At 34.8% G+C, this 72,089-nt stretch overlaps 2 protein-coding genes across 2 annotated transcripts in view; one reads left to right on the top strand and one right to left on the bottom strand.

The window, feature by feature from the left end:
- LOC145248868 (putative G-protein coupled receptor 156) overlaps positions 1-9,516 on the top strand; it is a 144,138-nt gene extending 134,622 nt beyond the window's left edge. Inside the window, exon 8 of the mRNA XM_080110616.1 lies at positions 8,499-9,516. Coding sequence (XP_079966742.1) covers positions 8,499-9,374 — 876 coding nt within the window. The 3' untranslated portion in view covers positions 9,375-9,516. The remainder of the gene's footprint in view (positions 1-8,498) is intronic.
- Positions 9,517-14,894: 5,378 nt separating this feature from the next.
- LOC145248867 (large ribosomal subunit protein mL40-like) lies at positions 14,895-41,290 on the bottom strand. The gene is made up of 5 exons (XM_080110615.1): positions 41,172-41,290; positions 30,017-30,091; positions 25,694-25,864; positions 20,325-20,523; positions 14,895-15,054 (listed from the first exon to the last, which is right to left on the bottom strand). The coding sequence occupies exons 1-5, from the start codon at positions 41,216-41,218 to the stop codon at positions 14,938-14,940; spliced, it is 609 nt and encodes a 202-aa protein (XP_079966741.1). The 5' UTR covers positions 41,219-41,290; the 3' UTR covers positions 14,895-14,937.
- Between the last annotated feature and the right edge of the window lie 30,799 nt (positions 41,291-72,089).

Here is a 72,089-nt window from a genome sequence, read left to right as displayed (position 1 = left end):
CCTCTGACCGTCTTCAGGTGGATTTTATTGAACTCAGTGATGTTTCTGTCAAATTTGGAAATTTGGACAGAATTTTGAACAGAACCCTTCATTTACTTCACAAGGGGTAGCATGCTTTTGTTCCATTCGTTCCATCAGGCACGACGGGATAGAAGTTCTAAGTAATTCGCAATTGTATTTTTCGGTCGCTCACACTGAGTTCGACAAGACACACCTGAAGAAGGTCAGAGGTTACATCGACCGAAACGTTATGAAAATGGCATTCAAGATTAGAACAGTAGGCTAAAGAGTCCAAATAACAATCCAGAAACGTAAAATCATGTTGTTTAAACATACAGCTATCGAGGGCAACCTGGACTTTTCTCTTCTCTAAAAAGATCCCTGAAAGAAAGTTTAGTCAAAATGCAAAGAAAAGAAGGAGATTACTTTGCTTCTTACTATAGGCTGTGTTTGAAAACATCATACCACTACCTGATAAAGGTGGCACCACCTACTTCCAAATCTGCAGATAGCCGCCCCCCTTTTCTCAGAAAGGGACGGTTTTGAATGTGTTTGTAGGCGTCCTTATTATTTTTATCCCTGAAAGAAAGTTCAGTGCAAATGCAAAGGAAAAATTTTTATATTTGTATCATGTACAAAGGCAAAAAAAAAAAAAATAGACAACTCAAACTTTGCTTCCGTTCTTTGTAGTGAAGAATAGTTCTCTTAGTATTTATCTCCCTTTGCAGGCCCTTTTTTTCTTCAGACCTGTTCACCAGCTGAGGCTTCAGATATCTGTCCCTGATCCCTTTTAGCTGCCTTCCTCACGGCTGTAATGGCATAGTTTTCTATCCTTTTTTTTTTATAGAAATAGCTCCAGACAAGGCATAAAACCACTTGATGTAAGGAGATAAAAATACTACTTCAAAGTCAAGCTTGCAAACGATAAGTGTTAAATGGAATAGATTCTGACCGATAAAACAGCAAACATCATTCCTGGAGTGTGAGGACTAAAGGACAAAATAAGAGAAGCAAGAGTTTTTATTTATTTTTTTGTTTTGTTTACTTGCTTTCCCATGAGGGCAGAGTTAGACACAAGGTAGGTTTTTAATGTGGAGGGAGGCAGCTCCCCAAAAAAGGGCACTCTAGTTAGTAACAAAAATAATTAAAAAAATGTATCAGTCATGAAGGGTTTCTCCTCTACTACCCGTGACCAAAAAAGTGAAGTGAAAACAGTGACATGCAGCATCAGAACAGGTACTACACTTTGATCCTAACGCTAGTTTCCAAAAGTAAACCCAAGATCCACTTTCTACTTTCCTTTGTTTATTTATTTATCTCCCTTTGCAGGCCCTTTTTTCTTCAGACCTATTCACCAGCTGAGACTTCCGGTGCCCATCCCTAATCCCTTTTAGCAGCGTTCCTCACGATTATAATGGCACAGTTTTCTATCCCTTTAAGTATCACAACATTTGAGTATCACCGGTAGAACTATAGTCTTTTTCTCTTGGGACAGAATTGAATAATGCTAGTATTATTGTTTAGTATTATTTCTTTTATTTAAGCAAACTTTGTTTACCTTTTCTCCATGTGTATGATCTCCATCTAACCTCTTGCAATTTGGCTGTTACTTGGCATAATTTGTATTTTTGTTTCCTTCTAGCAATATTTTTTATGCTCAAAACGTTTTCTAGCCTGTAAGTTGAAGTCTGCGATTCTCTTGAAGTTTTTAGTAAACTCCTCGTTTCTGCCTTGTTTTTATTTTGTATTTACATTTTTCTGAAACAATGTTTACATTCTTTTTCCATTTTATCTTTGTTGATGATCTATAAACCTGTGTTTTAAATATACCATGTCTCAGAGTCTTGATTATTGGAAAGTTTTCATGATAACTCTTGAAGGTTTTCGCACATTTGCAATTGTTGGGCCATGTTATTGGTTATATAATGACGTATTTCACTCAAATGTACTTGCAAAAAATTAGTTTTGCCAAAACAACCGATAATATGATCACTCTACCGTTCCAGAAGGTATCTCACTGCTGATGAAATACTCTATCTGTATAAGAGACAGGTACCCCCTAAAATGGAGTACTGCTGCCACATCTGGGCAGGAGCTGCTCGGCACGCCCTATCCAGCTTAACAGAATTCAAGATTAGCTTCGAAACCTAGTAGGTGATGCGCTTTTCTTTTCCCTGCAACCTCTTTCCTACAGAAGAGATTTTGCAAGCATGTCTCTGCTCTATCGTTATTTTTATCAAAAGTGCTGGACTGAATTCCAACCAAACTTTCACAAAAAAACACTCGACTGGCTACAACCACTATATACGATTTCCTCCACTCTCTATTTGTGCTTAAATCTAAATGTCGATTGCATGAACAAATTTCTTTCCCAGAACTGCCTGTCTGTGAAACACTGTTCTACTGACCTGCTTCCTAGTTGAATACAACATAGTATTCTTCAAATCCAATATAAACAAATTCTTTTGGAACTGTCCCCATAAATAATCATATTCTCCCCAATTTACCCCATGAAAAATTATTAAACTACCACCTTACATTCATTAACCCTTATCGTCGAGTGGCTGTCAGGCCTTGATAAGTGGTGAATCACAGGTAAGAAAAAAAAGTTCTTAAATAATCACCTAAAAATAAAGATCAACAAAAAGTATAACTTATATTTTTAATTGAATGATGTAAAAAGAGTTGTCTACCTTTTTTATTTCCTTTTCTGTATAAGTTTTAAAATGTGAAAACAGATGAAAAAATACTACACTGGGCAACAACAACAACAACAACAACAACAATGTCCTACCCATGTTTTTTTTTTTCTTTCTATTTCCAATTGAATATTTGGGCTAGTGAATCCCTGTCCGATTTCAGGGTTCTTGATCTGTAATTTGCAACCTCTCAACGTTTTAGTCTTTTTTATAAATACCATTATAGCATGTTCTTCAGAATCATCTGATCTATTCCCCCGCTTCCTTTATTCCAGTTCGTTTGATTCATTTATCTAGTGGTCTTCATTAATTCACTGTTTTGATACCTCATTTTTATGCAGTTTTTTTGCTTGTTTGTTTGTTTGTTTTTTACTTGGGAGTCACCACTTATCAAGGCCTGAAGATCATTCAAGGATAAGGATCAATAAATGTAAGGTGGTAGTGTAGTAATCGTTAATGGTGTAGATTGGGTACAATTTGGATTATTTAGGGGGATCAATAAGAACTTGTTTACATTGGACTTGAAGGCTACAATATTGTAATTCCAGTAGCTTTTTTCATAAAACTGCAGGCTTGTAGAACTCGCTTTCTTCTGCATGCCTTTGTTCACCTACCTGTAGCCTTGTTTATTATTATTATTATTATTATTTGTTTTCCAAATCTAAGTCCAATGGGCGTTTCCTGTTTTTGCAACAATCATTTTTCACGCTTGTTCGTTCCTTACATCAAGTGGCTTCACACCTTGTCTGGAGCAATTTCTATAAAAAATATATGTTCTAAGATAATTAGTTATTATGTTCTAAGATAATTAGTTATTAGATGAAAAAAGTTTGTGAAAAAATAGAAATGTATGGGATGCCTTCTATAAGTTTCCAGACTTTTTCTCCCTGTCGGTCGGGAGTTAGAATACGTCGACTGCCCCCCTGCAGAGGGTAAAAGTCCCTCAATGGGGGTCCTGGATGTGACCTTAAACTATATCCGATGGTGAGGCCCCAGCTTGCAGGCTTTGGGGAGTGTGGAGCCACCCTTTAATTGCCATTGCTCCCAGGTCCACTCTGACCTGGAGTGGTAGTACCTATTAGGGTCCCAGCTATGGGTTAAATAGAAACTGACTTGCAAAACAACAAATATATTCTATTAAAAAAATTGTTCTTCAAAATCACTGGATTCAGCATTAAATAACCTGAAAAGGGTTGATATGCCGTAAAACAAAAACAACCAACCAGACTTTTATTCATAGAACACATATAAAATTCTAGTCTCCTTCGAAATAATCTCCTCCAGATGCAATGCACTTGTTATACCATTCCAAAAACTTCTGAAAGATCCTATGCAAGTCTTCTTGTGTGAGTTTGTCGATGACCCTCGTCACAGTCTCTTTCATCTCCTCAATTTTCTTATTGTTGTGGAGACGCCCACTAATTAACATAGGCGGGTGAGTGAGATATATAAAGGTATCAATCACCAATACCGGGAGAGTCCAGCAACGACTGTCAAATAGGCAAGACGCCTATGCTGCCTCCAGTAAGACATGCAACACGCCACCTGTCGGAATATCTCCAACTGAATTATATCTGAAGACATGTAAATATGTATATAACTTTTCTTCCTAATATATTATTGTATACCTTTACTTTCGTGTTCTTGTTAATTATTTGTGCAGACACAACACACGTGTTCTTGTTAATTATTTGTGCAGACACAATGACAGCCTCCAAGGTTTTCTTTGAGCTTAGGGAATAATTAAAAGTCACAGGGAGCAAAGTCTGGAGTATAGGGAGGATGAGGAACTGTCTTGATGCCCATCTTCGTCAAATAGTCTGTGACAAGGATTTTTTTTTTTTTTTACACAGTGATCACCACTTATCAAGGCCCGGAAGCCACTCAGGGATAAGGGTTATTGCAAGTACATTACGTTAGCGTGGAGATTTGATGAAGTGTTTACTTAAGGGGGCGGTTCATTAGGAATTTGTTAACGTTGGACTTGAACACATCCAAGTTGTAGTCCGGTCGGAAGCAGGCAGATGGAACAGAGTTCCACAGGCGTGCAGTTCTAAGAAAGAAGCTTTGTTCATGGAATCCACGTTTTGATTTAGGCACAGATAAAGAGTGGGGGAAATTTTTCACGGTGGATTCAGCTAGACGGGTGTTTTTCGTGAAAGATTGGTGAGGGGGGACCAGAGATTGGAGTTCAGATGAGCACCTGCCATGGAAATAACGATAAAACAAGGATAGGCTCGCAACGTCTCTTCTGTGGGAGAGGGGTTGCAGGGTAGAGAAAAGGGCATCCCCCACTAAGCCACGAAGTCTATTTTGTACTCTGTCAAGGCAGGATAGGCTGTTTTTAGCAGCTCCTGCCCAGATATGGCAACAGTATTCCATCCTTGGATGTACTTGGCTTTTATATAGATAAATCTCCACACTAACGTAATGTACTTGCAATAACCCTTATCCCTGAGTGGCTTCCGGGCCTTGATAAGTGGTGATCACTGTGTAAAAAAAAAAAAAAAAAAATATCCTTGTCACAGACTATTTGACGAAGATGGGCATCAAGACAGTTCCTCATCCTCCATATAGTCCAGACTTTGCTCCCTGTGACTTTTATATAACTCTGCTCCACTGAAGGGCAAGTAATGTTACGACTCTTCTTCTTTGAGTCTTGGATCCAGACTGGATGGAGTTGTGGGCTGCTGCATTCATGCAAATCTTCTGCATCTTCAGTTCCTCATGAATAATATTGTATACAGTTCCCACACTGACATCAAACTGTGCACTTATTGTCTCTATAGACACACGACGGTCCTTATCCATGAAATTCTTTATTTGACTAATCAACTCTGAGGTTCTGACTTCCTTAATCCTTCCACACCTCTCATCATCCCTTACAGACTCCGTTTTCCATAAATCTTTTATGCCATTTAAAAACTGATGCCTGATTTATGCAAGATGGTCCAAAAGCAGTCTGGAGCATTCCATACGTTTCTGTAGCATTTTTTTCCAAGTTTGAAACAGAATTTTATTGCATATCGTTCTTCTAAAGTGTCCTCACGTCCAGATTGCATTTTTGAAATTCAGCAACTGTGACAATCAAGCTTTAGTAGGGTGTATTCCAATTCCTGCTGTAGCTTTTCATTTAAATCTGAAATCATAAAAATTGCTCAGTCATCTCATAATATGTATAGCAATAACATACTGAATTTTCAAGAGTCTACGACAATTTTAAATGCTCGTACCAAAAAAGTCTGGAAACTTGTTAAAGGCATCTTGAAAATGTCCACAAAATCAGGGTACATGGTTAAAAAAAACTTTTTAAACTAAAGCAATTTTATTCAATTCTAATGCCGATGAATAGTAATTTGGAAAAGAAAATTGAAATCCAGTGCAGAGTTTCTTTGAAGCATTGTTTAATGAATGTTTAGAAAGCAATACAGTGCAGAGATGTAACGGATATATACAAACTGAAACAAATTAAGATATAATGGTGGAATAAACTATGCAAACTTAGTTTTATGTAGTAGTGTAAATGTTGAAAGGAATAATGACAAGACTCGGAAGCAGTGACATATTAACAGAAATACAGACAAGTATGTTAGTTAAGTGGGAACTCTGCTCGACTGAAGGGCAAGTAATGTTACGACTCTTCTTCTTCGAGTCTTGGATCCAGACTGACTGGAAAGCAGAACCTTCAGAACCATGAACAAAGTTTCTTCCTTAAAACTGCATGCCTGTGGAACTCAGTTTCCGTTTTCCTGTATTCCAACTGACTACAATATGGCTGTCTTCAAGTCCAACGTGAACAAATTTTTGATGAGCCATCGCCCTTAAGTAATCCAATTTACCAAATTTCCACTATTAACGATGACATGTTCCCTTTGATCACTGTACACTCATTAACCCTTATCCTCGAGTGACCTCTGGGTCTTGATAAGTGGTGACTCCTTTGTAAAAAAAAAAAAAAAAAAACCTGCGGAAATTACGTCAGGAATAATCCATCATCAGAATCTGTAGGGGTGCCACTCCACCACTTTCTTAACACAATGTATATATATTTTTTTTATATTTTACATGTATTGTATTCTTATTTGCACTCCAGCTATGGGAAAATAGCCCCACTGCCTTGTGGATGCCTTGGGAAAAACAAAGGCTAAGGGAGTAAACTCTGACAAAAAAATGTTGGAGTTTGGAGTTCCGATAGGCGGATATTGAAGCATTACAACACCTTTCCGACAACTCCTGCTGCTGTGCTGGCTCCTACCATATTGGTTTGTCTTTGCATTGGACTTTGCTACGTCAAGAAGAGGACTCTGGTAACTGGGCAAACCTAGGTCTCCTTATCATCTTCCCAGGCCTGCATCTGGTGAGGCAACTCCAGTTTTGACTGTATAGCCACAGTAGACACTGCAATGCATGAGATGCAAAAAGCCAGTCTCGTGAGAGAGTGTATTTTTACTTGTGTCAGCATAGCCAGTTGGAAGATCCGTATTGTAATATTTTAGGAGGGTATCCCTTCATCAGACATCTGCTTGACTATCAAACGTGTATATCAATTTGCATGCCCCGCCTAGAGTGAACAATAACTAACAGCTCCACAATCAGATCATAGTTTCAACAGTGGTGACTCAAAGAAGATACAAAACAAAGTTGTTTGATTCTTCAATCACACCAGGTCACTCAATCAGAAAAATAACCTAACTGGAAGCTTGTTCAAGTTTGGTGTTCAGATTAAAAAAAAAAAACTCTTCAAAGGTATTGGTTTTACACTGCATATGGACATATGAGAGTAGTTATTTCTGTTTGAAATTATTTCACATTCGATCTCATAATTGTTTAGTATCCAAATAGAAGGAAGTCTGCTCGTGTTTTGCAGATAAAACTATATAAAATTTATTTAAACTAAAATTCAAGATGTATGTCCTAATCTGTCCCTGAAAATCTCAACGAAAACATCAAATGCTTGTTTATTTGCTTGTTTGCCATAAAATTTGAGTCATGGTTTCTACATAATAACTAGGGCTAGGACAACAGCATATTCTTTTCATTGTTTTGACTCTCAAGTGTGTATCCGCTGATATCTTATATGTTTTTATATAGAGTGATGTGGTTTTCGGTTGATTAACTTTGTCTAACCGTCTCGGATATATACTCGAGAGTCAAAACAATGAAAAGAATATGCTGTTGTCATAACCCTAATAATAACAAAGCTAAACGTTTTATTTGACCTTACTACGAAATTCTAATTTATTTTTGAACGCCTGTAAAACGGAACTTTCATGCCTACCCATCCATTCTTCTTCTGATAGTACATTTTATCTTTTCGTACCCTCTTAGAGAAGGAGAAGTCCTTCTAGACTGAAGCAATTATTTTTTTTTCTCTCCTAATCCAAACTTTCTGGGGAGGTGAATTTTGTGTCTAATAAAAATTCTGTACAGAGGAAGATATTATTTTCATTAAAAGTACTCTCCTGATTGTTTTTTTTTTTTGTGGGGGGGGGGGTCTCCTGTTTTATTCAAGGCATCTCCTATCTAAAGAATGATCTTCTTTCATTTAATTCTTGTTAGTTCCTTAGACCAAGTGGCTTCACGCCTTGTCTGTAGCGATTTCCATTTAAAAAAAATTGAATAGTATAAGCTCTCTTTTTTTTATGTAAGTTTTTAGAATGCGCAAACAAATAAAAAAAAATATTCATAAAATAATTTCACTGCTTCCCGGGCAATGCCGTGTAGAATTTAAAAATAAATAAAAAATTTAAAAAAACAAAAAGCAATGTCTGACTCATTTTATTTTCTTTCTATTTCCAGAAGGAACAGCTGATTCAGAATTTACAGCAGCATTTAACAAGAGCAAAAGAGAAACTGATGGAAATGTCGTGTGAAGATGTCGAACAAGACGAAAACGTTCACGTTGAATTCTCATCTAACTATTCTCCTTCGGATGGCAACAACAGCAGCCATGCTGTCGTGAGAGATGCTTGTGAAGGAATTGATAGCAACTCGATTGAGGGCACTGATTTCTACCCGATGTCATGTCCTCCTCTCTCTTCAAGTCAACCAATAAACCCAAACGTTTACAAATGTCACAACATCAACTATTTCTATCTCGACCAGCTTAGACAGATCAAACGAAAAAACAGTTCCAAAAGTGTCCACAGTTCACTGCGTTCAGTGTCCACAGAATTCAAACTATCACGATTAAGGCAGTCAATCGCGAATGAATTGAACCAGGCTCACAACTTGAGCTCAACGTTAAGGGATTCAATCTCAAAAGATATGAATATTGCTCATAAAGACAATAGTTGGGTTCAAGATGCGGTCACTATGAAGAAAACTGACATTGCTGGTTCAATTGCTCAATCGTATAATTTATCGGACGATTCCGATACATATTCCTATGTGAGCAGTTACATACCGTCATGGACTACACCTTATAGCTTAAACCCTCCTGCTCACCAAAACATTTATGCCTCTTCGGAAAGTCTGACGACTCTGGGGAATGACAAATTGTATCCAGCCTCACGACGCCATCATTCTAAACATAAACATCAACGTAATAATAGTCAGAAACGAGACCTAAAGAAAAAAGTGTACATCATTCAAGACTCAAAGGTTATAAAGAGAGACCATTTAGAGATTCAGGAATCTCCTCAAGTGACACTAAGTCAAGATACAATTGTCTGATGTATAGATTCGACTGATGCTGTTTTCAACGACTGATTAAATAGGGTTTGATAAAAAATCACATTAGATTGGTATTAAAAAAAAGCAATAGTGTATCAATCATACAAATATATGCGTGTGTGTGTGTGTGTGTGTGTGTGTAAGTCAAAATGTGCGTGCATGAGGATACTTCTCAACCTATCTACTCAACGAAATTTCGATCTACGGACTTGAAATTTGGTAGATAGGATATTCAGACACATGGAAAACTTTTTAATCGGTTTTCATCCAGAAAAAAGGACTGCTAAGGGGTCAAAATTGAAAAATTCGTACTCGGTGGTCATTGGATTTTTATCTGTTTGTTAACTGTTTCAAAGGTTTGAAAACACGTTTTAAAGATGATGGCAAGTTGGCCTAATGGTTATCGTACTTGACTCACTGCCTTTAGATTTTGGTTTCGATCTCAGCTCGAGTATTTTCTTTTACTTACAAGAAGTGAATTGTTTAGAAAGAACATAATATTCACATGCATATGTCTCAGTGTCTCGTCGGGTTTTACTTCCTTTTTTTTAAAGGAATTTAACGTTGCCCTTAATACCAGGCAACGCCAGTTACATTTTCTAATATATATATATATATATATATATATATATATATATATATATATATATATAAGAGCAAACAGTTAATAAAACATGTTAAAAAACACTTTGAAAAAGAGTTAAAACATATTTAATCTGAAAAGGAAACACTTGATAAGTGGATAGTCCTTAATCCGTGGAGTTTTGAAGAAATACTTTCCTTCTCATCAGAGGGTAGGAATTAGCAAAATGCGGGATCGGATTTTGCATACAAAAGTATTTGATGAAACTACAAGTAAGTCAAAGATCTTACTTGATAACAAAAAGTGAAGCAGAGGGAATATGGTGAAGAAAAAGGTGATTACACGTGAATGGATAGTCTGGTGAAAGGTAGATAATCCAATGATGGTAAAATCCAAAAATATAACTCTAAGAAAGTTAATTGAGTTTCCATTTGCACAAGTAAAATCCAAGGAAATCATGTAATTGGAAGATGGGCCAAAATAATCCAAAAGGCCAAAATCCATGGAATAATTCACAAATATGTACAAAGAAAAGAAAAGAGGAAAATTCCAATAATATTAATAAAAGAAAAATAAGATATGCTTTTCACACGACTGCTGAGGCATAATTTTATTTTATATATATATATATATATATATATTCAACATTTCATCGAGTTAGTAAAGAAGTCGGGAACATAATTTTCCAATCGAACATTTAAATATGTTATAGTATAACTTTTTTTTTACATAGGCATCACCACTTATCAAGGCCCAAAGACCACTCGAGGATAAGGGCTAAGAGTATACAGTAGTCAATTGAACAATATAGTAATCGTTAGTAACGGAAATTCGGTAAATTTGTTAACTGCTATGGAACGGCTCATCAAGAACTAGTTTATGTTGGACTTGAAGACAATCAGATTGTAGTCAGCTGGAAAGCAGGCAAATGGAAGACAGTTCTACAGGCGTGCAGTTCTAAGAGGGAAGCTTTGTTCATGGAATCTACATTTAGGTTTAGGCACAGATAAAGAGTGGGGGAAATTATTGATAGTGTTTTCAGCTAGACGAGCATTTCTTGTGAAAGTTTGGCTAGGGGGGGGACCATAAATTGAAGTTCAGTCGAGTACTTGCCATGAAAATAACGATAAAGCAGAGACAAACTCGCAACATCTCTTCTGTGAGATAGAGATTGCAGGGAAGAGAAAAGGACATCTCCTATGAGGCTACGAAGTCTATTTTGAACTCTATCAAGGTAGGACAAGTCCTTTCTAGCAGCTCCTGCCCAGATGTGGCAACAGTACTCCATCCTTGGACGTACCTGGCTCTTATATAGACAGAGAATAGCATCAGCAGTGAGATATCTACTGGATTGATAGAAGGATCACACCATTTTTTGTGGATTTTTCGGTATTACTGGATCCTAGGATAAGAATTCCTCTAGTCTGGTTGAGTATCCAGCTTTGTGCTGTTATTTGAGGTAACATCACTTCGAAAAGGTATATCATAAAAGGGTTAGTCATTCTGAGGAGATCTTATTTGGATTTCGAATACAATCTGATTTTGAATTTTTAGGTCCTTGACCAAATGGTCTTTTTTATTTCGGCTGGCATATTGTATATTATGGCACCCAAAAGTTGTTGTTCAGAATCGGAAAAAGGAATAACTCTGTCGTGTTCAATTAGATGTGCTTGAACAATTACTTGCTGGCAAAATATACAAATATATATACACACACATATATATATATAAACAGTTTTTTCAAATGTGATGTGTTTTATCAAAAACTAGCGGGGATGCCCGGCATTGCCTGGGTGTTTGGAGGTGTGTGTTGAGCACAAAGAAGTGGTAGTAGGCAAGCAGGCTCGAACACGTGACACGAAGGCGGAAAAGAAAGTGAAAGAAAACCTGACATCTTACCACTACGTTATGACGCGACAATGGGATAGTATCGTAGTAATCGTTAGTATTGGAGTTTTGATAAAGTGTCTTACTTAAGGGGGCAGTTCATCAGGAATTTGTTTATGTTGGACTTGAAGAAATCCAAGTTGTAGTCAGGTGGGAAACAGGCAAACGGAAGAGAGTTCCACAGGTGTGCACATCCAAGAAAGAAGCTTTGTTCACGGAATCTACATTTTGATTTAGGCATAGATAAAGAATGGGGAAATTATTGACAGTGGTTTCAGCTAGACGGGTGTTTATCGTGAAATTTATATAATTTTTGGTGTACAATATTTTCTTTTTGTCATAGGTATGTACATCATAAAGATTTAAAAAAAAAAATTTTTTTAAATACAGGAGGGGGATTTGGAGTTATTTCCCTTGCAAAATGTGCAAATGTAACATTATCTGTGGTCTGAAAACTCTCGGCAGCAAGATGTTGGTTGGTGGAAAAGACTTTTCTTTTTTTTTTTTTTTAATTATTTTTATTCTTACTGCCTTTTTTTTTTTTCTTGAATTTTTCTTTCTCGGTTTTTGTTGTAACAGGAAGAAAGAAGGACACTTGTTATAAACTACTATACAGACAACATGTGTTTTACCCAGTGTCGATGATTCGAGTTTTGCAATTTTCAGAATAAAGTGATACAAATGATGCTTATTTTTTATAGATATATGTTGTGTCTACTTCTTATCAAGTGTTAAATTTACATCTGCAATGATACCTTTTCTGAAGTCCAAATAATTGATTCTTTGTAGAGAATTGATGAATAATTATCAACCATTTTTCGGGAATCTAAAAACAACATTTGCCCAAGACAATGATCGACTGCTGCTCTAAATAGAGATGTTACTATCATATTCCAGGATTTTGTGGCGGCACAGCTCCATCAAAGCCATGATAGTGTCACATATTGTGATTTAAAAAAAAATAAAAAAGGATGTGCACCATTATCAAACACAGAAACAGTTTTTTCAAATGTGATGTGTTTTATCAAAAACTAGCGGGGGTGCCCGGCATTGCCCGGGTGTTTGGAGGTGTGTGTTGAGCACAAAGAAATGGTAGTAGGCAGGCAGGCTCGAACACGTGACACGAAGGCGGAAAAGAAAGTGAAAGAAAACCTGACATCTTACCACAACGCTATGACGCGACAGGAAATGAAAAGCATTCAAATTTAACGATGTCAATCAAAAAGTTGACTTGCAGAAGTGAAGGAGTTCACGCAGACGCAAACATGTACGTCTGGCTTTCTGCCGTTTTATTTATTTCCCAACGATGTTGGGGAAAACCAGCTCCCCCCAAAAAGAGGGGAGCTCTGGCAGTGTCCAAATGAATAGCAATTGTCTGATATGAAGGGTTTCCCCTCACATTGATCAAAGCTGATTGCTGTTCTGGGCGTCCTGGCCGAAAGGCCAGGCAGTCACATTTGCTTCAACCAGTTTCGCTTTATTTATACAAGACGAATAAACACAGGGAACCAGGGATTATTTTAGAAGTCAATCAAAATAAAGATAGAGACGACGTCCGTTCTCGAATCGTAGATATTATAATCTAGGAAGTATAAAGAAAATTCTCCAAAATAGTAACTTCGTCGAGAAGCCTGGCAAAAAAAGCCTTTCGTGGACATACAAAAACGCGCGCGGCCATTTTGCCTTTTATATAAATGGAAAACTTTAAACTATTCTCGTCTTGATTGTTTTGTTATATAATCGTTCAATGTGCTTGTCAGTCTATATAATTTCTAAATAGACTTTTGTCACTAGTCTATGATATATACAGACTGACATCAAATAAAGCACAACACAGCTGGTTTATAAAAATATTTTGTTTATTCCCAATAACAACACTTTTCAATTTAGTATGACAGGTGTTGACATCAGTGAAGGCACGCAGAGGTGTGATGCGGATGTTTTGACAGTGAAGAAAAATGTGTCAGCTTGTTCTCTGTGATCAGCTCTTTTTGTCTCAGCTCCAGTTGTGTCGATTTATATAAATATTCTTTCATCCTGGAATGTTTAATATTTTCCATTGTCTATTATCTCGACCATTTGACCAATATCCTCTCACATTTCTCGTAAAATTATGCATTCCAATAGGCAATGGTGGAAAGCCTTGCATTCCTCAAGTGGAATCTATCTGCGTGTGTGCAACCCATCGAATGCCTCTCTTCCTGGAGTAACCTGTCAAATATCCAACAACAGTTCTTTCTGGTCTAGTGTTCCCAGGACTTGCTGCTGCATTCAATAATTAACTTTTTACAGATCGTCCAGTGGAGATAAGAACATGTTGTTTGAACTAATTGAAAAATTACATTAAGAAAGCACGTCAGACGGCTTTTGTTTCAGCTTTAAATTAAATTTAAAAAATGCAAACACCAAATGGATTATTCTCAGTCAACACATGCATGACACCAGCAGCCCATAAAGAAGGAATGGATTTAAATTTGAAAAAAATAATTAAAGATCAAAATGATTGAATAGAACTATCTTGATGGCCATGCCAATGTAATATATCACCTTCCGGGAATTTTGAACAAAGACAGGTGTGTAATGAAAATCAAGAAAAAAAAAATTATAATTTTCTTTTTTAAATCTATACAGAAATATTAATCACACAAAATACATGCTAAAATATTCTTCAATTTTGGGAGTAAGTTATATTTGAAAAAAAAACAAAAAAAACTTCCATGTTAATTGTTTTAATTAGTATTAATTTGCAATTAATTCACCAAATGACCCATCTTTTATTAAATTAATTTTTTTGCACCCTTGTCCAAATGAGAGAAATTAATGGTTGGAGCACCAGCCTGGATGTCACAACAACACTCCATGCATAAGCAAATAGCAGTTTTATAAAGATAGTATCTTCTACGTATTTGTTCCAATTCATGTTATCTATGAATGTAGACCGAGAAGGTTAAATAAACACCAGGCTCTCAGAACGTGCACTAACGGATGTGGCAATCAATTTGCATAAACTTAAAAATAAAGAAAGAAAAAAAGATAATATAAAAACAAACTCTTATTATTACGAAATAATTTATTAAAACTTTAAACCTAATCTCAGGAGTCCCACTTTCGAGAAACGTCTTCATAATTTCCATCTGGTGCATCATATTCTGGAATTGCAACTGTGTTAAGTGGGCCTTCGTGTTTAAATGGAATCAGGTGCTCATCAATCTGGAAAAGATAATGAAATATTTTACATGTGACAAAAGAATTGAAATGAAACAAAAAGTTATTCTTGAATTCCCGTCTTGTTTGCTTTTCTCCACAAGGCAGAGGTAGATACAAGGTCGGTTTTTAATACAAGGAAAATCAAACTTAAAAAAAAAGAAAATTTTGAAAATTAGTGCTTATTAAGAATTCAACTTAATGAAAAAACAAAAATACATAAATTATGAAAAAAACATACATTATGGTGTACGTACGTAAACCATAATGATTTTTATCGTAAAATCTTTAATATACTCATCATGGAACGAAGATGGTCCTGGATATGACCTTAAACTATATCCGATGGGGAGGCCCCAGCTTGCAGGCCTTAGGGAGTGTGGAGCCACCCTTTGCTCCCAGGTCCACTCTGATCCGGAGTGGTAGTACCTGTTAGGGTCTCAACTATGGGTTAAATAGAATACGACTTAACAAATACACTATATTAAAAAATCGTTCTTCAAAATCACCAGATTCGGCATTAAATAACCTGAAAAGGGTTGATATGCTGTAAAACAAAGCAACCAAAAAACCATGGAACGAAGATGTCATATTCCAAAAATTTAATTTTGGTAAAAGGAATTATTTGTTGTCTATTTGTATATTCATTTATTTTGTGGTGGTGAGTGACCATCTGTTATTAACTAGATCTCTGGCTGGCGGATTGAGAAACAACTTTCAGATAGCCAGCTGTAAATAATTAATAAGCAGTCTCAGATCAATTAAGTCGGTTGTTTTTGTTTTACGGCATATCAACCCTTTTCGGGTTATTTAATGCCAAATCCAAAGATTTTGAAGAAAACTTTTTAATAGAATATATTTATTGTTTTCAAGTCGGTTCTATTTAACCCATAGTTGGGACCCTAACAGGTACTACCACTCCGGGTCAGAGTGGACCTGGGGCAATGGCAATTAAAGGATGGCTCCACACTCCTCAAAGCCCGCAAGCTGGGGCCTCACCACTGGATATAGTTTAAGGTCATATCCAGGACCCAGCCCAATTAAAAGTTCATTTTAGAGATTTTATTAAAAATCAATCCTCACTATGTTCATGTATATCTATTTTCTAGCATTGGAACTACCGTCAACGTAATAGCTTGGATCCCAAATTAATTAATGGAGATAAGACTATAAGCCCAGATAATATTATGCATGCAATCTGTTAGTGAACGAGAAAGCCCTACAAGTGAAAAGGAAAGTATGCAATTTTCTGAACTAATAGACGCAAACGACCTTTGTGGAGAATCAGTTGAAAGCGAAGTTCCCACCAAGCCAGTACGAAGATCTTGCACGAATTCAAAATTTTCTGATATAAATACAAAGCCAGCATCCTCAAAATGCATTGCTGGATTGTCACGAATAACAGGGACATGCCCAAGGTGATGAAAACAAAGTTTCTGGCCACGGTTATGGTCTTTGGTGTGGTTTCAAGTGAGGGCCACATCATGCCACCTCACATCTTTGAAGTCGGCTTGAAAGTCAACACCAAAGTGTACCTGGATGTGCTGAAGAGTGTGGTGATCCCCTGGTGCAATCAGGTGGCCGCTGGCAGACCCTGGGTGTGGCAGCAGGACTCGGCACCAGCCCACAAGTCCAAGTAGACCCAGGCTTGGCTTCAGAAGGAGTACTACGACTTTGTACCTTACTCTCACTGCTCCCCCACTCCTCTTCCGACCTTAACCTGCTGAACTACTTCAATTTGGTCATACATTGAAAACATCACCAACATGACCTCCCACAACACAAAAGCCAGCCTGATTGCCGCCATCCACCAAGTATTCGCCGAGCTCCCACCAGCGCTTGTGGAAAAGGCATGTTCCGAGTTCTGAACCCGTATCAAGGCTGTGATTGAGGCTGAAAGCAGCTATGGTGAATAGATGTCAGCTCTACTACATAATCAAGTTACCTGAATTGATTCTTTCAAAAAAAAAAAAAAAAACGGTTTAAAATAAATCTCTAGAGTTGTTTTCTTTAGGGGGACAATTTTATATATATATATATATATATATATATAAGTGGCATTGTCTGTGTGAAGAACGATCTCTACCAAACTACTCTGTCAATTTTTGGTCTACAGACTTGAAACTTGATATATAGGGGATTCTGACATGTGGAACAAATTCTGATTTGGCTTTTAGCTGGTAAAAATAGCTGCTAAAGGGTCAAAATTGAAAAAAATTGAAATTTGGCAGGCTTAAATTGACTAAATGTGCATCTCCTATACATGTGCAAATATACATTTATATGTTTAACTACGTTCATATTTTTTTTTAATTTTGATATGCATATGGACTTAACCCAGACGGTAATGAATAATGCTGGAGATGTTAGTTAATAAGAATCAAGTCACTTATTTTTAACTTTTGAAATCACTACTATATATTGGTTGGTTGGTTGGTTGTTTTTGTTTTACGGCATATCAACCTTTTTCAGGTTATTTAATGCCGAATCTAGTTATTTTGAGGAACGATTTTTAATGGAGTATTTTTTTTTTAAGTCAGATTCTATTTAACCCATAGTTGGGACCCTAACAGGTACTACCACTCCGGGTCAGAGTGAACCTGGGAGCAATGGCAATTAAAGGATGGCTCCACACTCCTGCAAGGTGGGGCCTCACCATTGGATATAGTTTTAGGTCATATCCAGGACCGACTATATATTGGATACAACATAACAATCAATAGAGAACTGGCTCCATAATAATAATGAATATAAGAATCTGCATAAATTAAAATATCGTATTTAAACATATTTTATTAGCAGACAACATTAGGCGGCATGCTAGTAAAATAAATGGAAAAGTATTAAGGTAAAAAAAAAATTCCTGCAAATACAAGAATTTTATTACTGAAACGGGACACAATTAACTCCTTTTCACTATAAAACTTGAAAAGAAAAATGTTGTAAGTTATATTCTTAGCCCCTCCTCCCCGTGAATGAACTCATCCGTCAGATTTTCTTTTATTTTACCAAAACTATTTGAGTTCCTCTTCTCTGATTATTATTTCTTTTGTAATTAAAACCTTTACTGAAAGTATGAGGCGCCTTTGATAAGTTTCCAGACTTTTTCCGTACAGACACTTTTAATTGATCGTACACACATGAAACTCTAACCCCCCTTCAAAGTAATCTCCTCCAGCTGCAATGCACTTGTTGTACCGTTCCCACAACTTCTGGAAAAAGTCCTCTTGGGTGACTGTGTTAATAACCCTTGTCACAGCCTCTTTCATCTCCTCAATGGCCTCATAACAACAGCCTCTAATGTTTTCCTTGAGCTTAAAGAATAAGCAAATGTTGTTCTACAAGTATTTTAATGGTGAATGCTCTGATGAACTGCAAGCACTTGGCCCCCACGACGTAAACACCCTCGAGAGACCCGACAAGCTGCAAAATCCCACCCCCACACTGTAGAGATCCCTAGATGTAAAAGAGCTTTCTACTCCGGTAGTTTCTTCCCCAGAACCGCTAGACTTTGGAATTCCATTCCAGGTCACTGCTTCCCCAACTGTACTGACATGCATAAGTTCAAGTGCAACGTGAACCAATATCTTGCTGCCCAAATCCCTACATAGTGCCCCAGTAGCTGTCTCCCCTGATAGTAGCCCCCTACACCAAAGTGGCAATGTGCCTTGTTTGGGGTGAAAATGTAAAAAAAAAAAATAAATAAAAATAAAAAAAATAAAAAAAAGTCACAGGATTATAAGGAAGGTAAGGAACTGTCTTAATGTCCATTTTGGTCAAATAGTCATGATCTTCTCTGAACACCCTTGGAACAAACTTTGAAGCAAATCTTCTGCATCTTCAGTTCCTCATGAATAATTGTGCGTACAGTTCCAACAGTGACATTAAACTGTGCACTTGTTGTCTCTATAGACACACGACGGCCCTTATCTGTGAAATTCTTTATTTGGCCAACAAACTCCTATGTTCTGACTTTCTTACTCTTCCCATACCTCTCATCATCCCTCACAGACTCCTTGCCTTCCTCTAATCTCTTATGTCACTCAAAAACTGATGCTCGATTCATGCAAGATAGTCCAAAAGCAGTGTGAAGCAGTCCATACATTTCTGTGTAATTTTTTCCAAGTTTTAAAACAGATTTTTATTGCATATCGTTCTTCAAAAATTTCCTCACATCCAGATTGCATTTTTGAAATCCACCAGCTGTGATAATCAGGCTTTAGTAGGATGTATTCCAATTCTTGCTGTAGCTGTTCATTTGAACCTGAAATCATAAAAATTTGTCATCTCATAAGATGTTTAGCAATAACATACTGACTTTTCAAGAGTTTACAACAATTTTAAATGCCTGTACAAAAGAATATGGAAACTAATTGAATGCACCTTGTGTTCTGGTCTTTTATTATTCCCCCGCATCTCTATTTAATTTTGGTAAAAGGATTTATATAATGCCTATTTGTATATTCATATATTTGTGGTATGATGTGACCATCTGGCACCAAGTGGGCCCCTGGGTATCTGTTTATGAATAAGCAAGAAGGGACTGTTTTACATTTCTGAATTTTTGAGATGAAGATTGGTTATTCATATTATTTGGATTCATCGGACTACTGGTCATCATCTTGAGGGTGATTTTCACAACGTGGCGCAGTGATTAGAGTGCTTGCAAAACTCAATTGTAAAAGTGATATTCTCCTGAAGGTTGAAGGTTCAATTCTCAACCAAAAACTACAATTGCGAATTACTTAGGACCTCTATCCATTCATGGTTGATGGAACGAGAGCATGCTACCCCCATGAAGTAAGTAAAGGGTTCTACTCGAAATTCCCAAGTTCAACAACATGCACCTTATTACATCAATCAAAACATTGTGAAAATGGCACTCAAGATAAGAACAATAGTCTAATGAATCCAAATAATAGGGACAGTTTTATGTCGCCATTTTGTAGAAACAAATAACTCAACAATAATTTAAACTTGTGTCAGATCAGCTTAGTAATGCATAAGATTTCCCATTAATCACATAAAATCGTTTTAAATTGATATTCTTTATAAAAATAAAACTACTTGATCAATTTACATGATTTTTGGTGTATGATCTTTTCAATCCATGTCAGGTATGAACATCATAAAGATATTTTCTGTATTTTTGTTTTTAATATAAGAAGAATTCTGGACAAGCACCTAGTTTATAAATAAGATAATGTATATATAGGGATGAATTTTTTTTTTTTTTTTTTTTTCAAAAAAAGTGAAGGATTTTATCCGATTCTTACCTGAATAGCCATTTGGTAAAGTTCTTCTGATTCATTCCTCAGTTCGGTCAAAGCTTTTTGTTGTGAGGCTTCCATCAAAGCTAATGTTTTCGTCCCTTCACTGAACAACTTGTTCTGATACTGTGCCCATTCTTTGCACAGTTTCACTCGCTCTTCATTTTCTTCGAATGAAATCACCGGCTTTTGTCTGCGTCGCAAACTAAAAACAAATAAGAAACAAAGGACAAAAAAAAGGAATAAGATTTTGGAGGCAAATATTTCAATAAAATGCCATTTACAGGTTTCAAACTTATCCTCAATACCAAAGAGCTACTTCCCAGCTGACTATAACAAGTCCAATGTAAATAAGTTCTTATTGACCCATCCCCCTTAAATAATCAAATTCTTGCCCAATTTTCATTAACAATTATCATGGTGTCATCTTATCAGCCATCTGACCAGAGTTACAGAGTCGGATGGTGAAAGTTTGACTCCGCAACCCTACATCTGACACACATTAACCTTTACTCTTGAATAGCCTTTGGGTTTTTATAAGTGAATCCCTAGTATAAAGAAAAAAAAAAAAAAATCGCTTGCTTTTGCGATTCCCTCCTTTTCTCCACAAGCATACCAATATGTAAAAATTTAAATGCAATGTGCACAAACATCTTGCTGAACAACTCCCCAACTAGACTGCCTACACCCTATAAATCCCAGTAGGGTCAGCAATGGGTTTCTGTGGAAACAATAGAAAAGAGAATGTGATCCAATCATTTGCCGCAGAGAGTTACTGAGTTTGTCGTAGGGACGTTTCTAAAATTTTATTCTGTTCCACGGACAGCAGCCTGCTCCCCTGGTGTTAGATATGATCAAACAATAGGCACATCCCTTTACACCAAAGGGATCGATCAATATTGCATCAGCTATAATCAGCTATGCGTCGGCTTTGGTATGCGTATTGTCTTTACGGGCAGCATTTTCATCCTTATTAATGGCAAGCAGTGACCTCTGCTGCTGAAAAAATTGAACGTTTCACAAAATAGCAAACAAAGCATCTTTTCTTTTTATTTAAAAATATGAATTTATTTAGTTTCACAATTAAGGAACATTTTGAGGCCTGATAGTTGAGACTTATCTGTTGCTGTCAGGATCCAAGCTTTAACTATGTAAAACAATTCTGTTTTTAAAAGAGAGAGATTGATCAAAAAAAAAAAAAAAAAAAAAAGAATCAAATTACCTCAGTCTAGAAAGATTTTTTAAATATTTATTTTTTTAATGTCAGGTGCGATTTTTTAACAACCAACAAGAAGAAAGATGAAGTGTAGTATCAGAACAGATACTACACTTTGCTACTAGTTCAAAGGTCAAGGATACCTTTTGGGAAAATATTTTGTGTTTTGTGGATGTACAAACTCAATACTTATTTTAATTTTTTTTTTAAAATAGCGACAAAAATTTTTTTTAAATATTAAATTTTAATTTAATCTCATGATACAAGCAATGAGCAGGGAGCACAAAAGAGAACGATTTGGGATTGTCCTACTATACTGTAAAATCTGTTTTAAGAGTATTTTAATGGAATGTGCTCTGATGAACTCATTGCACTTGTGCCCCTCGACATATATCTCTCCGACAAACCTGCTTAGCAACAAAATCATACGCCTTCACTATTGAGGCCCCTAAATGTCAGAAAGTTTTCTACTCAAATAGTTTCTTCCCTAGAACAGATAGACTTTGGAATTCCCTTCCTGCTCCCTGCTTCCCAAATTGTACTGATATGCAGAAGTTCAAATGCAACATAAACCAACTTCTTAATCTTTATTGGGCATCATCCCAATTAGAAGCCCCTTACGTCCAAGTGACAATATACTTTGTTTGGGGTGAAAGTGAGTAAAAAAAAAAAAAAAAGAACACAAGAGTTGATTGGCCAAATAAAGAATTTCATAAATAAGGAGCGTGATGTGTCTATAGAGACAATTATGGCGCAGTTTGATGTCAGTGTGGGAACTGTACACGCAATTATTCGCGAGGACCCGAGGATGCAGAAGATCTGTGCAAAGTTTGTCTTAAAGATGCTCAGAGAAAATCAGAAAGAAACACGTTGCCAGGCCCAAGATAGGCATCAAGACAGTTCCTCACCCTCCTTATTGTCCAGACCTTGCTCCCTGTGACTTTTTGTTATTCTCTAAGCTCAAGGAAAACCTTACAAGCTGTTATTATAAGAAAATTTAAGAGATGAAAGAGGCTGTAACATAAACCAACTTCTTAATCTTTATTGGGCATGGACCCAATTAGTAGCCCCTTACGTCCAAGTGACAAGATGCCTTGTTTGGGGTGAAGATGAGAAAAAAAAAATCACATTATTTTGTAAATCGTAAAAAGGATATTATTGAAAAATATACAATAAAACTTAACAAAATTATAAAAAGATGAAAATAACTCAATTAGCTTTTATTTGCACTTTTAATAACAAAATTTAAAAAAATCACGTCCATACACGGACAATAGAAAGCTATTGGAATCGTCATGAACAATTTATTAAATCAATGCTCGGTTGTAGAAGATCTCAGATTCCTATCTGAAGGAATTTCTGTGGCATGAAAGACACCCAGAGAATATCTTTTTCAAATGCTATGACACTATATCTCTGCATAATATTCGTTTAAATGTAGTTTAAGTATGCTAGGTTCCATGCATTGCATAGTGCCGAACTTTGGCCTTCCAGAGAGGCAAGTAAATAGATTTTTTTTTTCTTTAAATAAAATTCATAAAAAGGTTTGTAAATAAATTTATGTATTTTTTTGACCGTCTTTTGTTTGCTCATACATATTACTTAAAGAAAAAAAAATAAATAAATAAAAAGTTTCTAAACTGATCTCTGCGATGATGCAAAAATAATTACCTCGGTCTAGAAAGATTTCTTCGTCACTCATTGAAGATAGGAAAGGCGAACATCCAAAATTCTCATTTAATTAAAATAAAAAAAAAATTTCAAAAATCACGATCTCTACATTCGAACATTAAAAAGTTTGGTACTTGTACAGTTTAATCAACACATTAAAAAATGAAAATATTGAAAAAAAGTTATATTGTACCTATTCGTTTTGAACTGAAGATCTTCGGAAAAAAATTTCATTTAATTTGATCGAGTAGGTTTTTTTTTTACAGCGGAAAAACACGTTATTATGAGAGCGCATTGAAGGCAGACATCTTGGATTTTTTTGTAAAATTTTGTTTGAAATTTAGAAACACCACGGGGAGATAACTCTAGTTAATGCGCCAACACTCCCTCCCCCATCTTTAATAACTAGCTTTCCTTCCTAAAAATCGAACCTTTTCCTCGGTATCATAACAACTTGTTTTTTTTCGCTGTAAAAAAAAACTATTTGATGAAATTAAGTGAAATTTTTTTTTTTTTTTTCGGAGAGCTTCATTCCATAACGGATACGTACAATTTAAACTTTTTTTGATATTTTCATTTTTTAATGTCTTGATTAAACTGTACAAGTACCAAAAGTTTTGTTATTCATCCGACCCTCGAAAAACGCACCCCACCATGGCCTACTAACATGGACGGCCGAACATGTCACATTAGAGACCACTTTTATAAAAGGCCAGTGAAATGAGAACAAGGGAAGTAACTCAGAGGTTGCTTCAAGCATTATTTCAGATATTCATATTAAATGAATTCTACCTCCATATTTTAATATCATCCTGTTTAAAGTAAAATGTTTTCTTTAATTAATATTAATAGGTGGTGGTTAAATGTATTTTTCCCGTTATTTCATTATAATACAAAAACAAAACACACCCCACCATAGCCTACTAATATAAATAAACATTACTATATTACTATAATAATTAAATACCTATTTCTTGTTCTCTTTCGGTGGAGGAGAAATCCTTCATGATTGAGACAATTTTTATTTTTGTACCTTTTCTCCACGTTAAAAAACGACCCTGGTGTCTAACTCTGTCCCGTGGGGAGGCATAGTAAATAGGTATAATAATTAAATACCTACAGATACTAGTGTTTCATCCTTTCAGGAATTTTGAGTGCAGGGTGTCACGATTAACACAAGTCTATAGATTCTAACCCGGCAACACGAGCTATCTCTGGCTTGATTAGCAAAGACCGTATCCAATCGGCTACCATTAACCGTGAGAAATAACATTGAATTTAAATATTTTTTATTTTTAAATGTTTTCTTTTTACGTCAATCACAGTGATCTAATCGTTATAAACCGATCTATGCATAAGAACAAAATTGACCGACTTTATTCAACTGAAAGTGCTCAATGATAAGAAACAAGTTTCTTAAAGGGGCTGACATTATTGTTTTTACCATAATAATTAAATACCCACAGACACTAGTGTTTCATCCTTTCAGGAATCTTCAGTGCATGGTGTCACGATTAACACCAGTTGATAAATTCGAACCTGGCAACACGAGCTTTGATTAGCAAAGATCGTATCCAATTGGCTACCATTAACAGCAAGAAATAAAACGTTTTTTATTTTTAAATGTTTTTTACGTCAGTCACAGATTACTATTTGGAATATGAGAATTAAGTACATAATATTGTTTTCATTTAAAATGACATATTTAACAAATTGATTTGTCAACTATCTTAACAAGCCTAAATCAAAACGTAGATTCCATGAACAGAGCTTTTTTCTTAGAAGTGCACGCCTGAGGAACTCTCTTCCGTTTGCCCGTTTCCTACCTGACTACAACTTGGATGTCTTCAAGTCCAACGTAAATAAATTCCTGACAAACCGCCCCCTTAAGTAAGACACTTTATCAAAACTCCAATACTAACAATTACTACGATGCTATCCCATTGATTATAGTACATGCAATAATCCTTATCCCCAAGTGGCTTCCGGGCCTTGATAAGTCGTGAACTCCATGTAAAAAGAAAAAAAATTGATCAAGTAGATTTATTTTTAAATAAGAAAGTCAAATTTTATGGTTAAACTAGGAGCGACAATTTCTTCACGCCATTTGGAAGAAGTAGGAAAATAACTCCAACACTTTTTTTTTTTAGTTCCTGATGAATCGCCCCCTTAAGTAAGACACTTTATCAGATCTCCATTACTAACAATTACTGCGATATTGTCCCATTGATTACTGTCCATGCAATAACCCTTATTCCCGAGTGGCTTCCATGTAAAAAAAAAGAAAAAAAAAAGCACTGAAGTATCATTCAATCTACACTGTGTGCCATTTTTTGTTTTGCGTTTTAATGTCTAAGATTTTCCACAGTTTATAATAAACCTGACATTGGCTTTTTATTTTGATCACTGGATTTTTTTGCGTGTTTTTTTTTTGTTGTTTTGTTTTTTTTAACTTACAGACTAGGTGAACGAGATGACAGCAACTTACTTTGTCTCCTGTCGTAATTTGTGGCTGATCTGAATTTCATCAATTGGTTTTAATTTCTGCGCATATTTTTCAAGACGACGAATTTGTTTCTCAATTTTTCTTTTCTTCTTTTGTTCTCTCATAAGAACCATTTGCGGATCCACTCGTTTCTTCTTCTTCATCGGAGTTCCGCTAAAGAAAAAAAAAAAAAAAAAAAAATGAAAAATAATATAAGAGAATCCTTTCTTAAATCTGAAGGATTTACATATTTACATAATACAAGCCTGTCTCTGGTGCAAACATTTCTGTTACAGCAAAGATTATTTTTCGGTATTATATGTAATATATAATTTAAGATCTGAGGACCGGTTTCTTTTGTGGAAAGCAACCATTTATTAAGTCGTCTGACGAAGATTTCTGGTTTTAACTGACCATTTATGTGTGCAAAACATTAACATGTCCAATGTCGTGACCATGTAAATTCATTTATATTAATAAAAATATGATATATCAGGTCGGTGCAAAAGAAGAGGTATTTTTAAATCATTGCAATTTATTTTGTGAATATTGTAATTACTTAAAAAAAAAAAATGTCACCATGATTAATTTATAACTTTTTCTTTCAGATTATTAAAGCATCATTTATATTTTTCTGCATTATTCTCACTCATTTTGATTTGAAAACTACATTTTATCAACAGAAAGGGGGTCATCTGCCATCATGATAATGCTCGTCCCTACACAGAACTACTAACCAAAGATGCCGGAGAATTTGGTTGAGGAATCTTGCCCCATCCCGCATATTCTTACAAAAACATTTGGATGGCCTTAGGTTAAAATCACGAGAGGAGATTGAACACAAGTTAAATTCATATTTCACTTCTAAATCTAAAGAATTTTACAAGCAAGTTGGTTATAGTCAGCTAATGTACTTCCTAACTTCCTGCGTTATGCTACCAAAAGAGGTGACAAGGCAAATCAATTCGTTCACTTTTATTGTTCTTCAATATTTCTATTGTGGAACGATTTATTGAAATAAAATATAAGAAAAGGATATTATTGAAAAGTATGCAATAAAAATGAACAAAATTATAAAAAGATAAAAATAACACAATTAGTCTTTATTTGCACATTTAATAACAAAATTTAAAAAATAAAAGCTTCATTTTATTTGCAATTTTATAAGAAATCTGTTTATGAAATTATAAAAATAAGTTTATTTTTGAAATTTTAAAAATAAAAGTTTTTTTTATTTGAATTTATATAATAAAAATACGTTCATGAAAGTATAAAATAAAAATTATTGAAATCAAAATAACAAATTAAATTATTGAAATTAAAATAACAAAATTTTAAATATCATAAAAAAAAAACGTATCCAATACATAATATTCTCAAAATAGTTTTAAAAAGATTTTTAAAAGAGTTTTGTAATAAGTCTTTCAAAAAAAAAAAAATAATAATAATAATTTAAATAATTCTTGACCAAAAAACCTTTCAACGATTATTAAATAAAAAAGAACAATAGGAAAAATGTAATAAAAGAAAAAAAGAGTATCTGCAGAGATATAAGCATAAGAAAAAGAAGCAGTAGAACGGATTTGCCTCATCACCGCTTCCGGTAGCATAATGCTGGAAATTAGGAAGTATGTTAGTTGACTGTAACCTACTAGTCATTTAAAAAAATTGTTGACAAATGAAATGAAATTATAGAGAGCAAAGGCCGTTATTGTTATGAATAAAGATTTTTCAAAAACAGTTTTTCATTTTCAAGGCGAAATTTTAAATCGGCAAAAAACTTTTGCAACAACCTAGAGTAAACACTACTTAAATATAAAAGCAATCATCCATTCTATAATATAAAAGGCAAAATGTATGTCTGCCAAAAACTTTGGACACATGCAACGGATCCTGACGAGATCGGTATCGTTTTGAAGCTCGACATCTCGGACAACAGATACCGAAAAATTGGCCAAAAACATTAATCTCTACACCCTCAACTGGGCGGTTTTTTCGTTGACATTTTCGCAAGTCATCATCTCTGTTGGATTGACTAGCCTTAATTCCAATGTTTGCGACTTCCGGTTTCACCATGGATGCATCTTCTTTTTCTCCTTCGCGTTACAGGTTCGAGCCTGCCTGCCTGCCACCACTTTTTTTTTTTTTTTTTTTTTGAATACCTCTCAGGGTTCCTTACTACACCACCTCGACACACCTGGGCAACGCTGGGTAACCCTGCTAGTAAAATATTTATCAATGTATTTAATGTGATGGTTTCTTTTAGGAATGAAACAATTGTGTGTGATGAGTATTCTATAAAATTATTCTAGTAAAATTCAACAATGATGTCACAAAATATTGTCAAGTGATAAGACTGCCTATGACAATAATCTCTATCTTCTGCTATTTTATAAAGGAGAGATGTGTGTTTGTATGTCTGCTAAAAACTTTTGTCATCCACATCAGATTAGCATGAAACTGGTACAATCTTAAAGGGTAATGCCCCGGATGCATAATATGTGAAAATTAGAAAAAAAAGATTCATTTTGTGAGGGTCAACTGGACCGCTATTTGGAATTGGTGTGTGGGGGAGGGGGTCCATTTTTCACAAGTCATACACTGTTTAAAATATTTATTTTGCAATGTTATGATGTCATAAGCATTCATGGCCATGTGGGCAAAAGCGTTTGCCCGTAAGTTTTTGCCTTCTTTCCTTCTTTTACATTTCATGTTCGAGCCCGGCCACCGCAGCTCTTCTTTTTTTTTCGGGGGGGGGGGGGGGGGGGGAATCACACAGGGAGCACTCCTTGTTATTTTAATTGAAAAAAAATTTATGGAAGGGGGGGGGTCCAGTGCACGGACAATTCCAGTCACCCACCTACAAGTATAATATAAAAGGAACTTTGTGTGTGAGTTCATTCCCTATGGACTCCTAAATGGGTGGGCCAATTTTTATGAAATTTCAAGCAAATGTACTTTATGTGCCTAGCAGTGTTCTAAGATAGGTTTTGTATCAGAATGTCTTCAATAAGTATCAATAATCGAAATAACCCGATGAAAGAAGAACAGGCGATTTTGACCAAATTAACGTCTTGTGCAGACTAATATCACAAAAGTATTTGAGACGCTTAATTACTACACAAGTTGAAAGGCCAGTTATATAAAATCAACAGTAGGTTCTTTGATATAACAGGGGTGTGTTCGAAGTGAATGTTTCTTTTTAGAGTACAATTAAAGCATTTTGCATTTTAAACTTTAATTCAAGTTCTTATATAAAAATAATTTTATAAAAATCAATAGCAGGTTCTCTGCAGTGCAATGTGGACTACAATGTATTGTGGACTAAGTGAGTGTGGAGAGGCATGTAAAGCCTCCTCTCAGTGCACCATGGTGGGTCCCCAACTAGAGCAGGCAATTTATCGATTTAATTGAAAAATGGCCGATTTCACAGATTTCGATGACCATAAAATATGGGAAGGTGAAACTTTTGTTGATCTTCATTCAATCCTGAGCAACATGGAGTTTTCCTGCTAGTAGACTATATAAATATGCTGCATTTGTATTTACTTTTTTTATGGAAATTGCTTCAAACAAAGCATGAAGCCACTTGATGTAAGGCGCTAATCATTATAATAAAAAGGGAGAGGAAGGTAGAATCACTTCAAGATAAACCAAGCCTGAACGAAATCCCATCAGCATTAAATCCCCTGGACTCCAAACAACCTAGAAAAAGTTCTCCAAGAGTCTAATATGAGATGACATTGAAAAAAAAAATGAATAATTAAATAAATAATCTAAGCAATAATTAGTTAAGTGGTTGACCAGAAACCAGTGTTTATATTGTGATACGATCACCAGAAAAAAAGCAAGGCTGAAAATTGTTTTTAACTTCTTAAAGAAGCTGTACAAAACTGTATAGTGTTTTCTTATGTTGTTTTATGGTAATGTTGGATGTTCTTTAAGCCATATCTTGTTCAATTGTAATGTTTAATGTTGTAATTTGGATGTTATGCTGTAATATTGTTGAATTGTAATGTTGGATAGTTTTTAGGTCATATTTTGTTAAATCATAATGTTGGATATTCTTTAGGTCATATCTTTTTCAATTTTAATGTTGGATTTTTTTAGGTCATATTTTGTTCAATCGTAATGTTGGATGTTGTAATTTGGATGTTATGCAGTAATATTGTTGAATTGTAATGTTGGATGATGTTATGATGTATGTTGTTCATGTTCCCTGTTTTTAAATATTTGGAATGATTCAACCGATGATTGAACTCTGGTATCTCAGTCCAACACCCTAACCATTATGGCAAAAGATAAACTGAGTCAATATTAACTTACCAGAGAATACTTGTTGCATGAATATTTAGTGGTGTGCCCTGAGTATGAATCAAGCGATGGCAAGGTATTGTTAACCTGATGGAAAGAAACAGAAAATTAATGGAAGACGAATAATAATGATTTTAAGTTAACATTATTGTGGGAGTAGTTAATTGCTTCTTTAGCATCACTTGGAAATTTTTTTAAAAATTACAAAATTTGAAAAAAATTAAAAATTTAAAAAAAAAAAAAAAAAAAAAAAGGAAAGGATCTTATTTAAACCGGTTCAATGATTTTTTGTTGTTTGACTGTCTCTTGTTACACTACATAAATAAGCATTCTTGTGACAGTTTTATAAGCCTTACTACTTCCGTACTGGTCCATGACAAATTGAAATTACTTTCCCAGAACTGCCAGCCTTTGAAACACTGTTCTGCTGGTATGCTTCCCGGCTAAATACAACATAAGCTTCAAATCTAAGGTAATCAAGTTCCTGTTAAGTCGTCCTCATAAAGAATCAAATTCCACCCAATTTACATCATTAACGATTACTTCACTACCACCGTACATTCATTAACCCTTGTCCTCGAGTGGCCTTCGGGTCTTAATAAGTGGCGAGTCCCAAGTAAAAAAAAACAACAAAAAAAAAGTTTTTGTTTGGGACACCATCATTAAAAGATTGGTGTACAGGGTAAAAGATAGTTTATGTGACCGGAAGATGTATTTAGGGACTTTATTCCTATTTCAGTCACATAAATTCTTGAAAAAAAAAAAAAAAAAAAAAAAAAGTCAGATTATTTTGTATTCTTTCTTTTTTCCATGATGAAGATGCTCACTTTTTCTTTTATCTAATCAGCAGCAATCCTTTTCTTTTTTTTTATTTTCTCTCTAACCAATAGCGCCTACATTTGCATATATCATATTATTTTTGTTTCATAAGGGTTCCAGGTTTGTGTGCCCACTGTATCCTCGGCCCCCAAAACCATTTTTGTAACGATCCAGTCCCTGTTGATTTTGCGGTGGGAGTTTATTTCTGTGCAGTTCTAAGAGGTCCATCCTCCCAGGTTTTGCCTTCTCTCTTTGAGAAGGGGTTAATTTATTGCTAATCGCCTCAGATGCCCTTATCGGGAATGCCGTTGGAGTTTCCCAGGCACTTTTGTAGGTCCTCGGAGACACCATCTTCTCAATCCCACTTTCTGACCCTGGTTTCTAAGTTCTTGCAGTGCGAGAGAACAAAACAACCTTTCCATACAATGGAAATATACCAACCGTGGACGTCATCACACAGGGCCAGCAGGTTCCCTTTAGTTTTTTTGGGGTTTTTTTTCAACACAACCTACCATAACTAGATGTATTGACTTCATTACGGCTGAGGAACTCCATCTACCCTCTGCATGGTAAACCTCAAGAGTATCAGAGGGAGGTTAACAGGTGCTATATCTTGCCCAAGGGTGACCTAAAACTGTGCAAGGCAGGGGCATTCATTTTCTTAAGGTATTATACATACCTGCTTACCTATATACACACAGTGCCTAGTATTCCCAAATGCTCACACATCTGGTACTGGCCAGGCATAACGTTGCTTAACTTGAGTGATCTAACAAGAACTGGTGTGTTAACATAATTATGGCGTACAAATTTAATTGTTGTGGACCGGTAATGGTCAGGAGGAAGAAAGACAACTTGGTATTTAGTGGAAAAAAAAAATATATTGAAAAGGAAAGACAAATACAATAAATACAAAGAAGTGGTTATACGTCAGTTCGACTGCCAAGTGTGCATGATCTGTGCATAATGTCAGGAGACATATTCTCTCAAACATTTATAGTAAGCAGAAGAGTTCATTGTTATCCGTAAGGTGGGCAGCACCACATAAATAATAAAGTAAAACTTTCTACTTAGGTTTATTTTGAATAATAAGTTTTGAATGTATGAGTAAAATGTATCAAATATTTGAATATTAAAATTTGTAAATTTATCTCAGTGTAAAGAACTAAATGTAAAGATCTATCTAAATGTAAAGAAACTATCTAAATGTAAAGATCTATCTAAATGTAAAAAACTATCTAAATGTAAAGAAACTATCTAAATGTAAAGAAACTATCTAAATGTAAAGAAACTATCTAAATGTAAAGAAACTATCTAAATGTAAAGAAACTATCTAAATGTAAAGAAACTATCTAAATGTAAAGAAACTATCTAAATGTAAAGATCTATCTAAATGTAAAGAAACTATCTAAATGTAAAGATCTATCTAAATGTAAAACACTATCTAAATGTAAAGAAACTATCTAAATGTAAAGAAACTATCTAAATGTAAAGAAACTATCTAAATGTAAAGAAACTATCTAAATGTAAAGATCTATCTAAATGTAAAGAAACTATCTAAATGTAAAGATCTATCTAAATGTAAAGAAACTATCTAAATGTAAAGAAACTATCTAAATGTAAAGATCTATCTAAATGTAAAGATCTATCTAAATGTAAAGAAACTATCTAAATGTAAAGATCTATCTAAATGTAAAAAACTATCTAAATGTAAAGAAACTATCTAAATGTAAAGAAACTATCTAAATATAAAGAAACTATCTAAATGTAAAGATCTATCTAAATGTAAAGAAACTATCTAAATGTAAAGATCTATCTAAATGTAAAGAAACTATCTAAATGTAAAGATCTATCTAAATGTAAAAAACTATCTAAATGTAAAGAAACTATCTAAATGTAAAGAAACTATCTAAATGTAAAGATCTATCTAAATGTAAAGAAACTATCTAAATGTAAAGATCTATCTAAATGTAAAGAAACTATCTAAATGTAAAGAAACTATCTAAATGTAAAGATCTATCTAAATGTAAAGAAACTATCTAAATGTAAAGATCTATCTAAATGTAAAGATCTATCTAAATGTAAAGAAACTATCTAAATGTAAAGAAACTATCTAAATGTAAAGATCTATCTAAATGTAAAGATCTATCTAAATGTAAAGATCTATCTAAATGTAAAGAAACTATCTAAATGTAAAGAAACTATCTAAATGTAAAGAAACTATCTAAATGTAAAGAAACTATCTAAATGTAAAGAAACTATCTAAATGTAAAGAAACTATCTAAATGTAAAGATCTATCTAAATGTAAAGAAACTATCTAAATGTAAAGATCTATCTAAATGTAAAGAAACTATCTAAATGTAAAGATCTATCTAAATGTAAAAAACTATCTAAATGTAAAAAACTATCTAAATGTAAAGAAACTATCTAAATGTAAAGAAACTATCTAAATGTAAAGAAACTATCTAAATGTAAAGATCTATCTAAATGTAAAGATCTATCTAAATGTAAAGAAACTATCTAAATGTAAAGAAACTATCTAAATGTAAAGAAACTATCTAAATGTAAAGATCTATCTAAATGTAAAGATCTATCTAAATGTAAAGAAACTATCTAAATGTAAAGAAACTATCTAAATGTAAAGAAACTATCTAAATGTAAAGAAACTATCTAAATGTAAAGAAACTATCTAAATGTAAAGATCTATCTAAATGTAAAGAAACTATCTAAATGTAAAGATCTATCTAAATGTAAAGAAACTATCTAAATGTAAAGATCTATCTAAATGTAAAGAAACTATCTAAATGTAAAGAAACTATCTAAATGTAAAGATCTATCTAAATGTAAAAAACTATCTAAATGTAAAGAAACTATCTAAATGTAAAGAAACTATCTAAATGTAAAGAAACTATCTAAATGTAAAGATCTATCTAAATGTAAAGAAACTATCTAAATGTAAAGATCTATCTAAATGTAAAGAAACTATCTAAATGTAAAGATCTATCTAAATGTAAAAAACTATCTAAATGTAAAGAAACTATCTAAATGTAAAGATCTATCTAAATGTAAAGAAACTATCTAAATGTAAAGATCTATCTCAATGTAAAGAAACTATCTAAATGTAAAGAAACTATCTAAATGTAAAGATCTATCTAAATGTAAAGATCTATCTAAATGTAAAGAAACTATCTAAATGTAAAGATCTATCTAAATGTAAAAAACTATCTAAATGTAAAGAAACTATCTAAATGTAAAGATCTATCTAAATGTAAAGAAACTATCTAAATGTAAAGAAACTATCTAAATGTAAAGAAACTATCTAAATGTTAAGAAACTATCTAAATGTAAAGAAACTATCTAAATGTAAAGAAACTATCTAAATGTAAAGAAACTATCTAAATGTAAAGAAACTATCTAAATGTAAAGAAACTATCTAAATGTAAAGAAACTATCTAAATGTAAAGAAACTATCTAAATGTAAAGAAACTATCTAAATGTAAAGATCTATCTAAATGTAAAGAAACTATCTAAATGTAAAGATCTATCTAAATGTAAAAAACTATCTAAATGTAAAGAAACTATCTAAATGTAAAGAAACTATCTAAATGTAAAGAAACTATCTAAATGTAAAGATCTATCTAAATGTAAAGAAACTATCTAAATGTAAAGATCTATCTAAATGTAAAGAAACTATCTAAATGTAAAGAAACTATCTAAATGTAAAGAAACTATCTAAATGTAAAGAAACTATCTAAATGTAAAGAAACTATCTAAATGTAAAGATCTATCTAAATGTAAAGATCTATCTAAATGTAAATGAACTACTTAAATGCAAAGAAACTATCTAAATGCGAAGAAACTATCTAAATGCGAAGAAACTATCTAAATGTATAAAAACATCTAGATCTACTCTATCGGGTAACCCTTTGGAATATCAGAAGGAGGCTAACAGGTGCTACTACACCTTATCAAGGGCAACCTGAAATTGTGCAAGGTAGAGGTGTTCATCTCTCCAAAGTATTGTTACCTCTTATTTGAATACATACAGCACCCAGCATTTCCAAATGGTTACCCATCTGATTACGAATTCTATGATTGGACATGAAACGGCACTCTTTCTGAATTTTTTCTCATAAGGCAAGGTCATATGCCCATTTATAATATAAATCTCACCTGTCTGTTTAAATGTACGTATGTATGTCTGCCTAAAACTTTTGACAGAAGCAACGGATTTTCATGAGATCGGTATCGTTTTGAAGGTCAACACTTCGGACAACAAATATCGAACAATTGGTTAAAAAAAAAATTAATTCCTTCACCCTCAACTGGGCACTTTTCTACAGGGAGGGGTCGCTTTTTTCAGATATTTTCGAAAATCAACCCCTCTTTTTGATTGACTAGCCTTAATTTAAACCTTTGCTACTTCTGGTTTGGCGATGGGCACAACAGCAAAGACATCATGTTTTTTTTTTCACGTTAAATTCCTTTAAAAAGAAAAATGGAAGTAAAAAAAAAAAAAAAAACCGGAAACAAATTGAGACATGTGAGGTTTTTTTTTAATGACATTTTCACTCCAAACAAGGCACATTGCCACTTTGATGTAGGAGTTACTATCAGGGACATAAGCTACAAGGGTACTATGTAGGGAGTTGGGCAGCAAGATGTTGGTTCACATTACACTTGAACTTCTGCATGTCGGTACAGTTGGGGAAGCAGGGACCCGGAATGGAATTCCAAAGTCTAGCAGTTCTGGGGAAGAAACTACTGGAGTAGAAGGCTCTCTTACATCTAGGGATCTCTACTGTGAAGGGGTGGGATTTTGCTGCTTGTTGGGTTTGTCGGGGGTATTTACGTCGAGGGGGTACAAGTGCTTGCAGTTCATCGGAGCATTCACTGTTAAAGTACTTGTAGAACAGGCAGAGGGATGCAACATTTCGTCGATGGGACAGAGGCTGAAGCTTAGATGACAGTTCAGGACCTATCAGGTTGGCGACTCTCTTTTGAATCTTGTCCATGAGCAAGAGACTAGTAGCAGATGCATCAGCCCAAATATGACAACAATACTCCATACATGGGCGAATGGTGGCCTTATAGAGGTACAGGATACTTTCAGGCGTTAATAGCTTTCTAGCATGGTAGAGAGAACCTACCTTCTTCGCAGCGGTCCTAGCAATGCTCTCAATGTAATTGTTCCAACTCATGTTTCCTGTGAATGTTAGGCCAAGGAGTTTAAAAGATGTACTTTCAGATAAAGAGTTTTTGGCCATTGCTATTGGTGGTAGAGAAGGTTTCTTGCAATTATTGAAGGAAACAAGTTTAGTCTTGGCAGCATTGAATGTGACCATCCATTTTTTTCTCCATTCCACTACAAATTGGAGGTCATCCTCTAGCGTTTCTGCCATTTCTTTAGATATGTGTTCATTTGTTTTCCTGTCATGTCTGTTATAGAGCATGGTGTCATCAGCATATATACCCATCTCAGAGACAATTTTGTCAGGGAGGTCATAACAGAGATTCAAGGATAGACCCTTGAGGCACTTCCGCATTTATATCATTGTTTCGATGCTCGACTGTCGAGGACAACCTGGATTTTTCTCTTATCTAAGAAGGATTTAATTATTCGTCCAGTGATACCGTATGATCTGATTTTCTTAAGACATTCATGCCATCCCCTGTCAAAAGCCTTAGATATATCTAGAGCTACCGATGTACCCTCCCCTGCTTTGTCCAGTGAATGGTATATACGTTCAGAGATTACAGTTAGGATGTCTGTTGTGGAATCCATATTATTGGTCGGTCAGAAGTTTAGCATCTGTAAGGTGATGAACTAGAGCTTGGTTAATTATGGACGCAAATACTTTGGTGAAAAGTGGGAGGAGGCTAATGGGGCGATAATTTAATGGGTCAGTTCTTTCGCTGGAATTCTTGAAAACTGGTACCACAGGAGTAGTTTTCCAGCAGTCAGGAAAGCAAGATTCCTTAAGGCATTTGTTGTAAAGTTTGGAGAGAACTAGAGCTACTTCGGCGGAGCACTTTTTTAATAGCACAGCCGGGATGAGATCTGGTCCACATGCTTTTGAAGTGTCAAGATTTTTTATGATAGCATGCACCTGAGACAGGGTGATTTTCAGATCGTCTAGTGTGGCGTCTGTTCACAAAGGAAAAATCGAGGAGAGGGTGGTTAGCAGGGTCCAGTGTGGAGTTGGAGGCAAACCGACTGGCAAGCATGTTAGCCTTCTTGGTTGCTGAGCAAACAACCTTATGATTGTTGGATCGTGGGGGAATTGTTGATTGTCCATTATTTACTATACTGCTGTAGATTTTCTAGAGATCACGGGTTCCTAATTTCTGTGCTTCAATGCATTTTTTGGTGGTTTCAGTAAATTCTCTCTTAGCTGTCGCTATGTCTTTCTTACAGTTACTTCTGGCTGTTTGAACTGGACTTATGTCGGTTAAATCTGTGGAATGCATGCTGCCTTTGTGCAATGACAACTGCACAAGTAGAAGTAAACCATTGGAGAGAATGGGGTTTGCTATATATATATAGAAATGTTCAAGAAGAAGATGCTCGAAAATCTTTTCAGTTAATAGATAGATACGCACTAGACAGCATCTATGAAAATTCATACCATTTCTGCAGAGGCAGACACCTCTACGGGTACAGCCCCATAATGCCCCTGCCCAAGGTCAGGGCCTGCCCACCAAGTCTTTGGAACCTCGGCCAATTGTCACCACATCTCCATCACCTTCCGATCAGTACCCTGACACCATAGGCCCATCTTTGGAGCCTCCACCCTCAACACCCATGGAACCCATGCAACAGCCATCACAGACGCAGCCAGCATCCCACAACCCGTCTGAGCATGACAGCATCCCTCTACCCTGTGCTGGCATAGAACCAGCTCCGGTTCTTACTCCCCACGGAACGCCTCCCATGCCTGAGAAGAAGCTGCCTCGTGCCCTGGCACGTCTACAACCACATAACGCGGCGGGACGCAGTGAAATGAAACATTCCACACGGCGAAAGCCGCGTTGTGACAAGTGATCGTGATATGGTTAGACTCGGACCAGCCAGAATAATGCTGTGAGTGTGAGGGCAGTCTACCCCAACGACCACTCTAGTCCGATGTTGTGTGTTAACCACAGACTTGGTTGGTGTTCAGTTGGAGACTTTTGTTGTATTTATTCAATTAAGTTTTGTGGTTACCCCAAAAACTTGGGGGGGGGGGAGATAGATACGCACTAGATATGTCTAGTAGTGCTGCACTTCTAACACTGTATTTGTTCTGTTTGTGTTTCAGGATGCATAGATCATCCTTTGATGTGTTATCAATAAAGGAAGATACCTATCTAGTTAGGAAAGGAATTTAAAAAAAAAAAAAATTTTCCAGGGCTCATTTGGTCGTAACTGACATTATAATTTATGCATCTATAAAAGTGAAAATCTGTGTGCGTGAAGACAACTCTCAACCAAGTATTATGCTTTTCCTAAACAGTTCACTTCTTGTAAGTAAAAAAAAAAATACTCATGCTGAGATCAAAGCCAAAAATTACAGTAAGTACGATAGCCAGCTTGACATGATCTTTAAAAAGTGTTTTCAGACCTACTTATTCTTAACATAAGTAATCCGTCATGTGAACAATTCACGCATGTGCATTGATGAAACAGTTGACAAACAGATAAAAATCCGATGAGCCCTCCCCATGTACCAATTTTTTTGCATATGGTCGACGCGCGCTTGCGCGTACAAAATGGCCACCTGTGATAACATATAGAATTACATGGTTTAATATTTGTTTTTCGTCTAATTTTAATTTTCTGCCAATACTACACTGTGACAAGGCAGTTTGGTACACGAGTGCATATGTAACAGCCTTCACTTATGCTCGCGCATAGCATAAACGAAGGCTAGGCTGTGAAATGGAAAAGAGTCCCAGAGTTCAGGGGTTAATACCATGCAAAAGAAATCAAACAAAAAATTTTTAGCCAATAAACACACAAAAAATGCCCCCCTCTCTCAGGTGGTCAGAAAGTGGGTGCTCATTTTACGTTAGATTTACATGGAACAGTGATCACCCACTTTTCGAAAAAGTAATTTCTTTATATCATGGAAACTATTTTTTTTGCGATGGGAACGGTTTGCAGATTCGTTTTTAGCACACCGAAATCTACGCAAAAAATATTTTGTTATACACGAATGTGAGACGGGCCTTAAAGTAAAACAATACCAATAACTTTTGGTACTACTACAGTTTCTTGCCGAAAATAAAGATGCCATTTTTTTTTTTTTTTTCAGGCATCTGTCGTCAAAATAAGAGGGAGCAATCAGTATTTTAAACTATGACCGAAGCAAGCGAAGCATGAAATAATTTTTTTTTTTAATTAAATGAATTACTATGTACCTCAGCATAGTATGAACACCCCCAACCTACCTCCCCATGTTAAGAACGGCTTTTAGAATAACCCTCTCCCCCACCCTCGAAAGCTGTTCTTAATATGGAGAGGTTAATGGTGTTTATACTACGCTCTGGGGCACCAAGTAATTAGTTCTTTCCGGAAGTAATCATTATTTAATTTAATTTTTTTTATTTATTTCATGCTTCGGCCATAGTTTAAAATACTTATTTCTCCCTCTGATTTTGACGACAGGTGCCCAAAAAAAAATAATGGCGTCTCCATTTTCGGCGATAAACTGTAGTAGTACCTATCTTTTTTCTAATGGATAGAACTTTACCCTCATGCTGTCATCGGAATAATAACAATAATAATAATAAACATCGCATAAAGCAGGACAGAATGAGGACGCATCTGGGTATATAAAAAAAATTGTAGTCAAGAACTGAGTGATCATTCTACGTTAGATTCATTGGTACTTGTACAGTTTAATCAACACATTAAAAAATGAAAATATCGAAAGAAAAAAAATTTCATTTAATTTGATCGAGTAGTTTTGCTTTTTTTTACAGCGGAAAAACATGTTTTTATGAGAACGTGTTGAAGGCAGTCATCTTGGATTTTTTTGTAAATTTTTGTTTGAATTTTAGAAACACCATGTGGAGATAACTCCAGTTAAATTGTCGACACTCCCTCCCTACGTTTAATAAGTAGCTTTTCTTCCTAAAAATTGAACTTTTTGCTCGGTATCATAACAAATTGTTTTTTCGCTGTAAAATAAAAACTACTTGATGAAATTAAGTGAAATGTTTTTTTCGGAAAACCTCATTTCCTAATAGATACGTACAATTTAAACTTTTTTCGATATTTTTATGGGTTTGTATTACTGTACACATAAATTCGAAAAAGTTGTCAAAAAAAACAAATATATAACAAATAAATGTTATCAAAGGCAAGATGTTACTTTTCTACCAAACTGGATACATTTTTTGTGTTTTTATTCAATGTAACATGTTTATTCAGCTCGAAAAACATGCAGTGTTTACCGATGTATTGGAAAATTCAAAATGGCGCCCGACTCTCTCTTTAACATGGTAAGTTTGGGAAAAGGTGTTATAAATAATAAACTAGACAAAATACTATTACAAAAAACACCGAATATATGTCAACTTATGTCACGGTAACATATTTTGAGCGAATTTCTAACAGTATTTTGTCTAGTTTAACACCTTTTCCTGAACTTACCGTGTTAAAGAGAGAGTCGGGCGCCATTTTGAATTTTCCAATACATCGGTAAACACTGTATGCTTTTCGAGCTGAATAAACATGTTACATTGAATAAAAACACGAAAAATATATCCAATTTGGTAGAAAAGTAACTTATCTTGCCTTTGATAACATTTATTTGTTATGTATTTGTTGTTTTTTTAGAACTTTTTCGAATCTATGTGTACAGACTGTACACTGTACAGTAATACAAACCCATTTTTATTTTTTTATGCCTTGACTAAACTGTACAAATACCGATTTATTATAGTAAAGTGACCCCTAACTCAAACCAAAGTTGACATGTAGTAACACGAAAAAAAGTAAATAAAAAAAAAAATAAAAAAATAGGATCTCCTTGGCGGCAAACAAGAGTGTGATAAAATATTATCGAGATTAATAACAAAAGAAATAATAATACAATTACAATATTTTCCTTAATCTATTCAAAATTATACAACTAGTTATTTAAAAAAAAGGCAATTCGATTAACGAAAAAGTAAATAGAAAACTCAAAAGTACAAAAAAACGATACATTCGCGTTGAAGGTCACATAATCTATTCTCCATTATTCATGATTTTTACAGTCCAAATTGAAGGTATAAAACATTCGCAATCTACTTTCGATTGTGAGGAATGCCAGGTGCTTTCCGCAAAATTATAGACAACATATTTTATCAACTCACCTAAGATTAAACAAGCTTTTTGTTAGAAGTCCTATGGAAGCGGCCATATTGGATTATATTAAGGGCAGATAACTCTAACAAGAAAAATTTGAAAGGCCAGAAGTAAATGTTACATTTCTCTAAACGTATTTCAATCGATAGTGGTAATTATGAATTGAATTATGGTCATTTAAAAATTAAATTTACAATTTTATAATAAAATACAAATGTTAAATTAAACTAGAACACATGTGACCCGTTGGGTCAATATTTGTATGTATATATATATATATATATATATATATATATATATATATATATATATATATATATATATATATATATATATTGTAGTCATATATATATATATAGTAATCATATATATATATATATATATATATATATATATATATAGTAGTCATATATATATATAGTATATATATATAGTATATATATATATATATATATATATAGTAGTCATATATATATAGTATATATATATATATATATATATATATATATAGTATTTTTTTAAATTTTTTTTTACATAGGCATCACCACATTATCAAGGCCCAGAGGCCACTTAAGGATAAGGGTTAAAGAGTGTACAGTAGAAATTGGACAATATAGTAATCATTAGTAATGAAAATTTGGTAAATTTGATAACTTATATGGAACGGCTCATCAAGAACTTATTTACTTTAGACTTGAACACAACCATATTGTAGTCAGCCGGAAAGCAGGAAAATGGAAGACAATTCCACAGGCGTGCAGTTCTAAGAAAGAAGCTTTGTTCATGGAATCTACGATTAGGTTTAGGCACGGATAAAGAGTGGGGGGAATTATTGATAGTGTTAACAGCAAGACGAGTGTTTCTTGTGAAAGTTTGGCGAGGGGGGACCATAGATTGAAGCTCAGTCGAACACTTTCCATGAAAATAACGATACATCAGAGACAAACTCGCAACATCTCTTCTGTGAGATAGAGGTTGCAAGGAGGAGAAAAGGACATCTCCTACGAGGGTACAAAGTCTATTTTGAACTCTTTCAAGGCAGGACAAGTCCTTTCTAGCAGCTCCTGCCCAGATGTGGCAACAGTATTCCATCCTTGGATGTACCTGGCTCTTATATAGATAGAGAATAGCATCAGCAGTGAGATATTTACCGGATCGATAGAAAGATCCCACCATTTTTCCAGCGGCCTTGGCAACAGATTTGATGTACGTGTTCCATTTAAGATCAGGAGTAATGGTCAAGCCCAGAAGCTTGTCAAAACTTGAGGCCTCCTGAAGACGAGAGCCATCCATTTCAATTGATGCCAAATGTGGATTAGAATGTTGATGATGTAAAGAGAGAAGCTTGGTTTTAGATGCATTAAAAGTAACTAGCCACTCCTTTCCCCATTGTACTACGTGCTCAAGATCAGAGGAGAGAGAATTGGAGAGAACTTGGTCGTTTACTGTCTTAGATGTGCTACCATAAATGGTAGTGTCGTCAGCATAAATGTCTACAAATGATGTAAGGATGTGATTTGGAAGATCATTAATGTAGATCAGGAAAAGAGTTGGGCCCAGGATGGACCCCTGAGGGACACCGGCATTAATACTGTGAGCTTCTGATTTTTGCCCCCTCAACTACTACTCTTATGAACCTATCAGAAAGAAATGATTTAATAATTGAGAAGACATTTCCAGCTATACTATAGCTAGCGATCTTATGAAGTAAACCTTTATGCCACACCCTATCAAAGGCCTTAGATATGTCAAGAGCAATTGCCCTAGAAAGATTGCCATCGTCGAGAGATTTGCTAATCCTATGCGATATAACTGTAAGCACATCTGCTGTAGATCTGGCAGAACGGAAACCATATTGAGTGTCACTAAGAAGGTTATTTTTGCTGAGATGGTTGATTACTTCTGTATTTAACACAGATTCTAGCAACTTACTCATGACGCACAGGAGACTTATTGGCCTGTACTGAGAGGGGGATGAGCGATCACCTGAATTCTTAAATACAGGGCATACTGATGAGATTTTCCAGGGAGATGGGAAACTATTCTCCTTAAGACAACGTTTAAACAGTTTTGTAAGTATGGGCGCTAGTTCAGGTTGAAGTTTTTTGATTACTATAATTGGAATACCGTCAGGGCCAGTTGCTTTACTGGAATCAAGGGTTTTGATTAGCTTGGCAACATCACGTACAGATATACGTATATCACATAGCGTGTTTTCTGATACAGGAGGAAATATTGGGGGTTGGCGGCCTTGGTCGCAAAGGGTAGAATTAGCTGCAAAGTTCTTGACAAAGAGTTTGGTTTTGTCTGATGCTGACGAGATTACCTCAGGTCCATTGATAATAGTTGGGATGGAGCACACGCTTCTGTTCAGGATTCTGTTTGCCATTTGCCAAAACTGGTGGGAACCAAGCCGCTGCTCAGCTACTTTGGACTTAACAGATTGAGCATACAACTCTCTTGCGTTCCTTATTACTTTCTTACAATGGTTGCTGGCAGACCTGAAAACGGCTTTAGTTTCCATACATCTATTACGTTTGAAGCAGTGGAAAAAGTGATTTCTGTGCGCAATGGCAGCAGCACATTCTGGAAAGAACCATGGCTGGCTGTTAGGTTTTTGCTGAAACTTTTTAGAGGGTATGAAATGGTCAATACCTACAATTAACCATTCAGTCAGGTCTAATACTATAGAGGACACATCCTTTTTAAACATGGAATGCAGAGTATATATATATATATATATATATATATATATATATATATATATATATATACTATACTATGATATACTATACTATGACTACTATATATATATATATATATATATATATATATATATATATATATATATATATATATGTCAGGTCATGCTATATGCTACTGGTACATATATATACTACATATATGTCAGGTCATGTTATATTAATGCTACACATATATGTCAGGTCATGTTATATGCTACCGGTATCATGTAACCCAGTACTACCTGCCTCATGGTCGGGTCACCGGTGACTAAACTGATTCCCCCACCAGACTTGTTTGGTGAGGAGGGTGGCTAGTCTCCCTGAAGGATTAAAAACAAGACCTTCTAAAGGACGAATGAACCCTTTTTCGGGGTCAACAGCCAACTAGCACCGTGTGTGTTTGTGTATATGTATGTGTGTGTTGGGGTGTAGAGGGCTCCCGTAAGCAGTGGTGAAGGCCACCTTTCTAGGAAAAGCAAATCTCTGATTTTAAAAAACCATAAAGCGGGTGACCAGTACTCGTATTAAGCTGATCTGCAGTTTAACTTGTTGCTGGCTATCTTGCTCTTGCTTGTTGCTGGATCTCAACATTTTGAACCAAGAGAGAGACTTAGCTGTTGTACAAAGCTAAGACTCTGTAACATCATCTGTATACAGATACTCCCTCAGGCATTTGTCTATTACAATGGTCCTGTGGCGATGGAAGTCATTTTTGGGCTCATGGACTTGAAGTGCCTGAGAGTGGCACTCGTCTGACAAGGCGTTGCAATCATCATATATATATATATATATATATATATATATATATATATATATATATATATATATATATATATGACTACTTTATTTAATTACATAAATTAATATACGAAAATATAATTTTATGCATAAATTTTCAGTTTTTACTTCAACGGTGCTCAATACATAGGTAGAACTAGGTAGTAGTAAGTTATAAAAATATATATGGCAATTAAGCTACACAGAATATTCCGTGTTTCATTCTCGTGAGAATTCGTCAGACTTATACAAGACATTCTGGAAAAAATTGGGATATATACTTTGTGAATGTGAGCAGTAGGAGTTTTGGAGGTAAGGTGAGGGGAAGGGGTATAGGGGAGTTCCGTTTATATATATATATATATATATATATATATATATATATATATATATATATATATATATATATATATATACGCTGTTGAGTTTAACTACAAAACTCCTCTCTCGGGATGCAAACTAAAATCCGACATGAGTCATGGGCTCTCAGCATCAGCAAGAAGGCTTTGATATACAAAATGGCAGCCTACCGCATGTAGACTGAGTTGCTGATCTTTGATTGCTTCTCAATACCATGTTAATAAGCGCTTACAAACCACATATGAATTCGGCCGGCCTTTAACCTAAAACCAATGCATGGACAGACATTTTAAGAAGTTTGTTCTATTATGAACTTTTCTCCATTCCCTACAAACAGGACCTCAGGGAGATAAGTTTCTTTGATCTTCTCAGACAGGATTTCGTTTTAATGTCTTGCTCAACTTTTCAAATTTTGAGTTGATATCTCTGTTCAGTCTCAAGAGACAATGGATACCTCTGCAAAGGTAGCTGCACATGTAATTGTGAGGCAAGGGTTACGCAGTTTCTAACCACACCTCTTTTGAATTGGCATTGCTTAGGTCTAGTGGCAAGGAGCGGCCTAAGATTGACTAGAAACAATTTCAAGATAAACAGGGAGCACATAGAGCACCTGGAATTCCTAAATGATCACCCATTTGGAACATGCTAGGTTCAACGTTGTGTAACTTCAATGATCTGATGGGAACTGATGTGCTGTAATAGAGTAGCTAAACAGTAGTCCATTCTTTTGTGTAACAGACTATAGTCGTGCTTTTAAGCCTCTCATTTTTCTTCTGTGTTGTTACTTCATATGATGGATGTAGGGGGCCAGGACCTTTTTCATCAAGGCCTAATGGCTAACCCTGATTAGTCTCTCTGATGGTTGGAGCGCTACTTTCAAAGATAAGCACCATTGTTTATCTCTTCTGGCCTAGTGTGTAAATGGAATGAGGAACGTTTTTTATCCACGGCAGTTTTTATTTTTGCCTTTTATGAATTCTCTCGTACAATTTTCCTTATCCAAACTCATGAATATTACGTTTCTGAATTTTTCCAGTCATGGCTGACGGAATGAGAGCATGCTATCGCCGTGAAGTAAATAGGGTTCTGTTCAAAATTCCATCCAAATTCCTGAGCTTAACAGAAACATTCCTGAGTTCACCAAGATACACCTGAAGAAGGTTGTAGGTTATATTACGTTGTGAAAATGACACTCGAGAGTAGTTCGAAGAATCTAAATAATACAAACTCATAGACTTATTCTTTGTTGCTAACACCTTGTTTATCATTGCATGTTTAACGAAGATGGCCAATAAAGTTTATATAAAATGTTTGAATAAAACTGTATATTTTATTTTACTTTGTATATAAGATTATACATAAAATAATTTATTAAACATTTAAAAAAATATATACAAATTTCACTCATTTCCGTATTTGAAGCGAAAAAAGATTTGAAAAATTAAAATCTAAATTCAACAATTATGCTTCATGACTTTACTAGCAGATGTACCTGGCATTGCCCGATATTAAACCTAACGTTAAATTCTTCTTAAAAAAAAAGGAAGTAAAAAAAAAAATGGAGAGAAACTGAGACATGTACACGCAAGTATTATGTTTTTTCTAAACAGTTTATTTCTTGTAATCAAAAAAAAAACAAAATACTCGGGCTGAGATCGAAACCAAAACCTAAAGGTAGCGAGTCAAGTACGATAACTATTAGGCCAGTTTGACACGATCTTTAAAAAGTGTTTTCAAACCTACTTATTCATAACATAAGGAAGCTGTCATGTGAACGATTCGCACATGCATGGTCGTGAAACAGTTGATAAACTGTCCGATGACCCCCCCCCCGCCACAAGTACCAATTTTTCAATTTTTACCCCTGAGCAGCCCTTTTTTTTTTTCAGATGAAAACTGATTAAAAAGTTTTTCGCATGTCTGAATACCTTATATAACAAATTTCAAATCTGTAAATCAAGAATTCGTTGATTATATAGGTTGAGAGCTATCCTCACACCCACACACATATTCTCACTTTTATATATATATATATATATATATATATATATATATATATATATATATATATAGATAGATAGATAGATAGATAGATAGATTTACCTCCTATAGGGTTAGACATAAGGTCAGGTATGGGTTGGAAAAGCCGGTGCAGTAAGATTAGCACACTGGCTTACAAAAACTGCTTGAGCAGCCACATCAGCATTCTCTGATAGTGTGTCAAGTGATTAGCTATAAACTACCCCACTCTCAAAGAGAAAGCATTGCCTGGGAAGATGGACCTCTTGAGACTGAACAGAGCCATATCTCAGTTTGACAGGGGAGGGTGAGGAAATGTTATAATAACCCATCTTCTGTCGAACTGATCATTGAGAACGCATCCCTAATTGCTATGTAAAAGTTGATTCAATTTTACACAATATTGTTCAAGCTGTTTTATTTTTATACAGAAAATCATTTTTAAACAATTAATCAGAATTATGGAAATGTACAAGGCTGGTTTTAATTAGTTGGAGTTATCCCCCTTGTTTTTTCAACCTGTTTTAAGATGGCGTTACAAGATTGTCACTTGTTGTTTAGCCTTCAAATTTTATTTTCTTATTTAAAAATAAAACTACTTGATTAATTTATGTGACTTTTGGTGTATGATATTTTCTTTCCCCCATAGGTACGGACATAATACAGATTTTTCTTTATTTTGTTATTGTTTGTTTGTTTGTTTGTTTGTTTGTTTGTTTGTTTGTTTGTTTTCCCAAGGGGGCAGTTCTGGACAAACACACATTTTTTTTTTTTTGTATTTCCCAAAATGGCCACCATTTTAAAATAATTTTGGTTTATAGTTTTTTTTTTCTTGTTTTTTTTTTGTGATCTGAACTTAGGTTAGTGTTGGATTTAATATAGAGTAAGTTTTTTAATGGTCCTGCTTTTTTTTCTGTAGACCCTCTCCATCCCCTTGAGTATTTTTTTCAGCAGAACAAAAACATGACTAAAAGAAAACCTTACATCGACCTTAGGTCCCTAGTGGCAATACAATAAAAATATTTTTTAAATATATTTGTAATTTTGGGTTGGAATCTGTGATAAACAGAGAAGTGGTCAACCACCTCAGTAAACATAGCCTACTTAATGATATGCAATATGGATTCTGTCCTGCTATATCTACAGCTGATGTGCTAAGTGTAATATAATACAGTATTAGTGAATCTCTTGATGGGGGCTTCGTTTCTAGAGTAATTGCTTGTGACATATCAAAGGCTTTTGATAGGGTGTAGTGTAAATGTACTTCAAATAATTTCCAGCTATGGGAATGTCCTCTCAATATTAAATCCTTTCTCTCTAATAGGCTTATAAGAGTAACCATCAACGGGCAGAAACCAGAAGCTCATATTATCAATGCTGGCGTCTTTCAAGGTTCTATCCAGGACCTAACTCTCTTTCTGATCTTTATCAATGATCTCCCAAATCACATCCTTAGATCATCTGTAGCTATTAATGCAGACGATACTATCACCTATGGCAATGCCTCAAAGGATGACCATGACCCAAATCTTTCTTATTCTCTCTCTCTTCTGACCTTGAGCACATGGTTCAATGGGGCAAAAGGTGGCTAGTTAATTTTAATGCATCTAAAACCAAGCTTCTCCCTTTCCATCACCGGTACTCTGATCTCTACCTGAGCTCAATTGAAATGAATGGCTCTCGTCTTGGAGAGGCCTCATGTTTTGACAAGCTTCTGCGCTTGACTTTTACTCCTGATCTTAAGTGGAACACATACATTAAATCCGTTGCCAAGGCCGCTGGAAAAATGATGGGATCCTTCTATCTATCCAGTAGATATCTCACTGCTGATGCAATTCTCTATCTATATAAGAGCCAGGTACGTCCAAGGATGGAGTACTGTTGCCACATCTGGGCAGGAGCTGCTAGAAAGGACTTTTCCTGCCTTGATAGAGTTCAAAATAGACTTTGTAGCCTGATAGGGGATGTCCTTTTCTCTTCCCTGCAATCTCTTTCTCACAGAAGAAATGTTGCGAGTTTGTCTCTGCTTTATCGTTATTTTCATGGCAAGTGCTCGGCTGAGATCCAATCTATGGTCCACCCCCTCACCAAACTTTCACAAGAAACACCCGTCTAGAAGAAATCACTATCAATAATTTCACTCAATCTTTATCTGTACCTAAACGTAAACGTAGATTCCATGAGCAAAGCTTCTTTATTAGAACTGCACGCCTGTGGAATTGTATTCCATTTTCCTGCTTTCCAACTGATTACAATATGGTTGTCTTCAAGTCTAACATAAACAAATTTTTGATGAGCTGTTCTATATAAGTTAACAAATTTACCAAATTTCCATTACTAACGATTACTATATTGTCCAATTTCTACTGTACACTCTTTAACTCTTATCCTCGAGTGGCCTCAAGGCCTTGATAAGAGGTGATGCCTATGTAATAAAAAAAAAAAAAAAAAGCACCATGTTTTGATAGCTTCACTCCTGATCTGAAATGGGACACATACAGCAAATCTGTTGCTAAAGTCACCAGAAATATGGTTGGATCATTCTACCGCTCCAGTAGATCTCACTCCTGATATAATACTCTATCTGTTTAAGAACCAAATACGTCCTAAGATGGAATACTATTGTTACATCTGGGAAGAAGCTGCTCAGAAAACCCTCTCCTGTCTCAATAGAGTGCAAAACTGACTTTGAAATTTGGCAGACTTTTCAACTCTCGCTATACTCCTCTCTCCTGCCTCTTTCTCATAGAAGAGACATTGCAACCTCTTTCTGCTCTATTGTAATTTGCATGGCAGGTGCTTGACTGAGCTTTACCCTGTGGTTGCCCCCTCGTCTATAAGTTATTTGGGACAAACACTCGACTAGCAACAACAACTATCAGCAATTTCCCTTACTCTTTATATTTGTGCCTAAATCTAAACGAAAATTCTATGAGTAGAGTTTTTTTTCTTAAAACTGCTCTTTTGTAGAACACAATACCATGGAGCTGCTTCCCAGCTGACTATAACATGGTTGTTTTCAAGTTCAATGTGCACAGGTTCTTGAAGAGCTGTCCGCTAAAATAAATTAACTTATCAAATTTCTATCACAGTATCTAGTAACCATTATCCTTGAGTGGCCTCTGGGCCTTGATGAGTGGTGACTATATGATGTAAAATAAAAATTCATGTACATAAAATATTGCAGCTGTAGAAGATCGCAAAAAAAAAAGTCTGTTTAGGTATTAAAGATACTTTTATACTGTTTTTGTGACATATTACTAAAATCCAGTTAGTGTCATGCATCTAAAATTAAGAAAAGCATGTTAAAATAGTGCCAATATTATGTGAGTAAGTGAAATCACACGACCTCAGGTCAAATTTGGACGCCATTTTTTTTTTTTTTTCAATTTTAGATGCATAATGCTAACTGGAGTTTTAATGGAAATGATCTCCTATTTAGTTATATATAAAAAAATAGGTACAGGCAATAATGGCTGAAAAAAAAATAAGGGGGAAGGTATAGTTTGAAAGCTGGTTTATCATAATTTTTTTTATAAGCTTCCGACTATTTTTTTTATTGTATCTGAAACATACAATAACAAAGTTAATAACAAAGTTAATTTCCAAAAGGGAAAAAATATTTGTACATGTGAAAAAAAAAAAATGTTATAAAGAAAAATTTTCACAGTGATATTCGGAAGTTGACCAATTCAGGTAAATTTAATAAGTTAAATAAATTCATTGTAAAAATATTTTGAAAGATAAATGTTAGTTTTCTGGGTGTATTTCAAAGATAAATAATAAAGTGACTAAGATAGTGAATTAAATAAAAAAAAACAAACATCTTGTTTGTACCAAAAATAGCTTAATTAGGCCCCAAAAGCGAGAGATTCTGCCTTCGGACAAACAAAAACAAAACAAAGTCATCTAAGAATGGTCTACGGAAGCCCAAAATGTCAGAAAATCAAAAGGCTGTCTGAAAATGGCATCAAGTAGTTAGTGGGAGGTAGGGAATGCTGCGTTTCCCCCCCCCCTCGGCCGTGCATTTGCACATTCCTATCATGAACGTTTGTATAATCTATATATATAAAAATGTAACTGTTGGTTCGTTCGGAATTAATTGTCTAAAAAACCACTGGACGGATGGCTTCCAGGTTTTTGTATATGTTTACTATATCCATGTGTGTTTTTATATATTTCTTTTTAATTATAACATTATACTTAATTTTTCTATGATAAATAGGTGTTTTTCTTTGTACCGAGAGGCCATTTTTTTTATTTAGGGACAATTATTTATTACCGCTTCCTGTCACGTGACCAATGTTACAATTTAGTGGTTTTCCTGCTAGATCTGGAGATTTCGTTTGCAATCTAGCGGGGAATTCTAGAAAATCTGGAGATATTTGGCACCCACACACCCGCATTAGATTATTAAAAAATAAAGAAAACCCGAAAAGCGATTGAAAATACTTTAAAACATAAAATAAACTCATTCATGTAAGTAAAAAAAAGTAGCATTTATTGCCTTTGGTAACAATTATTTATTGATTATTTGTTTTGTTTTTCACCTTTTTTTCGACTAACCATTCTTAAATCTCACTATAAAATCGATTTTTCCAAATACATTTTAGGTGGGGGGGGGGCATTCCAACCTCTGAAGGGGTTTGTATTACTGTACACATAGATTCGAAAAAGGTGTCAAAAAAACAAATACATAACAAATAAATGTTATCAAAGGCAAGATAAGTTACTTTTCTGCCAAACTGGATATATTTTTTCATGTTTTTATTCAATGTAACATATTTATTCAGCTCGAAAAACATACAGTGTTTACCGATGTATTTGAAAATTCAAGATGGCGTCTCACACCCTCTTTAACACCGTAAGTTTGGAAAAAGGTGTTATAAATAAAAAACTATACAAGATACTATTAAAAACCCGCCGAATATATGTCAACCTATGTCACAGTAACATGTATTGAGCGAGTTTTTAACAGTATTTTATTCGGTTTTTTATTTATAACATCTTTTCCCAAACTTACCGTGTTAAAGAGAGAATCAGACTCCATCTTGAATGTTCCAATACATCGGTAAACACTGTATGGTTTTCGAGCTGAATAAACATGTTACATTGAATAAAAACACAAAAAATATATCCAGTTAGGTAGAAAAGTAACTTATCTTGCCTTTGATAACATTTATTTGTTATATATTTGTTTTTTGACAACTTTTTCGAATCTATATGTACAGTAATACAAACCCATAGTGAGAAAACACGGAACATTATGGAGTTTTTTTGGGGGGAGGGATTAGCGATTTTTGAAAATTTCAGACGATAAGTTAAAAAGCTAGCGATTTTCTGGACATTTCTGATCTCGCGGGCTTTTTTTTAAATCTCAGTTGACAACATTGCATCACTAAAAAAACACCACAGTCTTAATGTAAACAGAATGTGTTTACAATATCGGTAAATTTTCAATGGGTTTAATTACATGATTATTGATAATGTAACCATGTGATTGAACTTTAATTTAAATTAACCACACATGGTCGCAAAATGAATGCCGACGCTCAAAGTGTATACACATTTTGACTCCTCCCTTTACTTAAAAATTCACCAAAAATCAGGAAATTAACGAATTTTAATGAAAATTGCAGTATTTTTCAAATAATGATCGCAGAATATAATGAACTAATTATTTTTACTTAACTCTTAGTGAAAATGTTTTATTTTGTTTAAACAAAAGATACCTTTACTAAAGTTATGGTTTTCAGTAGTAAATAAAAAACGCAAGAATTTATTTTTGCTTTTTTTAAAGCATCGTAATTTGTAACAATAAAAAATAATTTTTACAGTAACATTACGAAAAAAGCCCCTAAAGTCCATATTAATGTATTCGATATAACTCGAAGAAAAATGAATTCTAGCATACTATTCAGGAAATAAAAGATTCAGTTAGATTCCTATTGCAGTCACCTAAATTATTTAGGGTGAAATGAGTTTAGGAATTTATAGCCAAACCTAAATATTTTTTTTTGGTAAATATCCAGATACGCTACTACAGAACACCGACCACTCTAATTTGTTTGGGGGGGGGGGTGATGTTGGGGCGTGTGCGCGCGCCCCAACATCACCCCCCCCCATGTACAAAGTAAAATCTTCGGAAAATGTTAAATGGTGTTCTAATTGGTAAATGTCAGTGCGTTACTTACGGAAAATTTGAAAAATTCGATGTTCCAGGTAAAAAAAAAAAAAACAGATAAATTACCTCCCCCCCTACTCCAACTTGGTGTGCTTTCCTTTTCTTATTTTATTTCTTTTTCAGCTAATTTTAAATTTTCCGCCCAAAAAGCGCTATAATGTATTTTTGAAAATTAGAAAATTCTATGTCCTGGAAAAAAAAAATCCCCTCCCCCCCCCCAACGTAGTTTGCTTGGTGAAGCCGTCGTTTATGCTACAGCATGCATACGCGTAGCATAAACAGAAGCTGCAAAATGGTGGAAAGAAGTTCGTGGGTTCAGGGGTAAATACCATGCAAACGGTAAATTTGCCCCAAGTTTAACTATCATATTCGTTGTCAGCGACCTCAATTACCTATAAAAAAACAAATTAGAGTGGTCGGTGTTCTGTAGTAGCATATCTGGATATTTACCTTTTTTTTTCTTGCTTAAAAAAAATAGCATTAATACAGTAAGTTAGGTAAACTGACTTTTTCGTTTAAAAATGGAATTATTTATTAACTTTTTTTTTTTAATAAATATTTTGTGTTTTATATACATAAAGTACAATTGTTGAATGTTACTGTTTTGATTATATTCGTTTGGGGGGGGGCACAATTAAAAAATTAAGAAAGATTAAAATGAAGCGAAATTTAAGTTTCCGTTCCATTTTTACAACAACTGTAAAACAGTGCATACTCAGCAAGTTTTATCGTAATTTATAAGCATATTGAAACACTAAATCAACATTTTATTTATTTTTTTGCATAATTAATGATGGAAGTATTTTTCTGTTTATTTTCTTAACATCTGTTAAAAAAATAAATAATTTGTACATTCTCTTGAAAAAAAGAATCAAACTTTTCTCTACTTTCACATGTGTTCTATTTTAACAAACTGAGCCACAACAACGCGTGGCCGGGTACAGCTAGTTTTTAATATTTTTTAACTTAATTATTTTTCTGTGTTCCTGCTTTTAAATTTAAAAAAATTGTTTTTCAAGATTATATAAAAAATTATGTTACACCAAAAAGTGACACGTTCATTCAAGCAAGGAAAATATTAGAATCTTACACATAAAGATTACGCAAAACATGTAATCTAAAAAGAATAGTAGAACTATTTTTTGCAATTATAATTTTTTTGTGTGTGAAAATACTAAATAAACAATGCTTAATTCAATTATAATATCAGTAGTTTGAGAAATTAATTTTCCTTCAAGTTATGTCAAATTCATTAATACAGACTTTAGGTGCTTTTTTCGTAATGTTCCTGAAAAACATTAATTTTTCTTTTTTCATTGTTACAATTTATGATGCTTGATTTTCATAAAAAAAAGCAAAAATAAATTTTTTTTTTTTTTTTTTTTACTACTGAAAACCATAACTTTAGTAAAGGTGTTTTTTGTTTAAACAAAATAATACATTTCCACTATCCTTCTATCGCTCCAGTAGATATCTCACTCCTGGTGCAATTCTCTACCTACATAAAAGCCAGGTACGTCCAATTATGGAGTACTGTTGCCACATCTGGGCAGGAGCTACTAGAAGCAGCTTATCCTGTCTTGACAAAGTTAAAAAAAGACTTTGTAGCTTAGTGGGGATGCCCTTTTCTCTTCCCTGCAACCTCTTTCCCACCACAGAAGAGACATTGCAAGCCTGTCTCTGCTTTATCGTTATTTTCATGGCAAGTGCTCAGCTGAGAACTGCACGCCTGTGGAACTGTCTTCCATTTTCCTGCTTTCCAGCTGACTACAATTTGATTGTTTTCAAGTTCAACGTAAACAAGTTCTTGATAAACCGTTCCCCTTAAGTAATCCCACTAACTAAATTTCCACTGCTTATGATAACTATGCTATAATCTCATTGACTAATGTATACCAATTAACCCTTATCCTCGAGTGGCTTCCGAGCCTTGATAAGTGGTGATTCCTTTGTAAAAAAAAAAAAAAAATTTTTTAAATTTGAATAAAAATAATAAGTCCATTATATTTCATGATCATTATTTGATAAATACTGAAAATTTCGTTAAAATTGGTTAATTTCCTGATTTTTTTGTCAATTTTTAAGTAAAGGGAGGGGGTCAAAATGTTTATACATTTTGAGCATCGGCATTCCTTTTGTCTGTACCTAATAACAAAAAATCACAAGATAAGACGATTTTTAATACTCAAACATATTTTTCTTGCATTCTTCCATGTCAGCGCCATTTATACATTACCTAGTTCTGAATAGAAATTAAAGATTTTTTTGCTGCAACTACACTATAAGAGCAAAATTCAGAAAACAAAAAAATCGGTTTTAAAAAAAGAAAAGTTCTTGTTGAGTTGTCCTCATAAACAATCAAATGCTACCCTATTTCCACCATTAAACAAGTTGTTGATGAGCCGTTCCACTAAAGTTAACAAATTTATTGAATTTCCATTACTAACGATTGCTATATTGTCTACTGTACACTCTTAACCCTTATCCTCGAGTTGTCTCTGAGCCTTGATAAGTAGTTATGCCTATGTAAAAAAAAAACCTTATCGTCAAGTGGCCTTCAGGCCTTGATAAGTGGTGATTCTCAAGTAAAAAAAAAAAAGGGTATCTATTGACGTTTTGTGTTAATTTCAACTAAACTTACTTAATTAACATGTCGAAAGTACTCAAAATATTAACGCATTATTTAAAAAACACGAATTTTCAAACTTTATCGTATAAAACAGTCACCATATTTCTTTGGAAAGTTGTGACATAATAGCAAGGGAAGTAACTCAGTTATGCTAAAAACAAGGCAAAACGCATAATTTACTTTCAAAATTGGCAATAGTTACACGCTATTTACCTCCCTTTGAAACTGTCCTGTGTTTTTTGTTTTGTTTTTTTAACCAAACATTTTATTTTTGCTTATTTTCGTCAAAAAATGTTTTCTTTAATATTTTTCTACTTTATTGTGTTTTGTAATTTCTGGATATGTTAATTACTGTGACGTGACAATTAAGTAGAGACCATTAGTTTGCCTTGAAATTCAATATTAGAATTTGGAATTTCGCTAGTGTTATTGAACCGACTTTTTTATGGCAGACACTTTTGAAAATACAAAAAATGGCTACTTACTCTGTCCTATGTTATGTCCTTCCCGTATATAATATTTTTTGATTGCAGAAATTTCCTTCTGCACCAAATTGCTGTAGATTTTCATTAACAGATGCCACATACAAATTTATTATGTCTAAACCTTCAACCCCTGTGGGAGTTGAAAACTCCCAGGCCAACTTGATTGTTGCCCTTTAACTCAGGAGAGCAACCTAGCTACGTCACTTCCTTTTTTTTTTTTTAATTGCGTTTTTGGTTTGTTTTTTTCTTTCTTTTTTTTGAGTATATTTCGCTGATTATCTAACGATATATCAGTATGTTTCATTTGCACCAGTGAGAACGTTTTAAAAATGTTTTTTGAATGTAGATTGTTAAGCTTTTATGAGAATGTTCGTTAAGTCACTATTTGAAAAAAATGTCATGTCGGCGGTCTACCAATCTGTTGAGGGGGACAGGAAAAAGGAAGTGACGTAGCTAGGTCGGTCTCCTGAGTTAAAGGGCGACAATCGAGTTAGCCTGGGAGTTTTCAACTCCCACAATACTCCCTTCCTTCCAATAGGAAGGGAGTATTGTGGGAGTTGAAAGAGGAAGAGATATGAGAATGAGAAAAAGGAAGTGACATAGCTACGTCACTTCCTTTTTCCCATATCTCTCCCTCTTTCGCGCCGGACCCTCAAGCAGTCAAGATGTAACAAACACCGCTCCGGTGGGGCCATGGGCCACCACCGCGTTCCTGACTAGCCAGTCACCCTTTTGCAGCTATCAACCGCAAGTAATGTTACTCATCTCTCAACGATCTCTCATTCTTTCTATCTCTTCATTAATATTCTTCACGTATATTTATGTAAATAATTGCATTTCTTTCGCTGATATATAACGGCATGTTTTCGTCATCATTATGCGACACATTTTTCCTTTTCAATTCCTCTACCATATATTACATAAAATGGGGACGGATCGTCTAACACGCAAGCAGACCATCCTATCTCCCTCAATACCCCCATCTTATGTAACTAGACTACATTGTTTTATACGCATATATTCATGACAATCAAATCCTATATTTCATCCTAGGAGAGGCATCATCACTATTACCCAAATCTACAGACGAAGTAGTCCATATTTTCCTCCTCTACTTGATCATTTCTCCCACGTCACGTAAACTGATCTAGTTTTATTTTGAACTAAGCAAATCAAATTTTATGAGTAAGAGAGGAGGGACTGTCTCGCATCGCCATCTTGGAGAAATAAAGGAAGATAACTCAACAGTAATTCAACCTTGAAATAACTACGACTTCCCATCGATCTTTTTAAATCGTTTAAAAATGATTTTCTTTATAAAAATAAAACGACTTGATCAATTTACATGATTTGTTAGGGGGGGGGATATCTTATCCTGCCTTGACAGAGTTAAAAATAGACTTCGTAGCTTAGTGGGGGATGCTCTTTTCTTTTCCCTGCAACTTCTTTCTCACAGAAGAGACATTGCGAGTCTGTCTCTGTTTTATCGTTATTTTCATGGCAAGTGCTAATCTGAGCTCCAATCTATGGCCTCCCCTCACCAAACATTCACGAGAAACACTCGTTTGCCTGTAAACACTATCAATATTTTCCCCCACTCTTTATCTGTGCCTAAACCTAAACGTAGATTCCCTGAACAAAACTTTTTTTTAGAACTACACACCTGTGGAACTCTCTTCCGTTTACCTGTTTTCCAGCTGACTACAATATGGGCGTCTTCAAGTCCAATATGAACAAGTTCTTGACAGGCCTATTGCAGACCAGGATATAAATATCCTAACTCGCTACAAAAGAAAATAATGAAACGAATGGAATGAAGGAAACAAAAACTCAGTTGCTGGATAAAATAAACATGTCGTTTATTTTCTGTTGAAAAATGAATATTTTAGGTATAACACGTGTTCATATCCGCGCGGGTGTCACCATCATTTGTTGCGAGACTGGTGGTATAGAAAGAAAAGGAAATGCGTGTTCATCTCACGTTTGGGTCACCAATGTTTGTTCGCGCGTGGCAAGAAAAGGAAATGGAGTAGAGAAACGAGAAATGGCAGTCCGGCATGTAGAAAGAGAAAGAGAGAGGGTTAACCTCAGTAAAGCTGCACGCCATGTTAGCAGTCAGCTACGCGAAGGTATTCTCAGGCACAAGTTGCATATAGAGAGAGAGAAAGAGTGAGAATGTCAATCCAGTTCATGGAGAGAGAAAACATATAAAGTGTACATACTGTCTGTTAGCTTTTGCCCCACATACAGTAGCAGGTTGCATGAGGCGCGCAGGCGCGTGCGCCCCGAAACGGAGGAGGCTGGTTCGTCGAACCTCTCAGCTTGGTAGCTGAATTGAAAAGGGTAGGAAACAGCTTGTCTCTTGTTTTTATAGTTGTTTCCGGTGGTCTTTTGCGCATGTGTGGATTTCCTTTGAAAGGGAAGTGACGTTGTCCATGCGTGCGTACGTGTGTGTATGTGTGATTACATGTGTGTACGTTAGCGTGTGTGTATATGCACGTGAATGTGAGTGCATGTACGCGAACGTGAATATATGTACGTGTGTGGACGTGCGCGCGTATGTTTGTGTGCGCGTAATATATATGACAAGTAATATAGCTCGAAATGTGAACGCGTGTTTTTGTGTGAGACTAGAAAAGGCTCGTGCAAGCCGTTCCCCTTAAGTAATCCAATTTTCCAAATTTACACTTCTAACGATTACTATGATATTGTCCTTTTGACCACTTATCCTCGAGTGGCCTCTGGGCCTTGATAAGTGGTGATTCCCTTGTAAAAAAAAAAAAAAAAAAAAATGTTTTTTGGTTTTCCTGTAGGAAATGTTTCCCTGGTTCTACTTTCGCTTTTTATCGCTTACATGCTTTATTCCGAATTCGTAGCAGCGGGTTGACATTAACGATTTTTTATTAATGGAATTTTTACTTGATTAAATAATTCGAAATAAGAAAAATGATTTTTGTTTTACTTTAACTATTTTTACTGTACAATAATTTATATCAGGTTGAAATTTTAAACAAAACATTCATGATCGTTTTGGTAGAGAAAAAGTCCACAGATGTCGGCCCGCTGCTACGAATTCGGAATAGGGGCATTAAAGCGAGAAAAATCGAAAGTAGAATCAGGGAAACATCTCCTAAAACGGTTTCCGTCAAGAGCGTGAGGGTGAAGAGGATTTTACAATTGAAAATTATTTCATCGCGCATTTCATTCCGTTGGCCAAAATGTCCGTGGACCAAAATATCCGTCTTACCGAATTTAATTTGTATGATTAAAAAACAAAATTTTTTTACTTCGTGTAGCTTTTTTTTCTCTCGATTGATTAGAGTCGTTTAAATCAGATTTTCTTTCTGTATTTATGGACACTTGGAATGTTTGGAATTGGCTTTAAAAGTCCGTCTCGTTCGCGGACATTTTTTTTTTTTTTTACGGTAGCCAAGGGAAGCTGTGCCTGTTTTCTGATTAGCAAGTCTCAGATATGCAGGTACTTTAATTGCCTGAGTTGATATTTTACTTTTCCGTATCTTTGACTTGATATATTCACCAGAATATTATTCTTGCAGTAAAATCTCTTGGCAATTTAAAGGCAAAAAAAAAAAAAAAAAAAAAAAATGATTTCTTGGTTTCCAGCTAACGTTTTTTCTGAATTTTGCAATCCACGTTTTTTGGTAAGAACATTTCTATAATCACCCCGTCCCGTCATGTCTTTCAGCTATTTATGATTTGGGTTTTATTCATTTTTATTTATTTATTTATTTATTTTATATACGAGAGTACCCAACGTAGTATAAACACTCTTAACCTCCCCATGTTAAGAACGGCTTTCGGAAATAAACACCCCCCCAACCTCCCCATGTTAAAACGGCTTTCGAGGTTAGGTGTGTTTATTCAGAAAGCCGTTTTTAACATGGGGAGGTTGGGGGTGTATATACTACTACGCTGCGTACTCTCGTAAAAAAAAAAATGAATTTTTACTAACTTTTTTTATTTTGTTTCTTTATGCACGATTTTAAAATTAAATTTGGTCAATGTCGAGATTCTTTCGAATTCAAAAAAAAAACCTTTACAATGACATGTACAGGTTTTCGGAGGTACTGAAAAACTAATATAGCATTTAAAAGTTTCGCAGAGAAATAGTTTTCATGATATGAAGAAATTACTTTTTCAGAAAGTGATTACTTTTCTTTGTAATTTTAACGTCAAATGAGCGCCAATTTTCTGGCCACCTAGTTATAATGGTAAATTTATACAAATACCGTGACAGCGAATTAGTAGAAAAAAATGTACCCTAACCCTAACCCAGTTTTCAGATTCGTGTTCAGCACACCGAAACGTAACAGAATACTACGTAAAAGATTTTACTAATTCGCTGTCACGGTGTTTGTATAATAATACCGTTATTATAATTTTTTTTGTTTATTTGGGCTGCCCGAAAACTATTTTGGTAATTTTTTTATTTACTTTCCACCTTAACAATCGCCTTTAAAAATGACGAGTATGCTGAAAACGAATATCATTTAGATTTGCCGCAAACAAGTAGTTTTCCGGATATTAAGCAATGTAATTCCTTATTACTAGGTGGCCAGAAAGTGGGTGCTCATTTTACCGTAAAATTATAAAAGTCATCCCACTCTTTGAAAAAGTAATTTCTTTATATCATGGAAACTATTTCTCTGCGCCAGTTTTAAATGTTATCTTCGTTTGCAACAGCACTCCCGAAAATCGTGTACGTCGTCATTGTAAAGGTTTTGTTTTTTTTTTTTTTTTTTGTGGAAAGAATCTTGACGGTTACCTTGAATTTTTACAGTATCTTAAATTGTTAGGTGAAAGTACAGAATAGTTAACATTTCCTCCACTCTGTTAAGCATAGGTTTTTAAATAACGTTATTTTAGCATGGCTCGTATTCTGCATTTACCTAATATAATTTGGATTTTTTTTTTTTTTTTTTAATTTATATATAAAATAGCGCATGTAATTTCAGACGAGGTGGGTGATATTAGATGTCTTTTTCTAAATTAAAAAAAAAAAAATCGGTTTCAGTGGGAGAGAGAAATCGTGAAAAGATGTTCCTTTTTGCACTGGAAAAATTCATGAGAAAATTAAGTTCTAAAATTAAAAAAAAAAAGGTATTGATCATATAATTCCAGACGCATTGATCCCCGTCTGGCATCAATTGAAATGGAGGGCTCTCGTTTTTGAGAAGCCTCATGTTTTGACTAGCTTCTGGGCTTGACCTTTACTCCTGATCTGAAATGGAACGCGTACATTAAATCTGTTGCCAAGGTCTCTGGAAAAATGGTGGGATCGTTCTACCGCTCCAGTAGCAGTGTCAGAAACCGATTTTAAGAATGTGTGAAAAAAAATTGAATAATTCGACCTATTTTTACAAGCTTATAACTACTTGAAAAATGGGTACTCATGCAGAGAGTGATCCGTATTGGAATAACGTTATTTAAAAAGCCATTAACATGAGGAGGAGGTGCTTTGTACCTATTCTGTACTTTTAGCCTTATAATTGAATAAAAAAAAACCCATAAAACTTTAATTAAACGTGGAAATACGATTTTAAAAAATAGCGCGGATCACTCTGCATTAGCACCGAAAAATGTAATTCAAACCCTAATTTTTTTTTCAATTAAAGGAGCAAAGACGAAATTTTTAAAAAAATAACAGGTTTTATAGCAAATTATGCAATATTTGTTTTTTTTTAAATCGGCTTTCTTTAAAAAAGATTTGAAGAAAATCAACGAAATTTTACTTCCTTCGAGTATAAGAAATCGATATAAATTCCAAAAAATCACTTGCCTATAAAAAAAAACAATTCAATGTGTAGTTCCATTCTTCATAGTTAAGAATTTATCTATATTTATATTTTAAATTCAATTTATTTTTTAAATAAAATTTTTTTAAACAACTATTTGAAAAACGCAATCATGGAAACATTTTTTGAAAAACCGGAAGTAATTTTTCTCCTTGTTTTGAACTATGGATGAACAAAAGGACATAAAAACCACACGTTCGCGTTAGGCGTATAGCCTTGTACCTGGAGAAATATGTGTTCCCATAGTTTAAAAATAGTCAAATTTTACTCATAAGATTATTCCTTAAAAAAAAAAAACACTCCAGGAATTTTCTTTTCTCAAAGAAATACATAAATTTTGATTTATTATATTCTTAAAAATATTGAATGAAATAGAAAAAATTGTTATCGTCTATTTACTGGACAATATAAGCAGAACATAGGCTTCCAATTAAAAAAAAAAATCAGCGTGGTTTTAAAGTGTTTTACACTTTGGACTTTACAGGTAAATTTCCAAAAAACTTTTTATTTTTTGTTTTAATTTACAATATATTATTTATTGATCTTATCTTTAATTTGTGATATATAAAACTTTGGCGCATAAATTATTAAAATTTTAATAGACATTTCAAAATGGGGGGGGGTGAATTAAAAAGAAAAGTTTGTCTAAAATATTATATTCGGTTTATTGGAAAGAGCATAAAAGTTCACATTGACCCTGAAAATATCGTAAAAACTTAACCAATAGAAAAATTTTATAGATTTTTAAATTTTAAAAATTTAAAAAAAATTAACTTGTAAAATTCAATTGATTTCATTACATAAAACAAATGGCTGCATGAAGGCGTGCCGGCACTTTGTAAACACCATTTAAAAAAAAAAAAATATTTCTATTATTTTTTAAACAACTTTAATAGTTTATTTTGGAAGCATATTCCATAAAGAAAATAAACAACCCACTTTTAAAAGAGAAATTACAAGTTTTCTATATTTTATTCGCAGTTTCGTGTTAGGGGTGTCAAAAATTCCCAAAAAATGCTGATACACCTAGGATTCCAATAGATATCTCACTGCTGATGCAATCTATATATATAAAAGCGAAAATGTATGTATGTATGTATGTTTGGATGTCTACTAAAAACTTTCGACAGACGTGACGAAAATTCACAAACTCTGTATCACATCGAAGCTCCATCCTTTGCTCGAAAAATATCGAAAAATTGGTAAAAAACATTAACTTTTTCACTCCGAAATCGACAATTTTCGACAGGTGGGGGTGAACAAAAACGGTCCACGTGACAATGACCGATTCTACGCATGTGTCAGATGACGTCGTGATCTGATTTACTTTAAATAGTTGAAAAAACAAATAAATTTTATGTACTTCGCCTTAGCTCGGTTGGTTAAGGCGTTGGTTCATTATCTAAACGTTTTGGGTTCGAATCGTGTGAGATGTTATTTTTTTATTTTATTTTTTTTATTTCGATTTTTTTAATTTTAATATTGAAACAGGCTTATTTAAGCCATTTTTCACGTGTTTGTTTTTACGTTAGTTTTTTTGTGTTTTTTCCCCCCGCTTAAGTGTTAATGTTTTCTTTTTTTACTTCACTTATAACAAACAAACCTACATCGTCATCGTCGTAACGCTCGACGACTTCCGGCCGTGCACCTGTCAATTTGATTCTTAAATAAATTCAAACATCTTTCACTAACTCATTCTGGCTGGCCGATTTTGTTTTCAAACTTCGCCTCTTTTTTATTTAACACCACACACACCTACAAACACCCGGGTAACGCCGGGTACTCCCGCTAGTCTATATATATAAAAGCGAAAATGTATGTTCGCTTTTTGTGTATGTCCAAGAAAGGCTTTTTTTCAGAGAAGCGGTCGGTCGTCTAACAACTTTTTAAAACTTTTTATATCACATGTAAATCGTAATATCTGAGTTAACAATGGAGCTCGCCTGTCTATTTAATTTGCTCGACTTCAGGAAGATAAATATTCAACAGCTTTCGCTCGCCGCATGTGGGTTAGGCCTTTTCCTGTAATAAAAGCGACACTAATTGTCTATGTATTTTTCCGGTCTCAATCGCTGGAAATGTCCGAAAGCAATGAGCTTTGATCAATGTGGAAATATTATTTCCTTATATCAGAAGACAATTGCTATTCAATTTTGACAAGTGGAGCTGTTCCCCCTACCCCCAACATCTTGGGGGGGGAAAAAAGCGTTCCCGCACTAAATGAAATGCTACCCCACAGTCAAAAGTTGACCTCATTAAGTCATTAAAACGTGCACCTGCTAATTTAAGTAATTAAATAAATTCAAACGTGTTTCCGTTAGCATCTCGCAGTGGCCCAATGGTTAACGTCGCACTTTTTTTTTTTTTTCATACTTTAATTTCCAACTTTGCCTCAAGGGTTCGGGTTCGACCCTCATACTTACCTACCAAAACATTTTTTTTTTTATTCCTTCCCCCTCCCCCGGAGTTTTGATTCACCCAAAACCACACACACCTCCAAACACCCGGGCAACGCCGGGTACCCCTCGCTAGTTCTCTATATCAAAGCCAAGTCCGTCCAAGGATGGAGTATTGTTGCCACATCTGGGCAGAAGTTGCCAGAAGCAGCTTATCCTGCCTTGACAGAGTACAAAATAGACTTTGTAGCTTAGTAGGGGATGTCCTTTTCTCTTCCCTGCAACCTCTCTCCCACAGAAGAAACGTTGCTAACCTGTCTTTGCTTTATCGTTATTTCCATAGCAAGTGCTCGTCTGAGCTCCAATCTCGGGGGGCCCCCCTCGCCAATCTTTCACGAAAAACACCCATCTAGCTGAAACCACTGACAATAATTTTCCCCACTCTTTGACTGTGCCTAAGTCAAAACGTAGATTCCATGAACAAAGCTTCTTTCTTAGAACTGTATGCCTGTAGAACTCTTCTGTTTGCCTGTTTCCCAGCTGAGTACAACTTGGTTGCCTTCAAGTCCAACATAAACAAATTCTTGATGAACCGCCCCCTTAAGTAATCCAATGTACTAAATTTTCATTACTAACAATTACTATATTATCCCATTTATTACTGTACACTCATTAACCCTTATCCTCGAGTGGCTTCCAGGCCTTGATAAGTGGTGACTCCTATATAAAAAAAAAAAGTAAACAAAAATCACCTGGCATAAATTTATTCAAATTATGAATTGAGGAAACCCCATTCATGGAAAACTTGTCTATTTTTGCTGGATAGGAAAACTGAGCCATTATTGAAAAAAAGGAGATATTGTTTTTATTGGCTTGCGGGCTGATATCCCCTCTGTTACCATTCCTCCTTGGAATTTTGATGTGCACTGATAATACGGCAGCTTTACCCATACAGGATCGCCCAGATAATACTGGTTTTCTGTGAAGGCCGTTGATGTGGGCACTGGTAAGATATTCCTTATCCTAACCTCATATTTGTAGATTCTGTTGGCAGGTGCAGTCAGCCAACGTTGCACCATACAGAACGATACATCTGTATGATGCAACATTGTACCAATACACTGCTTCTTGAACACCTTTTTCTAATTGGAATCCATTTATTACTGTGGTAGCATGGTTCTATGATGTCGTTACTTGCTGGTACGTAGACACACCAAAACCTCAGGCACACTTCCCAGCTGGCAGAAAACTCCCTGAATTCCTCACTATAATACATTATCACTAAGCAGTTTCTGCAGTAGAACACACTCAAAGTGTATTGAATTATATATTTTTTTATTCTCCTGAAATGTTTGAAACAGAACGGAAAAACAAAATTAGGCACAAGGTCACTCAAAAATGGGTTCTATGGTCATCCTCATCCCTGTACCTTTGCTAGGCTATGCTGATCTTAACTAATATTCTCATTCACCACAATACCTCAAGCACACCGAGGGTCGTTCTACTTAAGATTTTCAAATCGTACAAGTGTTAGTGTTTTATTATATTTTATTATAACAAAGATAAATTTGCAAACATAAAATTCTATAAATCGTTTTATTTCATTGGCTTGAGGAGGGGGGGGGTAGAAAAAATAAAATCAAAATATTAGTAGCACCCTCCCAACTCTCTCTACGTCCACTGTTTTCCGGCTTGGTGTGGTCCGAAAACAAGCAGGTCGCTCTCTACATGGGGCTGAATTCTAAGCAAGATCAAAGAAAATGGGGTTCAGAGGTGGGGATAGTTCGAGAATGTTTCTGGAGTCCTGCCATGACAACGGCTGCCAAATGGTAAAATGTGCTGGTCTACAATTAGTCAGGAAGTGCTCATCGTTATAGTGGGTTATGTCCATCCCAACCTTTGCCAATTAACTTTTACTGCTAATCCTTCTTTTGTCAAACAAACTGGGTATAGATCAATCATCTGACATTCTTCACACACTCTAATAGCTGACTGTACATCAGATTAGGTAATCGCTGTATGTCAGATGTCCAGATGTCTACTACTCTTATGTACTTTAATAATCTGACTCATTAGGGCACAAGTGAAAGGTACAGATTCAATTGCAGATTCTATCCTCTCAAGTCGCCTTTGTGCTACCCGGATCATGAGGTTCAAGTTCTGGCTCAATGGGATCAACATCCTTGGACAGTTCATACTCTTTAGTCAGCAACTTTATCATGTCCAACCATCTGTGGAGCAAAATTTTGCTGGTGGCCTTTGTGCGTACTCTGGTCATTCTAATGAGCATGTCCACTAGCCAGTGATACATGCTTACCAAGTCTGTTTTTAAGCTTATGACTTTGCATTTCCATTGTAACGCTAGATTGATGCCCTTCCAGTGCCACACAGTTTGCCCAAGTTAACAAGCTGGGCGTTGTTTATGGATAGCAACCAACATGCATCTTCGAACACATCATTGCATTCCAGGAGCATGCTGGTTGTCAGGGAACTTGCGTTTACCAATAAATCTTGTACGTTTGCACACCATAGGCCCTGTGAAGGATTTCTGCTTCACCTTGGCTATAGTTTCCTGGACTATTTGTCAGTGAGGCATCCTCTGTAGTATCATTCCATTCTCAATTCATGGCATTGGCCCTTCGTTTTATAATTCTCCTTGCTGCTTAGAACCACCCACACACAGTTTCCCACACTGGGAGAAAATGGCATGACATGTCACAACCTCTGGGACATCCGGAATAATACCTCCAGGCTTCCATCGCAAAGGTCCTGGATATGACCTTAAACTATATTCAGTGGTGAGGCCCCAGCTTGCAGGCTTTGGGAAGTGTGGAGCCACCCTTTAATTACTATTGTTCCCAGGTCCACTCTGACCCAGAGTGGTAGTACCTGTTAGGGTCCCAACTATAGGTTAAATAGAAACAGACCTGAAAACAACAAATATATTCTATTAAAAAAATTTTCTTCAAAATCTTTGGATTCAGCATTAAATAACCCGAAAAGGGTTGATATACCATAAAACAACCAACCAATCCATCGCAAATTCTATCTTCCTCCTAACCCATGACTTTTAATCCAAACACTCTTGCACTGTCTTCCAGATCCTTGCTTTCTAGTTCAAACCGAAGGAAAAGCTGCTTCACTTGCTCCACAGGTTTCATGCTGCTGTTGATGTATACACCGTCTATGTATGCCAACATTGAATAGTTACATCCTTGGATAGAACAGCCTCAATGATCGCTTGCATAATAGACGAAGCTACATCAAGTCAAAATCCCATCCTAGTTGGGCAGTATCTCTGCCCCTTTACCACTCTGGTTCGGAACAACCATAAAGAACAGTGCATGTGCAAGCATTTCTCGAGTCGAACACACCTGTCAGACTCCTACCTATGCCAGTATCTCAATTTTTGTGAGCACACATCGACACATGCCGTGTTTGCTTCAACATGGTCATTCAGTTTGCTGTAATCCATAGCAGTCACACCTTTTTATTATGCCGAAGAATCACCATTAGCAGAATAAATCTCTTCAGGGGATTAAGCTCTTTCTCTGGGTATGGTATCGGCCATCCGTTGCGAATCCAAGTTTGTAATTCCTAATTATAGTCGTTCTAATTGTATTCAGGCTTGGCGTATTCAGATGTATGTCTGATGGATTGATTAAAATGGAAATGCATGAAAGTAGTCGGGTGGTTTTTCTTTTTGTTCAGAAAATGATTAAAATAATGAGGTTTTGGAGAACCAGTTTCACTAAAAATCAAAACGGTATAAAACACGTCCAGGTCATTTTTTATTTTGTCCCGTGTGACTCCAAAAAGTTGGCATATGCCCGCTGTTTGAAAACTTTTGAGACACCTGATCTAGTGTGTGTGTGTGTCAGTGCTTAGACCTTCAATAAACAGTTCCGCTAACGCAGACAATAACATACTTGGGACAGTTCTTTAATGGGATGAATAGCATCTTTTCAGGGGGGCACATACCTTGTTTCTAGATTCTGTGAATGCTGCAAAAGATTTTCTCCAGAAAAGTTATTTTCATATACATTTATTTCCATGTCATTCCGTTGGCACGCTTTTCTCTTTATTCCTACATTGTCTTGTGTATCTGCGGGAATGTTTTCATGGACCGTAGAGACCAAAACATTTCTCCAAACCAGTCTCAAATAAATCTTAACTGGACTCTATCTGTTGACCAACTCTAACTGGCCAATTGCTTGGTCTGTGTTGTGAGTAGATAAATCATTTCTTTGTTCATTAAACTAGCATCAGTTATTGGTTATATATTACTGCTTATTATATACTAGCGGGGGTACCCGGCATTGCCTGGGTGTTTGGAGGTGTAAAAGACAAGTGTTAGTAGGGAGGGAGGCTCGAACCCATGACAAACCTGAAGGCGGAAAAGAAAATGAAAGACAAACGTGACGTCTTACCGCTACGATACCATAGGAAGTGAAAATCATTCAAATTTCGCGACGTCAATTAAAAAGTCGACTTGCTAGCAGGTGCAGAAATGAACGTTGGCTGAAGGCCAGTTCAGCTTTCCGCCATTTCATTTGTTTCCCTATGATGTTGGGGAAACCATGCTCCCCAGAAAAAGGGGAGCTCTCAAATGAATAGCAATTGTCTGATATGAAGGGTATTCCCCACATTGATCAAAGCTTGATTGCCAACAAGATATGTGGCCATGAAGGCCAGCGAGCTAATTTGATTGGATACAGTTTCTCTATATTTATACAAAAAAGACAAACATGCGAGAGGATGGAATAGTGTGAATTTTATAAAAGTTTATCAAAATAAATCTACAAACACCGTCCCTTCACAAATCGTAGATATTACAATCTAGGGAGTATATAAAAAGTTCTAAAACATAGTAAATCCCCCCCTCCCCTGAGAACTCCAGCGAAAAAAGCCTTTGCTGGACATATTAACACGCGCATGGCCGTTTTGCCGTTATATATTTGTTTGCTTATTATATATTGTATATTGTTCTTGTTACTAACATTCTTTGTTTATTTTTCTGATCTAAATTTTAAGTTATAACGTTCTGTTTTGTAACATTCTTCTCTATTGAAATATTTCATACTAGCAAAGTGTGAGTATATTTGTTGTACACTCAAGTATCCGCTTTGCAGGTACCCTTGCCGTAAGTGGACGTAAGAGCTGCACCAAATATGATCTTAACATTTGACCTTGAAAATTGATGTGCACTATCTCTGGGTCAGTCAGATTTGGTCATGATCGGTTCAGTGATGTGGGCTGTAGGAGTGTGTGTGTGTGTGTGTGTGTGTGTGTGTGTGTGTGTGTATATATAATATATATATATTATATATATAGGGTGTCCACAAAGTCTGGCTACATTATGTAGCCAGACTTTGTGGACACCCTTTATATATATATATATATATATATATATATGCTATGACTTTGACCGTTACCTTGAAAAATGGTGTGATAAATCCCTAGGTGGGGACCATCATCATGCTAGGTTTAGTCCTGATTGGTCCAGTGGTGTGGGCTATAGGAGAGCATACATACTAGGGTAGGTCGATTTTGAAACTAACTAATCACATCTAAAGAAAGTTGCAAAATGTCAAAAGTTATCTCAAAGATTTTTCTTCAAAACTTTGTATTTATTTGAGCAATCCAATTTAAAGACCAAATAAATTGGAAACAAATTGAGATTTTTATCACGGTGTACTTGTCGCTGGCAACACGTTTTGCTTAAATAAAACTCAGTTTTAACAAAAATAAACTTAATATTTCTGTTTATAATTTTTCCTTAGAAATTAAATAGAAATATAAAAATTAAAATGGAGTAAAATCACTTTAATTTCATATACAAATAACAATTTACACACGTTGATTTATCGGATTCACCTGTTGAAAACTCCTTTTTAACGAACCAAACTGTTTATTTACTTTTTAATTATAACAAATATCTGACTTTTTCATTAGAATAAACTTACCTTTTAAAAATATACAACTAAAATTATTCTGATTGGTTGTATAAAGTTTTTATTCATTAAAAAACTGTTAACAAGTTAAATGATCATGTTTATCCTATGTTTGTTTTTTCTTATCGCGAATATATCTTGAATTGGTTTTAAAATACTTAAAAATACAACAAATAATTATTCTGATTTCTTTATATTTTTATAATAAATGCTCTCAGGCATATACAAGTGTTTATTCATTAAGAAACCTGTTTACAGGCTAATCTCAGAATTAAGTACACATTACTTTTAAATTCATTCCAAATTTTATCAAATGTATAGAAGAATTTTTAACACTTGTTACCATGCTGAAATAACATTGTGGAAACCTATTCTTAACATGGGGAGGAGAATGTTTTGTAACTTCTGTATTTTCACCTAACAATCTAATAAAAACGAGGTACTTGTACAGTTTAATCAAGACATTAAAAAATGAAAATATTGAAAAAAAAAGTTATGTAGTATGTACCCATTATGGAATGAAGTTCTCTGGAAAAAAATTTCACTTCATTTAATCAATTAGTTTTTTTTTTTACAGAGGAAAATCAAATTTTGCTGCAAATGCACTTAATGATCCGCACTATTTTATAAATCATATTTCCAAGTTTAATTAAAGTTTTGTTTTTTATTCAATTTTAAGGTTAAAGTACAGAATAGGTACAAAACACCTTCCCTTACCCATGTTAAGAATGGCTTTTGAAATAACGTTATTTCAGCATGGATCAATAAGTGCATGAGTACCCAAATTTTAATGAAATCGATCTATCACTGCCATTTGGCTGTTTACGGACATGAGGAGGAGGGTGCCTTTAAACAAAATGTATTAACAAAGGACAATAAAAAAAGATTAAAAGGACATAAAAACTAAGATAAGTGAAAAAAAAAAAAACTAAAATATTTATCTAAGTATTTTTTTTTCTGCTCGTGTTTCCAAATCTCATCAAATTTTGATAAATGTTAAGCAGTAATTGGAGTTATCTACTCCTGGCGTTCCCTTCTCCTAAGTGGACAAAGAAAAAAAAAAGATGGCCACTACTCGATTGATCTCATTAAAATTTGATTTTCCTCAGTAAAAAAATGCTTGATCAAATTAAATGATTTTATTGATTTTTTTTTTTTTTGCATGAAAACTTTATTCCAAAACGAGTACGTACAATATAATCTTTTTTCCATATTTTCATTTTTTAATGTCTTGATTAAACTGTACAAGTACCAAAAAGGATATTTTAAAACTTGTATTTAATTTGAAAAACTATTTGAAAATATCACAGTAATCTAAGTGCATAATAAGCACCAAAAATATTTGTAATTTAAATTCTGATGTTTTTCAAGTATTTTATTAAAAATGGCCGGAAAATCTGGAATTTCAACTTGCAGTAAAAATAGAATTAAATTTTCATGTCAACCTTCACCATTAAATAAGATGTCTTGCCCTTGGGTTTGAAGGCTATGGCCTTATACGAACGATATTATTATTGATAAATAATAAATAAATTGATAAGGCAAAGACTATAGTGAAAACT

The sequence above is a fragment of the Euprymna scolopes genome, chromosome 27, assembly GCF_053919585.1.
Source record: "Euprymna scolopes isolate OS-2025 chromosome 27, ASM5391958v1, whole genome shotgun sequence".
In the NCBI taxonomy this organism is placed as follows: domain Eukaryota; kingdom Metazoa; phylum Mollusca; class Cephalopoda; order Sepiida; family Sepiolidae; genus Euprymna; species Euprymna scolopes.
The sequence above is the reverse complement of the archived record's forward strand: the minus strand, read 5'-3'. Positions and strand labels throughout refer to the sequence as shown.

Coding starts and splice junctions, on each gene's coding strand:
- LOC145248867 (XM_080110615.1), bottom strand. CDS start 41,218: ATGGCCGCTTCCATAGGACTTCTAACAAAAAGCTTGTTTAATCTTAG. Junction 20,524..25,693: donor AAATTACGACAGGAGACAAA/GTAAGTTGCTGT, acceptor ATTTGTTTTTAG/TTTGCGACGCAGACAAAAGC. Junction 15,055..20,324: donor TTTACCAAATGGCTATTCAG/GTAAGAATCGGA, acceptor TATCTTTTCCAG/ATTGATGAGCACCTGATTCC.